At 42.0% G+C, this 72,089-nt stretch overlaps 1 pseudogene; it reads right to left on the bottom strand.

Annotated features, from left to right (window-relative positions):
* Window positions 1–31,708: 31,708 nt before the first annotated feature.
* Window positions 31,709–41,080, bottom strand: LOC127121306 (uncharacterized; annotated as a pseudogene).
* Between the last annotated feature and the right edge of the window lie 31,009 nt (window positions 41,081–72,089).

The raw sequence follows: 72,089 nt of genomic DNA, 5'->3' as shown, positions 1-72,089 counted from the left end.
GCGTTTCATGAGCGTGCGCCATTCAAATTCAAACACGGTTTGATCCTAGCCGAACGCAATAATTCAATCTTCATTCCATTTTACCATTTTCCCTCCTCTTTTGCCATGCATGTTCATATTTGAATTTTATTTTTTCTATCAACTTGTAAAATCCATAACAAATTGAAAAATGCATCAATTCACTCCCAATTTTTTGCAAAATGATCCTTGTGATGTCTAGTTTTTTATGGTCATGATTTCAAAAGTTGTGCATGGCTGGAATTTTATTGGCTCTAGGTTGATTGATCATGTGTGCATGTATGACCTTGCTTTGTTCAAACTATCATGAAATGCTTGATTTTAATGCAATGGACTTGAAATTTTACATGCTGATTCTAGACACATTGATGGATCTTTTAGGCTTGGTTTGGTATTTTTCTCATGTACCAATTCTGTTTTATGCTTGTGTTTGCATGGTGTGACAATTTGTGTCACACATTTGGTTGTCCAACTTATGCAATTTGATTTCCATGCCAAATAACCTCTAATGCTTCTGATTTTTTGTGTGATGGATGTTTCGGTTATGTTGATTACTCATGAATTTTTCCAGAATTATTTGAATCATTTCTGTTTTGATTGGGAATTTTCATTCATGATGATCAAATGTGTGCCTTGAATTGGTCTTTGGTTTATCTTGCACATGAAATGAACTTGCCTATTGCTTTTGGTTTGGTCCTTTTTAGGACTTGTTCTTGATTGGTTAAATATGATTCATGTTAAGTATCAAGTTCTGTTTTTGATTTTTGATCCCCTTTTGACCCTAGGCCTTGACCTAGTGGTTTGTTACTTACATTTGAGTTGTTATTTCAAGTTCAAGTGTGCATCTCCTTGATTGATGTTGCTCCTTCATTTGAGCTTGACTATTGGTTGTTGTTAGCTAACATTTGCTATTTTGTAGGCTTTGAGAACAACTCACTTGTGTTTGCTCATTGTGCACATTGGATTTGGGTTGTCTGTTGAATATTGACTGTTGATTGTTTGTCTAGATTTTGTACTGATTGGTTTAGCTGTTTCCACAGATACTTAAGTTGCTTTAAGTTCATTTGAACTTTGCTTTGCTTGCTTGTGGTTGGCATACCACTGAGGTATAATCCCTTGATCTTCATGTAGTCTGGAAGACCTGTCATGTTATGTTGGCAGGCACTTGTCTGAAGCCCTCCTTAAGAGGCAATGCTTGTGGTTGTTTAATTTTGTGCCAAGCAGGTAAAGACCTCTTACGAGGCAATTGGCAGATAAAAGGGATGTGCAATCCATCCCCTGCTATTCAGTTGTGTCATTCACTTTGCTCACACCATGTGTTGATGCATTGTGAATAAGAACCCAAGATCTTGTTGTGTTAGTCATGTGGAGAAGAGTTCATTCATTATGAACTCCCACACTTTCTATTTTGATTCAAGCTCTCCCAGGCCAGGGATAAGAGCTATGAGGCATAACCCTCATCTCCATTTCATCTGCTTCACCCTAACTCTCAATGTTAGGGTTAAGAGCTAAAAACACCCCATTCTAGTTGGCTTGTTTTTACAGCCTAGCCTTGTATGAGCCAATTGTTTGCATATAGTGTGTGTGCTTCCTTTACTGTGCTTGTATTTGTTTGATTGTGCTGTTTAGGATAGCTTGCTTCCTGTGCAAGTTAGGATAGAGACCTCAACATAGGGATCGTATGCATGACAACTTCTAGGATCGAGTCGTAGTCTACCTAGTAGCTTGTTATCTCCCTTTGCCTCTGGTTAGGTTAGAAGTTCTTTCCCTGTTAAGGGGAACTACGTCGCCCTGATCCTCATACCAGATGAGGTACGTAGGTAGGAGATGAGCTGATCTCTCCGGGCGCCCTTTTTCTTTTTTAACCCTTTGTATGTGTTTGGAGTCTGACGTAAGTCCAGCGATTGGCAGTCGGTTTCCTGTGTGTGTTTCTTTGTTTGGAGTCTGACGTAAGTCCAGGGATTGGCAGTTGGTTTCCTGTGTGTGTTTGTTGGTTCGGAGTCTGATGTAAGTCCAGCGATTGGCATTCGGTTTCCAGGTTTTCCTGTTTGTGTGGAGTCTGACGTAGGTCCAGCGATTTGCAGTCGGTTTCCTGTTTGTGTTTTGTTTGGCGTGCGTTAGCCGAGCTACGAGTGCTCTGATTCTTCTCTGGTTAGAGAAGATACGTATGCATAGGATGCGACATCCTAGCGAGCACGTTTCCCTCATTCCCGAACTACGTCGACTCTGATGTTTGTGCGAACAAACTACGTAGGCCCAGGATGCGATATCCTGTCGAGTCCCGTTTCTTCCGTCTTTTCTGTGTTTCCTTCCAGCTTGTGTAGTGTTTGAGCAGTCTTTAGCAACCTTTCTTCTATTCTTTTTAAGCATGGATCCCGTCGAGTACGACGGATGCGTAGGGGTGCTAATACCTTCCCTTCGCATAACCGACTCCCGATCCCATCCATCTCTGGTCGCGAGATCATGTCTTTTCCAGGTTTACTTCGAGCGTTTCCTTTCCCTCCTTTGGGATAAATAACGCACGGTGGCGACTCTGTTGTTTCTTTTTCCCGCCGGTTTTTCGTGTAATGCGACAGCTGGCGACTCTGATGGGGATGCACCACAATAGGGGCTAACAGGGACTTGGAGGAAGAATGCTGCACTGCCGGGGACATGAAGATGAATAACTTCAACCAACACTGCACTGAGCAACCTCGCTGAGGAGAAACCATAAGAGGTTCTACAGGAAAAAGATACAGTTATGCTCGAGATACGAACAAATATCTTACCTGTTGGTAATCATACCACCCTTGGGAGAGCACTTCGGATCTCCTAAGTATCCTTCCATCATTGTGAATGGATTCAAAATCAAAATCAAAATCAAAAAAATCAAAATCAAAATCAAAAGAAAGTAAAAAAGAAAGAAAGAAACAAAAGAAAAGTAGCACCCTCGAAGTCCCAAGTTGACTGATGCTGAATGGATTCAGAGTCGTTACGGCCAAGTGAATCTGATCAAAAAGAAGAGATTAACTGCCATGAGTCATGGTCAGTTATATCAGCAGAGAATGAAGAAAGCATTCGATAAGAAGGTCAAGCCTCGTGTGTTCCGAGAAGGTGACCTCGTGCTCAAGAAAGTCTTGTCTTTCACGCCCGATTCCAGGGGCAAGTGGACTCCAAACTATGAAGGTCCATATGTTGTCAAGAGAGCCTTTTCAGGCGGTGCTTTGACACTTACAACAATGGACGGGGAGGATTTCACTCATCCTGTGAATTTAAATGCATTCAAGAAATACTTCGCCTAAAAAGCAGAATAGCTCGCTAAGTTGAACACCCGAAAGGGAGACTTAGGCAAAAAGGAGCGTCTCGGTGGATTGAAAACCCGAAAGGGCGATCCAGGCAAACGTTAGAGACATTGAAAAAAAGAATTTGCATCCCGCTAGATTGAGCACCTCACACTGGGGCAATCTAGGCAAAAATTAGGGATTTGGCAAGTAACTGCATCCTGACAAGACCGTGTTCTACATTTGTCATCCGCCAGGAATTCTCGATTCATCGTCGACTGAAGCTTCGAATACATCGAAATTCGGAATTGGTAGAGAAAAGGTCATTATGTTCAATGTAGCCCTCTCCAATATATATCACCGATTTCAAACTTGTACAGATCTATGGAGTCTTGCCATTTGCAGACTACCATTCCATCAAATCAATTTGAGCTTTTATCCAATTATTTGCACTCTTATTTGTTTCAACTCAACAAATGTTTTGCATGTTTTAATTGATAAAGTATCATTGTTTTCAAAATAAACAAATCTTTCACAAAATTGTTCTTAAACAAAGTGAACATTCACAATGATGGAAGGATACTTAGGAGATCCGCAGTGCTCTCCCAAGGGTGGTATGATTACCAACAGGTAAGATATTTGTTCGTATCTCGAGCATAACTGTATCTTTTTCCTGTAGAACCTCTTATGGTTTCTCCTCAGCGAGGTTGCTCAGTGCAGTGTTGGTTGAAGTTATTCATCTTCATGTCCCCGGCAGTGCAGCATTCTTCCTCCAAGTCCCTGTTAGCCCCTATTGTGGTGCATCCCCAGCAGAGTCGCCAGATGTCGCATTACGCGAAAAACCGGCAGGAAAAAGAAACAACAAAGCCGCCACCGTGCGTTATTTATCCCAAAGGAGGGAAAGGAAACGCTCGAAGTAAACCTGGAAAAGACATGATCTCGCGACCAGAGATGGATGGGATCGGGAGTCGGTTATGCGAAGGGAAGGTATTAGCACCCCTACGCATCTGTCGTACTCGACGGGATCCATGCTTAAAAAGAATAGAAGAAAGGTTGCTAAAGACAGCTCAAACACTATACAAGCTGGAAGGAAACACAAAAAAGACGGAAGAAACGGGACTCGACAGGATATCGCATCCTGGGCCTACGTAGTTTGTTCGCACAAACATCAGAGTCGACGTAGTTCGGGAACGCGGGAAACGTGCTCGCTAGGATGTCGCATCCTATGCATACGTATCTTCTCTAACCAGAGAAGAATCAGAGCACTCGTAGCTCGGCTAACGCACGCCAAACAAAACACAAACAGGAAATCGACTGCCAATCGCTGAATTTATCAGACTCCACACAAACAGGCAAACCTGGAAACTGAATGCCAATCGCTGGACTTACATCAGACTCCGAACCAACAAACACACACAGTAAACCAACTGCCAATCCCTGGACTTACGTCAGACTCCAAACAAAGAAACACACACAGGAAACCGATTGCCAATCGCTGGACTTACGTCAGACTCCAAACACATACAAAGGGTTGAAAAAGAAAAAGGGCGCCCGGAGAGATCAGCTCATCTCCTGCCTACGTACCTCATCTGGTATGAGGATCAGGGCGACGTAGTTCCCCTTAACAGGGAAAGAACTTCTAACCTAACGAGAGACAAAGGGAGATAACAAGCTACTAGGGAGACTACGACTCGAGCCTAGAAGTTGTCATGCATACGATCCCTATGTTGAGGTCTCTATCCTAACTTGCACAGGAAGCAAGCTATCCTAAACAGCACAATCAAACAAATACAAGCACAATAAAGGAAGCACACACACTATATGCAAACAATTGGCTCATACAAGGCTAGGCTGTAAAAACAAGCCAACTAGAATGGGGTGTTTTTAGCTCTTAACCCTAACATTGAGAGTTAGGGTGAAGCAGATGAAATGGAGATGAGGGTTATGCCTCATAGCTCTTATCCCTGGCCTGGGAGAGCTTGAATCAAAATAGAAAGTGTGGGAGTTCAGAATGAAGGAACTCTTCTCCACATGACTGACACAACAAGATCTTGGGTTCTTATTCACAATGCATCAACAATGGTGTGAGCAAAGTGAATGACACAACTGAATAGCAGGGGATGGATTTCACATCCCTTTTATCTGCCAATTGCCTCTTAAGAGGTCTTTACCTGCTTGGCACAAAATTAAACAACCACAAGCATTGCCTCTTAAGGGGGGCTTCAGACAGGTGCCTGCCAACATAACATGACAGGTCTTCCAGACTACATGAAGATCAAGGGATTATACCTCAGTGGTATGCCAACCACAAGCAAGCAAAGCAAAGTTCAAATGAACTTAAAGCAACTTAAGTACCTGTGGAAACAGCTAAACCAATCATTACAAAATCCAGACAAACAATCAACAGTACGAATCAGACAGACAACCCAATATGCAACACATAAACCATAAACACAATTGAATTGTCCTCAAAGCCTACAAAACAAACCAATGTTAGCCAATAATAACACATGATCAAGCTCAAATGAGGGAGCAACATCAATCAAGGAGATGCACACTTGAACCTGAAATTCACAACTCAAATGTAAGTAACAAACCACTAGGTCAACGCCTAGGGTCAAAAGTGAATCAAAAATCCAAAACAGAAGCTCAAACTCAACATGAATCATATTTAATCAGTCAAGAACAAGTCCTAAAAAGGACCAAAGCAAAATCAATAAGCAAGTTCATGTAATGAGCAAGAGAAGTCAATGATCAATTCAAGGCACACATTTGAATATTAAGAATGAAAATTCCCAATCAAAACAGAAATGATTCAAATAATTCTGGAAAAATTCATGAGCATTCAACACATCTAACGTGATCATCACACAAAAAATCAGAAGCATTGGAGGTTATTTGGCATCGAAATCAAATTGCACAAGTTGAACAACCAAAGATGTGACACAAATTATCACACCATGCAAGCACAAGCATAAAACAGAATTGGTATATGAGAAAATTACCAAACCAAGCCTCAAAGGTCCATCAATGTGTCTAGAATCAGCATGTAAAATTTCAAGTCCATTGGATTAAAAATAAGCATTTCATGATAGTTTGGATCAAGCAAGGTCATACATGCACATGTGTTCAATCAACCTAGAGCAAATAAATTTTCAGCCATGCACAACTTTTGAAATCATAATCATAAAAAACTAGACATCACAAGGATCATTTTGCAAAAAATTGGGAGTGATTTGGATCATTTTTCAATTTATTATGATTTTTACAAGTTGGCATACCAAATGAAATTCAAAAATGAACATACATGGCAAAAGAGGAGGGAAAATGGAAAAATGCTGAACAATTTGAAAATGTGGCCTTGCTGGGATTCGAACCCGGTCAAAATTCAAATGGAGCGCGCCAAGGCAAAACGACCTCGTTTCATTAAAACCCTAAGCCTGCGCAAATTTGGACGGTTCAAACCGACGCTATTTGCAAAGAACCGACGCAATTCTCCAGAACGCATGAATCTTCATCTTCTTCATGAGGAAGAAGATGAACAACGAAGAACATTCATCACCAATTTTCCAGAAAATCCAGAAATGTCCAGAACTCAAAAAAATTTATATCATTCAAATCCTTATTCCATGTACATCATAGATCAACTAACAATTCATGCTAAAACATCATAACAAGTTCAAATCGTGCAAAAACATTTTTGGATGCAAAACTTCAAATGCACATAACTCAGTCAATACTACACCATTTCACTTGATTTTTCTACCAGAATTCACAGTAAACAAGGATCTACACAATTATGTTCATGGATTTGAGAATAATTGAGATCGAAAATCATACCTCTTGAAGAGCAGAATCTTGTTTTGCACATTCCAAGGCTCCAAACGTTCCAGATCACCTCTATAATACTTGTGGAGATGTTTGATGAAGAATTGGAAGCTTAAACACGTGTGAATCCAACTGAATTTGAAAACTCCATTGATGCATTCAAGCTTGAGCATGCACGAAATTGAGCAGAAATCCACAAGATGCACGTTCAATCTTACTTAAAAACACTCCATGATCATGAATTCACCAAGAGAAATGAGGTTTATGTGAAGAATTTGGAAAATCTTTTTGAGAGAAAATTTTGAAAAATTTCAAGATCTAGATCTGAAAATGTGTGTTCTCTGTTCAATGCAGTTGTGATTAAGCTTTTATATGCCTTGCTAATGAATCTGAAATTAAGCTTAAACCATAACTAATTGAGATTAAGAGATTACAAGGTGCATGCACAAATTTGTATTTTCACCTCATGCATGAGATGCACACGTGAACAATACACCAAGCTCATCATTTTCACTCAAAATCCTTTTTTAAACTCAATGGTGATGGTAGAAAGTCCATACAATGCACCATTTTTAAATTTCCCATTTTCCCTCCAAAATTGACTTGGATATGCAAATGCTCATGTGATAACATTTCAAGCAATGTGATGGTTAATTTGGAAACCTCATGACATGAGAAGAACAATGCAAAAAGAACCACCAATTTTGGAGTTTTGGTTCAAAAGATATGGCCATTTGAAGTTTCAAGCACACTTTGTCATGATTTGGTCATAACTCCTTAACCATTCATTAGAAATTCATGATCTTGGACTTTTTGGAAATGGGAGAGAAAGATATTTAACTTTCATGTTGGACAAAAATTCATTTGAAGCTTCTTTGATGTTGGAAAGTTGAGTTGAAGTTGGTCCAAAAACTTGCCATTTTTGGAAACTTGAAATTACAGGTCACTTTCCATTTTGGGAAACTTTTGATCTGGCTTCAAAACCTTCAAGGTAGACACTTGACATGATAAATGAACCTCTTTGGGACATGAATGAAGTGTCTCAAACCATTTCTCCATCTCCTAGCCCTCAGTTGACTTGCAGTTGACTTCTATGGGCCTCAGATGACTTGGTCATGCACTGTGGACTTCTGAGCCCCTAGCCTTTGGTCAAGTTGCTTCAAAATGATTCGTGGGTTATGTAAGCTCATTTGAACAACCATAGGGCCTTTATCTCATGAAAAACCCTTGCTCTCTTGCACAGATGGATTCTCCTGGTCAGTCTTGACTGATGATATGCAATGGACTATGCAATGTGAATGCAATGTTAATGACCTAAAAATGAAATGAATGTACAAATGGGAGGTGCAAATTTGAGGTGCTACAGCTGCCCCTATTCAATCAACTGGGAACCTGAACGGATGAGAGCAACAACTGTCAGACTTTCAAGGTAAACAGGGATTGAATACCAAAGAACCGTAGAAATTTGCATTCTACGGGGATCCAAGAAAAAAAAAGTTCACCAAGGGCAACTTCAACTGGGATCTGATATTTATCACTGGACCAGACAAGACGTTCACCAACGACTCCACTGGGGATTTTGATTTTTATCAATGAAAAGATACAGCCAGCCGTCAACGGACGAACGGGAAAAACTCAACGTTTATCGATACCAACGGAGAGGTGACCAGACATCAACGGATGAACTGGGAAAGGATACAACTAGACGTCAACAGACGAATGGGAAAAGCTCAACGTTTATCAATACCAACGGAGAGGTGACCAGACATCAACGGATGAACTGGGAAGACTCGACCAGACGTCAACGGACGAACGGGAGAAGCTCGACGTATATCGACACCAACGGAGAGGTGACCAGACATCAACGGATGAATGGGAAAGACTCAACCAGACGTCAACGGACAAATAGGAGAAACAAAGGGGTGAGGTGTTACCGGTTAGTAGGTAACAATCTCAGGAAGAATAAATATCAAAGACCGGTGTACAGGTGAGCTATATCAATCAACCAAAACATCTGAGGAAAACCTGGAAAAGGTATACTTCGACTCAGGAAAATCTGACTCCACAGGGGACCAAGGTCGCAATAGGGAGCAGACAGGAAGGAACACCAAGGATACCGGGTTGTAGGCATATACCAGGTGGCTGACCAAGGCGTGAACTGGTTTGTGTTCCAAAACACTCATCATCCTGAAGAGAGCTAGCAAAGCAATCTTGTTAGAGGATGGACATTCGATTCCACAAGGAATACGAATCTTACTCAGTTGGGGAAACAAACAAAGGGTTCAACCAAAGAGTGCACGAAATATATTATCTATAGCCATCAAAACATAAATAATATACTCGCAAGGAAGATTATCCATAACCGGGTTGTAGGCTATTAAAGGATAAATCACCGAAAACGTGAATTGGTGTGTGTTCCAAAACACTCATCATCCTGAAGAGAGCGAAAGCAAACTTGTTAAAGGATGGATATTCGATTCCACAAGGAATACGAATCTTACTCGACTGGGAAGGACAAGACTTCGACCAAAGAGCGCATGAGATATATTATCTATAGCCGTCAAAACGTAGATAATATACTCGCATGGAAGATTATCCATAACCGGTTTGTAGGTTGTCAAAGGATAAATCGACCGAAATCGTGAATTGGTGTGTGTTCCAAAACACTCATCATCCTGAAGAGAGCGAAAGCAAACTTGTTAAAGGATGGATATTCGATTCCACAAGGAATACGAATCTTACTCGACTGGGGAAACACGAAGGGCTTCGACCGAAGAGTGCATGAGATATATCATATATAGCCGTCAAAACATAGATAATATACTCGCATGGAAGATTATCCCTAACCGGGTTGTAGGTTGTCAAAGGATAAATCAACCGAAAAGAAAGGCATCGGGATACCAGACTAAGTATGTAAAGATGACCAATCAAAAGGGGAAACCACAAACATTACCGGCAAACGGTGAATGAAAGAGGACCCACTGAGGATAAAATTGCTTACTCAGAGCAATTATCCAAAAGGAAGGGGAAGACCCGCTGGGGATAAGATTGCTTAATCAAAGCAAATATCCAAAAGGGGAAAGGAATATCAATACCGAAAACTCGATAATGATAACCACAAAGAGGGGATTATATCTACCGGTTAGTAGGTAGAAAACCGCGGAACAGTACCCGTCATCAATTAGGATGAGGACAAAGGGTTAACTCCACCAAGGGGAGAACATGGAGTTTACATCTACCGGTTGATAAGTAGAAGACCACAAAGATAGGACTTACAACTACCGGTTCGTAGGTAGAAACCAACAAACAATCTACTGAGGGACAGAGTGAGCAAAAAGGATTTACAACTACCGAGTAGTAGGTAGAAGACCGCAAAATCCGCCAACAACCAGAATGAACCACAAAGGTTACCTCTGCTAGGGGATGAAAGTGGGATTTATAACTACCGGTTAGTAGGTAGAAAACCACAAAGATAGGACTTACAACTACCGGTTCGTAGGTAGAAGCCACAAATTCCACTGAGGATAAGATGAATGAGTGTCGGTTAGTGAGCAACTATTCATTTACACCATAGGAAAGCACAACAGACAGCCACAAGGAAGCCAGTTTAGGATCGATCCAAAAAGGCATACTGAATCAAGACTCATCCTAATGAGGAAAGAACTCAATAGGGAAAACCCATCCCGTTATGTGTGCAGGGAGGGAACGGAAACAACCGTCATCCACGAGGATATAACTTAGTGGATAGCGCAGAAGGAAATGACAGACACTTTCTGCTTAAGGGGTCGACTCTATATGGAGAGATCAGACACACCCACATCTACTAGGGGAGGATCTACTGAGGAGATCTGTATCACCAATTAGCAGGAGACAACCATCAACAGATACATGGCAAAAGATGCAACATGAGTATCTGAATGTTATGATTATGCATGTATGCATTATGCATGAGGAATGTATGATGAATGCTGACAAACAGACATGTTTAACACACATAGGTCCAGGAATCAACCATCTGGTGCTACTCTTCCAGAGGGAAGGCCAAAATCACAAGAGAGCAAAGAAAACCTGCTGGAGACTGGGACATCAGGGAACAACATCATCCTGCAGGTTTTCTTTGCTCCACATGGGGAGTTGCCCGTTGAGTAGCTTTTCTGATGTTGTTGTCTGTGGGGAGAGGACTGAGAGTCTCATTAAAGCAGGAAAGATACAAGATCCTTGCTCTTCAAGTTCTTCGAGTTCTAAAAAGCCATCCTCTGGGGCACCCAGAAGGGGAGAGAGTGAAACAAATGTTGTGCACCGTCGGAGGAATGTGAACAGACGACAGTATCATCAGGTTGTTGCTGTGACTATTCCAGCAACTCAACAACAGCAGAGAAGACCAGCTCATCAATATCAGCATCAACAACATCGTCCTCAACAGCAGGCTTACCAGCCTCACAATGGTAATCAAGCCAGTACGAGTAATGAGAGGAAGAAGATCACTTTTGATCCGATCCCTATATCATACGCAGAATTGTATCTCTCTTTGATAGAGCGGAACTTGATTACTCCCAGAGACCCGCCGACTATACCTATCAACCCTCGGTGGTGGTATAAGCCTGATCAACATTGTGTGTATCATTCGGGTGCTCTTGGCCACGATGTAGATAGTTGCTTTCAGTTGAAGATGAAGGTTCAGGACCTTATGAGATCAGGTATTCTGAGCTTTGAGGACTTAGGTCCCAATGTTAATCGAGCTTGAAGACAGCAAGTCCCGGGCTGGCGTTGGCTTGTCTTCTGAGGTCTTCAAAGAAAAAGGGTTGTTCAGAAGTGGAGGTTTTATCCACGTCAATCAGAGTGGGGAAGCTGTTGATGCAAAGGATACTGACATTTGTCATCCCTGGCGGGATCTGCCACAATTGGGTCGCAGTGGATGTTCCTACAGTTGTTCATAAGTCAGAGTAATAATCACTTTGTTTAAAAACCCTTCTCCCATGTCTAAAGGAGAAGTGATGACGTTGTTGGCCTCATAAATACAATGATATTTTCATCCAATAAGAGCATGTTAAACATTTGTTTTTCCATTTGTTTTCCCTTTTCGCTTTTTGCATGAAGTTGGTGATCACAAAAAACCCTAAAACAAGAATAAAAGCAATCTTTTCATCTGCATAATGATTGCCTTGTTTGTTTTCCAAAAAAGCTTTTATATTCAAAATCATTATGCAGGTTGATTCTTAAACCCATTGAACATAATGATCCAACCCCATCTCCCAACTTTGAATTCCCTGTATTCGAAGCGGAAGAAGAGGATGTTGAAGGGATTCCTGACGAGATTTCCCGACTTCTTGAGCAAGAAAAGAAGATCACTCAGCTGTATCTCGAGAATCAGCAGAACAGTCAAACTGGGGCATTACAAATGTAATAAAAAAAAAAGAGGAGGGTGAAAATCAAAATCAAAATCAAAAAAATCAAAATCAAAATCAAAAGAAAGGAAAAAAGAAAGAAAGAAACAAAAGAAAAGTAGCACCCTCGAAGTCCCAAGTTGACTGATGTTGAATGGATTCAGAGTCGTTACGACCAAGTGAATCTGATCGAAAAGAAGAGATTAACTGCCATGAGTCATGGTCAGTTATATCAGCAGAGAATGAAGAAAGCATTCGATAAGAAGGTCAAGCCTCGTGTGTTCCGAGAAGGTGACCTCGTGCTCAAGAAAGTCTTGTCTTTCACGCCCGATTCCAGGGGCAAGTGGACTCCAAACTATGAAGGTCCATATGTTGTCAAGAGAGCCTTTTCAGGCGGTGCTTTGACACTTACAACAATGGACGGGGAGGATTTCACTCGTCCTGTGAATTCAGATGCAGTCAAGAAATACTTCGCCTAAAACAAAAAGCAGAATAGCTCGCTAAGTTGAACACCCGAAAGGGCGACTTAGGCAAAAAGGAGCGTCTCGGTGGATTGAAAACCCGAAAGGGCGATCCAGGAAAAAGTTAGAGACATTCAAAAAAAGAATTTGCATCCCGCTAGATTGAGCACCTCACACTGGGGCAATCTAGGCAAAAATTAGGGATTTGGCAAGTAACTGCATCCTGACAAGACCGTGTTCTACATCTGTCATCCGCCAGGAATTCTCGATTCATCGTCGACTGAAGCTTCGAATACATCGAAATTCGGAATTGGTAGAGAAAAGGTCATTATGTTCAATGTAGCCCTCTCCAATATATATCACCGATTTCAAACTTGTACAGATCTATGGAGTCTTGCCATTTGCAGACTACCATTCCATCAAATCAATTTGAGCTTTTATCCAATTATTTGCACTCTTATTTGTTTCAACTCAACAAATGTTTTGCATGTTTTAATTGATAAAGTATCATTGTTTTCAAAATAAACAAATCTTTCACAAAATTGTTCTTAAACAAAGTGAACATTCACAATGATGGAAGGATACTTAGGAGATTCACAGTGCTCTCCCAAGGGTGGTATGATTACCAACAGGTAAGACATTTGTTCGTATCTTGAGCATAACTGTATCTTTTTCTTGTAGAACCCTTTATGGTTTCTCCTCAGCGAGGTTGCTCAGTGCAGTGTTGGTTGAAGTTGTTCATCTTCATGTCCCCGGCAGTGCAACATTCTTCCTCCAAGTCCCTGTTAGCCCCTATTGTGGTGCATCCTCAGTAGAGTGCTGTTTGAGCCCTATTGTGGGGCATCCCCAGCAAGTTTGCTGTTGGAACACTTTTGTGGGCCAGTTCCCAAGCAGAGTGTTTATTGAAGACTTCAACTTTCGTCTCTCCAACAGAGCAGTCTTCTCCTCTCCCCGGCATGGGTGCTTGTCTTTGGAAGATTCGGTATTTGGTGGATTGACATCCCAGTAATCCGGCATTCCCTCGGATAGATTCCTCAGCGGAGTTGTTGGCAAGATGAGCTTTATCAATGCCTATCTATCCTCATCAGAGATCTGGTTGCTTCTTGGTATCTCTGATCTCCGGCATGAGTTGTTGTTGTGGCGTGTCTGCCTGTATATTGAACTCTTTCATCCGGTTGTGATTGATGATCCCTCTGGAAGCCTATTGTGGCCTTCCTCCCCTGCAGGATGATGTTGTTCCCTGATGTCCCAGTCTCCAGCAGGTTTTCTTTGCTCTCTGGTGATTTTGGCCTTCCCTCTGGAAGAGTAGCACCGGATGGTTGATTCCTGGACCTATGTGTGTTAAACATCTCTGTTTGTCAGCATTCATCATACATTCCTCATGCATAATGCATACATGCATAATCATAACATTCAGATACTCATGTTGCATCTTTTGCCATGTATCTGTTGATGGTTGTCTCCTGCTAATTGGTGATACAGATCTCCCCAGTAGATCCTCCCCTAGCAGATGTGGGTGTGTCTGATCTCTCCATATAGAGTCGACCCCTTAAGTAGAAAGTGTCTGTCATTTCCTTCTACGCTCCCCACTGAGTTATATCCTCGTGGATGACGGTTGTTTCCGTTCCCTCCCTGCACACATAACGGGATGTGTTTTCCCTATTGAGTTCTTTCCTCATTAGGATGAGTCTTGATTCAGTATGCCTTTTTGGATCGATCCTAAACTGGCTTCCTTGTGGTTGTCTCTTGTGCTTCCCTATGGTGTAAATGAATAGTTGCTCACTAACCGGCACTCATTCATCTTATCCTCAGCGGAATTTGTGGCTTCTACCTACTAACCGGTAGTTGTAAGTCCTATCTTTGTGGTTTTCTACCTACTAACCGGTAGTTATAAATCCCACTTTCATCCCCTAGCAGAGGTAACCTTTGTGGTTCATTCTGGTTGTTGGCGGATTTTGCGGTCTTCTACCAACTACTCGGTAGTTGTAAATCCTTTTTTCTCACTCTGTCCCTCAGCAGATTGTTTGTTGGTTTCTACCTACGAACCGATAGTTGTAAGTCCTATCTTTGTGGTCTTCTACTTATCAACCGGTAGATGTAATCCCCTCTTTATGGTTATCATTATCCAGTTTTCGGTATTGATATTCCTTTCCCCTTTTGGATATTTTCTTTGATTAAGCAATCTTATCCCCAGCGGGTCTTCCCCTTCCTTTTGGATAATTGCTCTGAGTAAGCAATTTTATCCTCAGTGGGTCCTCTTTCATTCACCGTTTGCCGGTAATGTTTGTGGTTTCCCGTTTTCATTGGTCATCTTTACATACTTAGCCTGGTATCCCGATGCCTTTCTTTTCGGTTGATTTATCCTTTGACAACCTACAACCCAGTTAAGGATAATCTTCCATGCGAGTATATTATCTACGTTTTGACGACTATAGATGATATATCTCATGCACTCTTCGGTCGAAGCCCTTCGTGTTTCCCCAGTCGAGTAAGATTCGTTTTCCTTGTGGAATCGAATATCCATCCTTTAACAAGTTTGCTTTCGCTCTCTACAGGATGATGAGTGTTTTGGAACACACACCAATTCACGATTTCGGTCGATTTATCCTTTGACAACCTACAAACCGGTTATGGATAATCTTCCATGCGAGTATATTATCTATGTTTTGACGGCTATAGATAATATATCTCATGCGCTCTTTGGTCGAAGTCTTGTCCTTCCCAGTCGAGTAAGATTCGTATTCCTTGTGGAATCGAATATCCATCCTTTAAGAAGTTTGCTTTCGCTCTCTTCAGGATGATGAGTGTTTTGGAACACACACCAATTCACGTTTTCGGTTGATTTATCCTTTAACAACCTACAACCCGGTTATGGATAATCTTCCTTGCGAGTATATTATCTACGTTTTGACGGCTATAGATAATATATTTCGTGCACTCTTTGGTTGAACCCTTTGTTTGTTTCCCCAACTGAGTAAGATTCGTATTCCTTGTGGAATCGAATGTCCATCCTCTAACAAGATTTCTTTGCTAGCTCTCTTCAGGATGATGAGTGTTTTGGAACACAAACCAGTTCACGCCTTGGTCGGTCACCTGGTATATGCCTACAACCTGGTATCCTTGGTGTTCCTTCCTGTCTGCTCCCTATTGCGACCTTGGTCCCCTGTGGAGTCAGATTTTCCTGAGTCGAAGTATACCTTTTCCAGGTTTTCCTCAGATGTTTTGGTTGATTGATATAGCTCACCTGTACACCGGTCTTTGATATTTATTCTTCCCGAGATTGTTACCTACTAACCGGTAACCCCTCACCCCTTTCTTTCTCCTATTCGTCCGTTGACGTCTAGTTGTATCCTTTCCCAGTTCATCCGTTGATGTCTGGTCACCTCTCCGTTGGTATCGATAAACGTTGAGTTTTTCCCATTCGTCCGTTGACGTCTGGCTGTATCTTTTCATTGATAAAAATCAAAATCCCCAGTGGAGTCGTTGGTGAACGTCTTGTCTGGTCCAGTGATAAATACAAATCCCAGTTGAAGTTGCCCTTGGTGAACTTTTTTTTCTTGGATCCCCACAGAGTGCAAATTTCTACGGTTCTTTGGTATTCAATCCCTGTTTACCTTGAAAGTCTGACAGTCGTTGCTCTCATCCGTTCAGGTTCCCAGTTGATTGAATTGGGGCAGCTGTAGCACCTCAAATTTGCACCTCCCATTTGTACATTCATTTCATTTTTAGGTCATTAACATTGCATTCACATTGCATAGTCCATTGCATATCATCAGTCAAGACTGATCAGGAGAATCCATTTGTGCAAGAGAGCAAGGGTTTTTCATGAGATAAAGGCCCTATGGTTGTTCCAATGAGCTTACACAACCCAAGGATCATTTTGAAGCAACTTGACCAAAGGCTAGGGGCTCAGAAGTCCACAGTGCATGACTAAGTCATCTGAGGCCCATAAAAGTCAACTACAAGTCAACTGAGGGCTAGGAGAAGGAGAAATAGTTTGAGACACTTCATTCATGTCCCAAAGAAGGTTATTCAACATGTCAAACATCTACCTTGAAGATTTTTAAGCCAGATCAAAAGTTTCCAAAAATGGAAAGTGGCCTGTAATTTGAAAGATTCCAAAAATGGCAAGTTTTTGGACCAACTTCAACTCAACTTTCCAACATCAAAGATGCTTCAAATGGAATTTTGTCCAACATGATAGTTGAAGATCTTTCTCTTCCATTTCCAAAAAGTCCAAGATCATGAATTTCTAATGAATGGTTAAGGAGTTATGATCAAATCATGGCAAAGTGTGCTTGAAACTTCAAATGGCCATATCTTTTGAACCAAAACTCCAAATTTGGTGGTTCTTTTTACATTGTTCTTCTCATGTCATGAGGTTTCCAAATTAACCATCACATTGCATGAAATGTTAACACATAATCATTTTCATATCCAAGTTAATTTTGGAGGGAAAAGTGGAAATTTAAAAATAGTGCATTGTATGGACTTTCTACCATTGCCATTGTGTTTGAAATGGTGCCTGCATGAAATGTATGGACTTTCTATCAATGGAGTTTTCAAATTCAGTTGGATTCACACGTGTTTAAGCTTCCAGTTCTTCATCAATCATCTCCACAAGACTTCTGGAATTGATCTGGACCATTAAAAGCCTTGGAACGTGCAAAACAAGATTCTGCTCTTCAAGAGGTATGATTTTCGACCTTCATAATTATTCAATCCATGAACATAATTGTGTAGATCTTTGTTTACTGAGAATTCTGGTAGAAAAATCAAGTGAAATGGAGCATTATTGACTGAGTTATGTGCATTTGAAGTTTTGCATCCAAAAATATTTTTGCACGATTTGAACTTGTTATGATGTTTTAGAATGAATTGTTAGTGGATCTATGATGTACATGGAATAAGGATTTGAATGATATAATTTTTGTGGATTTCTGGGCGTTTCTGAAAAAATCTGGAAATTGGTGATGAATGTTCTTCGTGTTCATCTTCTTCCTCATGAAGAAGATGAAGATTCATGCGCTCTGGAGAATTGCGACGGTTTTGTGCAATTAGCGTCGGTTTGGACCGTCGCTAGCTTGCAGCTAGGGTTTAGCGCAAAAACGCCTGCGTTTCATGAGCGCGCGCCATTCAAATTCGAACACGGTTGAATCCTGGCCGAACGCAATAATTCAATCTTCATTCCATTTTACCATTTTCCCTCCTCTTTTGCCATGCATGTTCATATTTGAATTTTATTTTTTCTATCAACTTGTAAAATCCATAACAAATTGAAAAATGCATCAATTCACTACCAATTTTTTGCAAAATGATCCTTGTGATGTCTAGTTTTTTATGATCATGATTTCAAAAGTTGTGCATGGCGGGAATTTTATTGGCTCTAGGTTGATTGATCATGTGTGCATGTATGACCTTGCTTTGTTCAAACTATCATGAAATGCTTGATTTTAATCCAATGGACTTGAAATTGTACATGCTGATTCTAGACACATTGATGGATGTTTTAGGCTTGGTTTGGTATTTTTCTCATGTACCAATTCTGTTTTATGCTTGTGTTTGCATGGTGTGACAATTTGTGTCACACATTTGGTTATCCAACTTATGCAATTTGATTTCCATGCCAAATAACCTCTAATGCTTCTGATTTTTTGTGTGATGGATGTTTTGGTTATGTTGATTACTCATGAATTTTTCCAGAATTATTTGAATCATTTCTGTTTTGATTGGGAATTTTCATTCATGATGATCAAATGTGTGCCTTGAATTGGTCTTTGGTTTATCTTGCACATGAAATGAACTTTCCTATTGCTTTTGGTTTGGTCCTTTTTAGGACTTGTTCTTGATTGGTTAAATATGATTCATGTTAAGTATCAAGTTCTGTTTTGGATTTTTGATCCCCTTTTGACCCTAGGCTTTGACCTAGTGGTTTGTTACTTGCATTTGAGTTGTGATTTCAGGTTCAAGTGTGCATCTCCTTGATTGATGTTGCTCCTTCATTTGAGCTTGACTATTGGTTGTTGTTAGCTAACACTTGCTGTTTTGTAGGCTTTGAGAATAACTCACTTGTGTTTGCTCATTGTGCACATTGGATTTGGGTTGTCTATTGATTGTTTGTCTGGATTTTGTACTGATTGGTTTAGCTGTTTCCACAGGTACCTAAGTTGCTTTAAGTTCATTTGAACTTTGCTTTGCTTGCTTGTGGTTGGATTACCACTAAGGTATAATTCCTTGATCTTCATGTAGTCTGGAAGACCTGTCATGTTACTTTGGCAGGCACCTGTCTGAAGCCCTCCTTAAGAGGCAATGTTTGTGGTTGTTTAATTTTGTGCCAAGCAGGTAAAGACCTCTTAAGAGGAAATTGGAAGATAAAAGGGATGTGCAATCCATCCCCTGCTATTCAGTTGTGTCATTCACTTTGCTCACACCATGTGTTGATGCATTGTGAATAAGAACCCAAGATCTTGTTGTGTCAGTCATGTGGAGAAGAGTTCCTACATTCTGAACTCCCACACTTTCTATTTTGATTCAAGCTCTCCCAGGCCAGGGATAAGAGCTATGAGGAACAACCCTCATCTCCATGTCATCTGCTTCACCCTAACTCTCAATGTTAGGGTTAAGAGCTAAAAAACACCCCATTCCAGTTGGCTTGTTTCTACAGCCTAGCCTTGTATGAGCCAATTGTTTGCATATAGTGTGTGTGCTTCCTTTACTGTGCTTGTATTTGTTTGATTGTGCTGTTTAGGATAGCTTGCTTCCTGTGCAAGTTAGGATAGAGACCTCAACATAGGGATCGTATGCATGACAACTTCTAGGCTCGAGTCGTAGTCTCCCTAGTAGCTTGCTATCTCCCTTTGTCTCTGGTTAGGTTAGAAGTTCTTTCCCTGTTAAGGGGAACTACGTCGCCCTGATCCTCATACCAGATGAGGTACGTAGGCAGGAGATGACCTGATCTCTCTGGGCGCCCTTTTTCTTTTTTAACCCTTTGTATGTGTTTGGAGTCTGACGTAAGTCCAGCGATTGGCAGTCGGTTTCCTGTGTGTGTTTCTTTGTTTGGAGTCTGACGTAAGTCCAGCGATTGGCAGTTGGTTTCCTGTGTGTGTTTGTTGGTTCGGAGTCTGATGTAAGTCCAGCGATTGGCATTCGGTTTCCAGGTTTGCCTGTTTGTGTGGAGTCTGACGTAAGTCCAGCGATTGGCAGTCGGTTTCCTGTTTGTGTTTTGTTTGGCGTGCGTTAGCCGAGCTACGAGTGCTCTGATTCTTCTCTGGTTAGAGAAGATACGTATGCATAGGATGCGACATCCTAGCGAGCACGTTTCCCGCGTTCCCGAACTACGTCGACTCTGATGTTTGTGCGAACAAACTACGTAGGCCCAGGATGCGATATCCTGCCGAGTCCCGTTTCTTCCATCTTTTCTGTGTTTTCTTCCAGCTTGTGCAGTGTTTGAGCAGTCTTTAGCAACCTTTCTTCTATTCTTTTTTAGCGTGGATCCCGTCGAGTACGACGGATGCGTAGGGGTGCTAATACCTTCCCTTCGCATAACCGGCTCCCAATCCCATCCATCTCTGGTCGCGAGACCATGTCTTTTCCAGGTTTACTTCGAGCGTTTCCTTTCCCTCCTTTGGGATAAATAACGCACAGTGGCGGCTCTGTTGTTTCTTTTTCCCGTCGGTTTTTCGCGTAATGCGACACAAAGTTAATCACAAAGATGTTTGTGATGTTTGTAGCTATGCTAGACAAAGAAAACTCCCTTATACTGTTAGTAATAATAGAGCTGCTCATCCTTATGATTTGGTTCATTTTGATATTTGGGGACCTCTTGTCGCAACGCGAAAAACAACCAGCGGGGAAAATACAGAGCCGCCACCGACGCTATTCATCCTATGACGGAAAGGGAGCGCAGGAATAACCTAAGAAAGGGAAAGGAATGGTCTTACGACCAGAGACTACAAGGTACGGGAGTCGGTTACGCAAGGGGAAGGTGTTAGCACCCCTCACGTTCGCCGTACTCGACGGGATCCACGCTCAAAAGATAGCTCAAAGGAAAGGAATGGGTTGCTGCTAAACTGCTCAAAGAAATTGCACAAACTGGAACAATAAACAGGTGGGGAAGAGAAAGAAAACGGAGGAAGTGGACTCGGCAGGATGTCACATCCTGGGCCTACGTAGTTTGTCAGAAACAAACATCAGAGTCAACGTAGTTCGGGAAAAGGAGACATGCTCGCTAAGACATCGCGTCCTATGCCTACGTATCTTCTCTATCCAGAGGAGAATCAAAGCACTCGTAACTCGGCTAACGCACGCTGAAACAAGACACTAAAAAGGAGACGCTGAGACGTCAAAAGAAACACTCAAAAGGAAACAGAATGCCAATACATGGACTTACACCCGACTCCCAACAACAAAAAGGAAACAGAATGCCAATACATGGACTTACATCCGACTCCTAACAATAACACACGCTAACCAGCGAACACCAAAGAAAAAGGTTATCAGAATGAACCCCAACAAAGTAACCAAATATCCAGAATAAATTCCCGATATGTACAACCGGTCACCACAAATGAATCCCAAAGATGAACCCCAAATGGATAACAATCGTCACAGATGAACCCCAACATGAACCCCAAATGAATAACAATCATCACAAATGAACCCCAACATGAACCCCAAATGAATAACAATCATCACAAATGAACCCCAAATGAATAACAATCATCACAAATGAACCCCGAGATGAACCCCAATATGAACCCCGATATGAATGACAATCGTCACAAATGAACCCCGAGATGAACCCCAATATGAACCCCAGATGGTAACAGAAGAAATCCCCCAAGGTATGAACATACCACACACAGGTGCTGAACAAGCGGGTACTGACACCAACGAAACCAAATAAAGGGTGAACACACGCGAAAACAAAGAAAAGGGTGAACAAACAGAGACTCACAGAAAAAAGGTGAACAAACACGGAAACCAAGAAAAGGTGAACAAACAGAGACTCACAGAAAAATGGTGAACAAACACGAAAACAAAGAAAAAGGTGCCCGGAGAGATTGCTCGCAACCTCCTGCCTACGTATCTCATCTGGTATGAGAATCAGGGCGACGTAGTTCCCCTTACCAGGGGTAAAACACTCTCCACACCAGAGACCGGGGAAACAACAAACTAATAGGGAGACTGAAACTCGAGCCTAATAGTTGTCATGCAATCAATATCCCTAAGTTGAGGTCTCTAACAAGAACTTAACTCACACAGGAAGCGAGTCAATTCAAGTCTAAACTCTACATACGTTCAACTGCCTCAAAAGTTAATCGTACGACTCCTACAGAAATGGAGATGAGAAGAGGAAAGCAAATAAACACACCAACACAAGTGAACAAGCATCACACACTATATCCATATAGGAGTCTCAAACAATGGGTGGGCTTTAGTCAATAGGGGTCATATCAACCTCGACAAACAAGCCAAACTGTAAGGGTAATCAAATGGGCTCTTAACCACTGACATTGAATGTCAGGGTGAGCAGATCAAAATGGTAATGAGGATGAGACCTCATAGCTCTTAACCCTGTCCAGGGTGAGCTCATGACACAGAAAGCGTGGGGATCCAGAAAGTGGGATCCTTTTCCACTTGACAGACTCTGGACAAAAGATCTGGGGCACATGTTCAGAAGCTCAGCACGTAGTGCAAGCATAAAGAACGACACATTGAATAACGGGGGATTGGCTACTAATCCCTTTTATCCGTCAATTGCCTCTTCTCTTGGAGGTCTTATCAAATAACACATGCCTCTTCTTGGAGGTCTTTGGGCACAATTTTAAACAAACACAAACAGAGTCTCTGAAGGAGGACTTTCCAGCAAAATGCCTGCCAAAAAGGTGACAGGACTTCAGACTACATGGAGTAAGAAGCTAACTACCTGAGTGGTGTGTCAACCACAATCCAAGGCTCAAGCAAGAGCTAAAGCAAGCAAGCAACTAAGGTACCTGTACAAAGACTAAACAGTTAGTACTTCAGTCATACAACCAGAAGACAAGCAATGAAACCCTCTAACAATTACACAATCCAAGGCATAAGTACCTTTGCACTCAAATGAGCTCATGAGCTCACCACATCAATTAAACCCCTACAAAACAAAAATAGGTCAGAACTCAATGCATTTGTATCTCACAAGGTGAGAACAAACCCAATCATAAATGGTGAGTATCCGAACCTGAAAAACAAGCCAAAGTTAGTTTATGTACAAGACTCAAAACCTAACCAAATGACCAAACCAGGACCCATCCTTTTGCACATCATACATTCAAACACTCCCTCCAATGTCCTCAAAAGGACCAGCATCAAATCAATAATCAAGTGCCTCAACTAGTCTATGTAATGTAATGACCAAAAATATGCACAAAATGAACTTCCAATTTAGAAAATTCATATCAAATCAGAAATGCATGAAATGACTTTGGGATTTTTTTGTATAAGTTCCTTATGCCATGAATGTTCAATATGCAAAAGATCAAATCCAAAATGTTTCAAATGCTATGTGAACAAAAATGCACCAATTCAATGTCAAAAATGTGACACAAATTGTCACATTTTTCTCTGTGTCAAAAATGATGATAACATGTGAGAAAAAATCCAAACCAATGACCAAAAATTCATGTCATGTATGAATGTCATGTATGCAAAAGAGTGGATCAGAAAGCTCAAAATTGAGGATTTCACAATGCATTGAATGTACTAGATCAATTTGGCACAATATTGCTTCAAAACTTCCCATATAAAAATCCAGACATCAACAATTCTTGAATTCAACACCATAAAAAAGTAGACATCAATACAAAACTATGAGAAAAAATTGGGACTCATTTGGACAATTTTTGTATTTTTTATGAATTAAACAAAATGACCAAAACAATTGAAATATAAATGGAAAAATGGAGGGAAACAGAATATTTGAATAGAACTGGAAAAAACATCAACCATTGGACCCGGCGCGCGTTCAGGATCAACGCTCCACATTTGAATAAATGAAACGCAGTGTTTCATTAAACCACTCAGCATCCCACTCACCATTCAACGCACGCGTGGCTTCAGTCAAACCACTCTCCTCCAATCAATCTCCCACGCACGCAGCCACATGGCGCCTACATCAGCCAAACCCTAACAACACACAGACGCCGGAGCTCCGCTCCTGTAGTCTTCCCCGATGAGACTCCGGTGGCTCCCACGGCGGCGCCACCACAATTTTTTCCAGAAATTCCTCAAACCTATACCATTCTACTCGTCTCTCCATGCTGATTCCAAATATCTCCTTAGTTTCTCCTAATTCCTCCTAGATTTTGCAAATCAAAGAGAGAAAGTTTCTAGATCCAAACTTCCAGTCATCACTAAATCCTGAATTCTCACTCAAACTTAATTCTAAACACATATTTGTGATCTACACAACACGATCTACCATCCTATAACCTAAAAACAGCAAAAGGAGAAAGTGAAATTGAAGTCACCTGGAAATGGAGCTTTCTGAAATCGTGTCCTCGCGTGCTCAGCTGCTCCAGATCAGCTCCTATAGACTTCCTTTGAAGCTTTATGCAAAAAGAAATGGTTGAAACCTCTTGAACATGCCTCAATTTCCAAATCCGATTGCCATGAGAATGCAAATGAACTGCTCGATTTCTTGATGAATTGCACCAAACAATGGATGATTCTTGATCAGTGAAGCATGAGGATCAAGAATATGCAATGATCTTTGAGGTTTGTATGAAGAAAATGAAAATTCGAAGAGAGAGAATTTTGGAGAATTTCTTGAGTTCTAGATCTGAAAAGTTGGTTATGGCAGTTATGATTAGGGTTTCACTATTTATACTCCTTGCTAATGACACTGATAATCATTTTAACCATTCACTAATCATGATTAGTGAGTTGTTATGCCAATTGCCAAAAATGAAAATTGCATTCCCATGGCCATAATGCACGTGTTCAGCTCCATGCTAGAGTTTTAATCCACTAAAGAACAACCAAGGGTCATGATTTGAAGATTGTTTAGCTTGTATCTTAAGCCAAGAATGAATGGTGAAGATTTGATTCATTTTGCACATGTGTGAAACAATGAATATACACGCCTCTTTCATGCATGGCAAGGGCTCATTTCTACTCAAATATGGTCCATGAAGAATGCTGAAGTGAAGCCTTGCCTTGGTTCTTTGTGAATTTTTATTTGTATCATAATATCATCCTTAGAACAAATGTGAAATAATGTGATTTTTAACCATAATCCCTTGAGGCTTAGCTTGCACAATTGAGTTAAATAATGTCATTTTGAGATGTCTTGAACATGAGAAGCATTTTTCAAAAAGAATGAACCAATTTGAAGCATTGTATCAAAAGTTATGCCATTTTGAATTTCCATGCACACTTTGTGATCAAATGACCATAACTCCTCAACCATTCATCATATGGACATGAATTAGGACTTTTTGGAAAGGGGAGACAAATATATACAACTTTCATGTTCACCACAAATCCATTTGAAACTTCTTTGACATTGAAAATTCAAGTTGAAAGTGGACCAAAAACTTGCCAAATTTGGAAACTTTGAATTATAGGCCATTTTCCATTTTTAGTAACTTTTGCCATGACCTTTGAATCTTCAAGATGGATGTTTATAATGATTAATAGACCCCATTTGAACATGATTGAGGTGTCTCAACTCATTTCCCCACCTCATAGCCCTCAGTTTACAGCACAGTTGACTTTTGGTCCTCAGATGACCTTGAAATGTCTTGATCAACTTGAGCCTCTACCACTTGGTGAAATTGCTTCAAAATGAAACCCTAGATCATGTAAGCCCCTTATAATAATCATGTGACCCTCATCCAAGAAAATACCTCATCTCTTTGAGAAACCCTAGCTGGAAGAACTGCATTGATTAGGGTTAACCAGAGGTCACAACCCTAATCCAGATGAACTTGAGGATGAATTCTGAAACCCTTGATGATGATAGAACCATGATGATGGTGATATTTCCTTGCAGATAAAATGATGCTCAAAACCTTTGAAGAATCAAGAAACCCTAATTGGAGGCCACCCTCAGATGGTTGATGATCAATTTATAGAGACCCTCAGGCTTGAACCATCTAACTTCCCCATCTTTGAAAAAGACTTTGGAGGATGACCTTTTCATTTTCATATGAGATGCAAAATGCAATGCCTAATGCCCTAAAACATGAAATCCAATGCCCCAAGCTAGGCTCAAGAAGAGGAGGGCAAATTTTGAGGTGTTATAGCTGCCCCTATTCAATCCACTGGAGACCCGAAAAGAAGATAGCAGCAGCTTTCGCACTTTCGAGGTGTCAAGGGATTGAATACAATAAAAGCCTGAAAATTTGCGCTAAAGTGAAGTGAAGTAACAATGTCTGTCAGAATCGGCAAAGAGGGGGTCTTGAAAGGAAAATCCGTCTGGTACGGTGAGAGTCGGTCTGAATACCGAAAAGAACATTAACCTGGATACCAAAATAAATGGTAACACAGAAATAACCATGGCCTGAATGCCGTTCATCAGTCTGAATATCGGAAAACTGGCCTGAATGCCACAAGTTGCATCGACCTGAATGTCGAAAACTTCTTCGATCCTAACATCGGAAAATTGGCCTGGATGCCACTTCGGTCTGAATACCGGGAACCTGCATGCCTGTCAGCATCGGCAGAAATAGGGAAAATGATAATTGAGGCGGCGCGCGGGCCAACGACCCTTGCTGGGAATAATAAAGATAAACCACGAACAGGCTGCCCCTATTCAATCCACTGTGAACCTGTCGATATGAACAGCCTCGGCTTTCAGATGATCAGGGTGAAGAGTGGTTGAATACCAAGAACAAACGAACAATTTGCGCTCCACTGGGAATTATTATTACTATTTTTTGCTTTTCTTGAACCCCAAAAACTTCTTTGATTCTTTTTTTCTTTTTCTTGGACCCTTACACAAATATTTTTCTTTCGCGTGGATGATCCCTGATCACCGCATTTGAACCCCGACAACTTCATGTCACTCCTGCTGGGGAATACTGTTGATTCAAAATCACGATGCCAAACTCCTCAGAGTAACATCTTCACCAACCGGCTAAACTAACTCTCAAATGGTAACCACGGCTTGAGACTAGCTTATGCTTGTAATGCTGATGCATGAGTTTGTAGCGTAATGCTCCATAACCATGGAAATGCTATGCAATTAGTTATGCAATATGCTATGCTTCTCTAAATGATGAATGTATAAAAAGTATCCCCCTCAGGGGATGGTACGAGCAACTCTGTTGAGGAACTCGATATCGCTCCAATCTCCAACCCTGCTTGGGGTAACACTGATGCCGAGGAAAGAGTAACCCTCACTGAGGATGAACTCCACTGAACTCGATCTACTGGGGAAGAAAACTGGGGAAAACACTACCCACGCACACCCCTGCTGGGTGTCGCATCCGCAAAAAACAACCGGCGGGCTTGAACAAAAACTACACAGAGCCGCCACCGTGCGTTATTTATCCCAAAAGAGGGAAAGGAAACGCTCGAAGTAAACCTGGAAAAGACATGGTCTCGCGACCAAAGAGAATGGGATCGGGAGTCGGTTATGCGAAGGGAAGGTATTAGCATCCCTACGCATCCGTCGTACTCGACGGGATCCACGCTCAAAAGACAGAAAAAGGTTGCTAAAACAAACATCACACACACACACTGAAGACAACACAGGTGGAGGAAGAGGGGAGAGGGCTCGCTAGGATATCGCATCCTATGCCTACGTATCTCATCTGGAATGAGAATCAGAGCTACCGTAGTTCGGCTCACGCACGCCGAAACAAAACACACGCACAGACGCTGAGACGTTAAAAAAAACACACAAACAGGCAAACATGGGATCTGAATGCCAATCGCTGGACTTACATCAGACTCCGAACCAAACAAACCCACACTGGAAACCAGATGCCACTTGCTGGACTTATACCGGACTCCAAGCACACAACAAAAGGATACGGAATGCCAATTGCTGGGCTTACATCCGTCTCCTAACACACACGAGAAGAAGCAAACAACAAGTTACTAAGGAGTCAGACACTCGAGCCTTGTAACTGTCAAGCAAACACACGCAAAAAGAAAAAAAGGGTGCTCGGAGAGATCTCGAACGACCTCCTGCCTACGTACCTCATCTGGTATGAGGATCAGGGCAACGTAGTTCCCCTGAACAAGGGAGAAACCTTCTCCTAACCAGAGACTGGGAAATGACCAACTAGAAGGGAGACTGACTCGAGCCTAACAGTTATCATGTATTCCACAATGGTCCTAGGTTGAGTTTTCTATCTACTTGCACAAGCAGCAAGCTAATCCTAAACAGGCAAAGCACAGCATGCAAGCATAATCAAAACAAAGCAAACATTCACAATTAGCACACACTATATACAGACAAAGTGGGCCCACATAAGGGTTAGGCTGCAAAAGCAAACCAACTGTATCAGGTGATGTTAGCTCTTAACCCTAACATTGAGAGTTAGGGTGAAGCAGATGAAATAGGAAGTGAGGGGTGTGCCTCACAGCTCTTATCCCTGGCCAGGGAGAGCTTTAGACAAAGGAAGTGTGGGTTCAGAAAGTGGGAACCCTTCTACACTTATGACACTGACTCAACTGTACAACTGTACAAGGATCTTGGGTTACTATCCACAATGCATCAACACCAGTTGTGTGAGCAAAGGGATGACTCAACAAGAATAGCAAGAGATGGATTGCACATCTCTTGTATCTGCCAATTGCCTTATCAAAGGTCTTTTCCTGCTTGGGGACAAAGATAAACAATCACAAGCATTGCCTCTTAAGGAGGACTTCAGACAGGTGCCTGGCCAAGTAACAGGCCAGGTCTTCCAGACTACATGGAGTTAGTGATGCTATACCTCAATTGGGTAAGCAACCAAGCAACAGCAAAAGCAAGTTCACAATGAACTATAGCAACTAATGTACCTGAAATCAATCTAACTCAGTCAGTACACAGCTCAAACAGTCAAACAGACAAACTAAAAGTGAACAGTTAACTGTACACAAGCAATGCCTACACAAATGACTTAGAAGCCACCTACAAAACAAACTTAATGTTAATCAACATCAATCAAAACAAGCAACTCAAGCCAAGTGAATTAATTCCTCCATGCCATATGCTTTTTGTCCTGAAAACACAACTCAAACATTAAGCACTAACCACTAGGACATGGCCTAGGGTCAAAATGGGAGCAATAAACCAAAACAGAACATGAAAATCATCAAAAATCAAGTTCAATCAAATAAGAAACAAATCCAAGTGATCTCATATTCACATCATCAACCAATATCATTTCATAAAGCATTTAGTGCAAAGCATGTAATTTAGAACCTCATAGGACCAAACAGAAAGCTCCAATTTAAATCAACTCACAAACATTTCAATAAATCTCCAGAAAAATCATGGTCAAACAGCATTCATAACATGACCTACACACCAAATTTCAAGTCATTTGGACCAAGGGAAGAAAGTCAATTAAAATCATCAAGTCAAAGCATACTCAAACAAGCTCATACAAGGCAGCAAAACATGCATCAACTTCAAGCAAGCACAAAACAGAATTGGTATAAGATATTGAACCAAATCAAAGCCATGACAAACTTCAAGATGTCTATAATACCTCCACAAAATTTCAAGTCCATCCAATACATATCAAGAATTTCACAAATCATTTAAGATCATGACTCACAAAAGGTCCACAATTGGTCAAACAGAAAGGAAATTCTCAAACAAATTGGAAATACACTCAAAAATTCCATAAAAAATCATGCTCAAACCTAACCTCCAGAAGCATCAACATGCAAAAATTCAGCTCATTTCAAGTTCATATGGCATGGCAAATAAAATAAGGAAGTTAGACAAGAAATGGTGTGACACACATTGTCACACCCATATTGATCATATCATATCTCACAAACCAGAAATGCAAAAATCACAAACTCTATACCAAAATGCTCCTCAAGGTGTCTAGTTTACACATAAAATTTCAAGAATTTTGGATTAAGCATCATCATTTCATGATCAAAATGGTAAGCAAGGTGTAACAAAACACATGTTCACATAAACCCTAAGCCCAAACAGATTCCACACGTGCACAATTTTCATAAAAATCATCAAAAAATACTAGAGATCACAAGGAACACAATGGAAAAAACCTCATGTGATTTGGACAAGTATTCATTGAGATATGAATTTTGGAATGGCATGAAAAAATAAAAAACAACATGAACCAAGCATGAACATGGATGCATAATGATGAGAAAATGCCAAAAAACCAAAAGTGAAAATGTCTCAGCATGGAATCGATCCATGTTCGCCTTCAAAACGTGGCGCGCTTCAAGCGAAACGCGCCGTTTCACTAATACAGGTGGTGATGTCCAATTGGTGCATGGCATATAAACAATGAAAACATGCAAAACAGCGAGGACAAGGATCTAACACGATCTGGAAACACAAATTGTTAGGGTTCATGTGACATTCATCATGTTCATCACTCAAGAACAATTTCGCAAGGAAAATCACAAGCATCATACCAATAGAATCGTCTTATCATGCACATTAACAATCCAAGATCCATTAAACCTAATTCTAACTAACATGCTTGGATCGATCAAAAGAAGTTTTGGTTATCAAACTTAAAATCACAAGAACTCATTCAATTCTCAATGAAAATCAACGATTCAAAGCGCAGTACATTCAGCATGGCAAGATCTATAGAAAGCACATCAATATTTCAAGAATGATAGGATTCGAGATCTGACCTCTATGAAGATGCAGATGTGAAATCGCAGCTTCCAAGTCTTCAAAGGCAAAAACAGATGATCCCTAGCTCATATATGATGGAATGGATGAAGAATTGGGAGTTCAGCTTGCACGATCTAGCTCAAATTTTCAGCTGCCATTGATGAAGCTTCTTGCTACAGTCCTCGATTTGGCTTGAGAATGGTCATTCCTTGCTTCAATTCCACTCCAAAGTGCTTGTGAATGATGGAGCAATGAAGAACTAGGCAAGGTTCTATGAAAAATTTGCAGAAAAATGAAGAGAAAAAGTTGAGAGAATTTGCAATTTTCTGATCTAGATCTGAGATGAATGATTGTTAATCACAAAAACGGTTAGCATTAGCCTTATATATGTGTTGTTAATGATGTTGGTAATCATGTTTAGTGTTAATGCTAAAGATTAAGTGAATTGGAAGTTTTTGTGCATTTTAGCATTTCACCCTCAAATGCATAAAACCAATGTAACAGTGCCAATTTAGTTTCAATTCACCTCAGAAATGTGGTTTCTAAGCTAATGCAAGTGGAATTGAGTGAAAACAATGAATAATTCTCAAAATGCACTTTTCCCTCCAATTTTCAAAATAGGTTCAAGTGAAAAATGCACTTTTTGTGTGATGAGTTTTAATGAAATGTGATGCATGAATTGGATAGAGGACATCAAAAGAAATTTGCTCCAAAAAGTCTCACTCCATTTGGCCTTGTGGATCAAAAGTTATGCACTTTTGAAATTCAACTTTTCTTGACAATGATTTGATCATAACTTGCCAACCACAAATGAGAAATTCATGTTCTTGGACTTTTTGGAAAGGTGAGAGAAAGATCTACAACTTTCATTTTGGACAAAATTTCATTTGAAGCATTTTTGGACATGTAATTTTAAGGATAAAACCTTTCCATTTTTGGCAATTTTGAATTACAAGTCACTTTCTATTTTTGGAAAGTTTCCATCTGACTTTATTTTCTTCATTGTTGATGTTTGAAATGTCAAATTAAACTTGTTTGAACATGAATGAAGTGTCTCTAACCCTCTCCCACCTCCAAATCCATCAGTTGACCTCTGGTTGACTTTTGTTGACTGATAGATGAATTGGCCATGCACAAATGAACTTGAGCCTCAAACTCCTGATGAAATGGCTCCACAATGAAACCCTAGCTTCCATAAGCTCAATGAAACCAATAAATGATCCCCACCTCAATGAGAACCTCATCTCCTTGACAAGCCCTGATTGGCACAATGCAGATGATTAGGGTTGACCAGTGGTCAAAACCCTAATCTCAAGGAACTGATCAAGCATAAGGAATCTCTTGGTGATGACAAGACCATGATGATGATGATGTACCCTTGCAACCAAGATGATGATCAATCTCCTTGGGGAACCGAGAAACCCTAATTTGAAGCACACACCCTCAGATGATTAGTGATCAATCCATGAGACCCTCAGGCTTGAATCTTTTAACCTCTTTATCTTCTGATCAAGACCTAAGAGGATGACTTGCTCAATGTTGCCATATGATATGCAAATATGCAATGACTAATGACCTAAAAATGAAATGCAATATGCTAAGCTAGTCCCAAAAGAGGAGGGCAAATTTTGAGGTGTTACAGCTGCCCCTATTCAATCCACTGTGAACCTGTCGATATGAATAGCCTTGGCTTTCAGATGATCAGGGTGAAGAGGGATTGAATACCAAGAACAGACGAACAATTTGCCCTCTGATGGGAAAATAATTAACAGTGCCTGTCAGAATCGGTAAAGAAACAACCTCGAAAGAAGAATCCGTCTGGTACGGAGAAAGTCGGCCTGAATACCGAACAAAACGTATGGATAAACGGAAACACAGAGATAACCATGGCCTGAACGCCGCTCGTCAGTCTGCATACTGAACCTCGGAATATGAGAGTATTGATGTCTGTCTGAATACCGGGAGATTAGCCTGAACACAAAAAATTGGCCTGAACACCACTTCGGTCTGAACACCACTTCGGTTTGAACACCATTTTGGTCTGAACACCACTTCGGCTGGCCTGAGTGCCACAAGCTGCATCAATCTGAACTTCGGAAGCTTCTTCGATCTGAGAATCGGAACTGGCCTGAACGCCGCATCGGTCTGAATACCTGCCTCGGTCTGACCACCGGAAGATTGGCCTGGGTGCCACAAGTACTTCAACCTGACTGTTGGAAACTTCTTCGATCTGGAAATCGGAAACTGGCCGGAATGCCTCAAGTTCTTCATCCTGATTGTTGAGAACTTCTTCGATCTGGAAATCGGAAACTGGTCTGGATACCACCTCGGTCTGAACACCGGGAAACTGGTCGGAATACCCATCAACTGGCCCGAACGCCACCTCGGTCTGGATACCGGAAGATTGGTCTGGCTACCATCTCGGTCTGGATACCGGAAAACTGGTCTGGCTACCATCTCGGTCTGGATACCAAAAAACTCTTCATGCCTATCAGCATCGGCAAAAAGGAACCGTGATAAGTGAGTCGGCACGCGTGCCAACGACCCATGCTGGGGATAACAAGCCAAGAACCGGCCATTCTCTATTCCACCCTAGCCAACGAACACTTCGCGTTTAGCTGGGGATTATTCCTTCTTATTTTTTCTTTTTGAACCCCGAAACTTCTTTGATTAACATTCCCATCTCTGTTTGACAGAAACCTTCCTCCAATATCACACTACTGGGGAATAACTACTGATTAAAATACGGTGCCGAACTCCTCGGAGTAACACCTTCACCTTTGGGCAAAAAACCACCTCTCAACCGATAACCACGGTTTGAGACTAGCTTATGCTTGCAATATTGATGCATGATTGATTTTTTAGCGTAATGCTCCATAATCATGGAAATGCTACGCGATTTATTATGCAATATGCTATGCTTATTCTACATGATGAATGTATAACAGATATCCCCCTCAAGGGACTCTTCTGGGGAGCTCGAGACACTCTGCTGAGGAACTCGTCAACATTCCGATTTCCACCCTGCTGGGGAATAGCACTGCTGCTGGGAAAAAGGAAACCCTTGCTGGGGGAAAACCTCCTTTGCACCCGATCCTCTTGGGGCACCGCTGGGGAAAGACCCACCAACGCACTCTGTGGGGATACAACAGTCTTTGACTTGCTAGGCATGCAACACTCCAGACTCTGCTCGGGAAACCACCACCCACAGATACCTCCGCTAGGAAGTAACAACCTTCAGGCCTGGCGACTGGGGAAGCATCAATCTAAAACCTGCTGGGGATAACCATCCTGACCCTGCTAGGGAATCCACAGACCTTGAATCTGCTGGGGAATTAGTCATTCCAACTCTGCTTGGGGAGGAGGAAAATCTGCTACTGAACACCCGTCGACTCGTCGAACCATGGTATTCATATCCAACTCCCATGTCAGCTTTCCAATTTTGAGAACTCCCAGACTCGTCGGGACTTTTCTGATTCATCACCTTATATTCCCAACCACTCCGTACTTGACGAAGATCGAACTCCTAGGAATTATACAGACTTTTTAATTTTCAGACTTTGAAGAGTCTTCTTGATTAATTCCAAGGATCGTCGTACGTCTCGCTGTAACACCCCATTTTCTACCCACGAGTTATAACAACAAAATCAGAGTCGTAAAATTTTCTATAAATGGAATATTACATGTTCAACTTTAAACAATTTCCACTTTAAGGAATCATAACAATATGTAACACTTTTCTTAATTCGACAAAACAATGTCATTCACTCCAATAATTCAACTTCATAAAATCTTACGCAGCGGATTCATAAAAAAATTCTTATCATCTTTAGGCAACATAAATACGACTTAACTTAAAGAGTAAACAACTATAATCCTTCAAACAATTTAAATTTTAGTCACAATTAAAAGATCCACAAAGCAGACACGCGACAATCCCCCCGAGTGCTACGTATCAGAGCGACTGACCACTGACCCGACCAACGGTAACCGGCTACTTCTCAGGATTACTTGCACGTTGTCACATAAGGACAACATTCAACAGAAGGGGTGAGTTACAATAATTATAATCAGTATATGAAAAACAATACAGTAATTAAGAATCGTACACAAACACCACTTCTCAATTCAATTAAATACCCATACAACAAACCAACAAAAATGCAACTCTAATGAGACTCGACTCGTCATGCATGTGGTACCATTCGGAGTAAAACTCCCAACTTAAAATTTGCCGATTTAACGAGGCATCAAGGCTTAAGCCTTCAACTTTCAACTTTTGCCAATCCAGGCCAACGTGGTGTGAGCAAAGCTCCGACTTAATGCATATGAATTTACATGACATACACGACTTTAAAATTCCGACAACATAATAGTAATAGCAACACAATAATGTTTTCAACATAATCAACTTATAATCAACTTTGGCTCACCAAGCTTACAACTCAGTATCTTTAACAACTTTCCGTACACGGAATAACTTAACAACTCAATCATACTTGTATCGACACTTCATAACATAAACCCAACAAAATTACTCATCAAAATTAACTATAATATTACCCGACTCACCCCGACGAACTTCATTAAATTCTGAGCAATTCGATTTTTCACTTTTCCAACAGCGTTAACCCGTTAACGCCCTGGGTTAACCCGTTAACGCAAGACAGAATACAATTTTTCAGCTTTTCAACAGCGTTAACCCGTTAACGCCCTGGGTTAACCCGTTAACGCAAGACAGAATGAAATTTTTCAGTTTTTCAACAGCGTTAACCCGTTAACGCTCTGGGTTAACCCGTTAACGCAGGACAGAATACACTTCCTGGCAAATTTTAACAGTGTTAACCGGTTAACGCCCTGGGTTAACCGGTTAACGCAAGACAAACAGCAATTTTTTTTCACAATTCATAACAGTGTTAACCGGTTAACACCCTGGGTTAACCGGTTAACGCAAGATAGAAAGCTGTTCCTGCGTTAACACGAAGCAGAATGCAGAATTCTCCGCATTTTCCGCCGTTGGAGGACTTCCGGACCTCCGATTCCAATTCCGTAAGAAGCTACGTTTTCAGAAAATCACTACCCATCCAATTACAGATTCAATTTCAGTTTTAACACAACCTATCCAACACAATTTTTCAGCATTCAACATCCCAATTAGGGTCAAATCAACGGTTCATCACTACCCATTACATGTTAACCCATAATACCCATTAAACGACGATAAACCCCCCTTACCTTATTATTTTGGATCGAAGGTTGCTCTAAGAATCGGATTCCGGAAGTTTTCTTCTCCTTCCCTCTCGTTCGTACAACAGTTCTCCAATTCCTCTTCTGCTAACTTCTCTCCACTACTGTTTTTTTTTTCTTTTTCTATCACCTCTTTTATTTTCTCTTTATTAAATTAACTAAATATCCTAATCTCTAATGGGCCTAATATAACACCTCTCATTTTACTAATTAGCACACAATGATAAGCCCACTTACTCAAATAACACCACAATTATATTATTATTTCTTATAATAATTTCTACGACTTTCGACTAATTTCCGACTAACCACAATAATTACGTAAATATTAAAAATAACAAATAATTATTTTTGGGCGTTACAACTCTCCCCCACTTAGAATATTTTCGTCCTCGAAAATTTACCTTCTTCAAACAGCTCAGGATAGGAGTCTCGCATCTTGCTCTCCAATTCCCATGTCATGCTTTCGCCCGCAGCTCCCAACCAAACGACTTTAACCAACACAATCTCTTTTCCTTGAAGAGTCTTTGTTTCACGATCTTCAACTCGTACAGGCTTTGTCTCCATTGTTAAATTATCCCGCACTTGCACATCATCCATACTAACCACATGAGACGGATCTGAGACATACTTCCGAAGCTGCGACACATGGAATACATCATGCAAATTCGAAAGATTAGGTGGTAATGCCATCCGATAAGCAACTTTTCCAACTCGTTCTAAGATTTGATACGGACCAATGAAGCGAGGAGTGAGCTTTTTAGACTTCAAAGCCCTCCCAACACCGGTCACAGGCGTGACTCTCAAAAACACATGGTCACCAGCTTGAAATTCTAAATACTTCTTCCGCTTGTCATGGTAACTCTTCTGCCTACTCTGAGAAGCTTTCATCTTCTCTCGGATAAACTTCACTTTCTCGGTAGTTTCTCGAACTAACTCTGGTCCAAGTACTACACCCTCACCAGATTCGTGCCAACACAACGGAGTTCTACATCTACGACCATACAATGCTTCAAAAGGCACCATTCCGATACTAGAATGGTAACTATTATTATATGTGAACTCGATCAATGGAAGATAAGTGTCCCACGAACCTCCTTGTTCAAGAACACAAGCTCTCAGTAAATCCTCCAATGACTGAATAGTTCTCTCAGTTTGGCCATCAGTTTGAGGATGATATGCCGAACTCAACCTCAACTTAGAGCCCAACGAATCTTGCAGACTTTTCCAAAATCCCGATGTAAACCTCGGATCTCTGTCCGACACAATACACAGAGGAACACCATGCAACTTTACAATTACTCGGATGTAAATCTCTGCCAACTTCGCAATTGGGTAAGTGATGTTAATAGGTATGAAGTGAGCCGACTTCGTGAGCCTATCAACGATCACCCAAATCGAATCATGCCCTCTTAAAGTAGCAGGCAGCCCCGTTACAAAGTCCATCGAAATGCTATCCCATTTCCATTCTGGAACTTCCAACGGTTGCATCAACCCAGCAGGCTTCTGATGCTCAATCTTCGACTTCTGACAAGTTAAGCACGCATACATAAAACGAGCCACATCTTCTTTCATTCCGGGCCACCAAAATATTTTCTTTAAATCCTGATACATTTTAGTAGCTCCTGGATGAATACTCAAACTGCTTCTATGACCCTCTTCTAGAATGCTTCTTTTCAAAATCGCGTCATCAGGAATACAAATTCTGTCCCCTAATTTCAACACACCTCTCGCATCAATCTTAAAGTCACTCTTCTCTGATTGACCACAACGATTAAGGATATCTACTAATTTCACATCCAATTTCTGTGCCTCTCGGATACTATCCATAAAATCATTATTAATCTTTAGCATTCCTAGCATTACACTCTGCGGGGTTACTTCGCAAACCAAACTCATATCACGAAATTGCTCAATTAATTCCAACTCCTTAATCATCATTGCCGACACATGCAAGGTCTTTCTACTTAAAGCATCGGCCACAACATTTGCTTTTCCTGGATGATAATTCAAACCGAAATCATAATCCTTAAGCAATTCTAACCACCTACGTTGTCTCATGTTCAGCTCTTTCTGATCAAATAGATACTTTAAACTTTTATGATCGCTGAAAACTTCAAATCTGGAACCATAAAGGTAATGCCTCCAGATTTTTAGCACAAACACCACAGCAGCAAGTTCAAGATCATGCGTAGGATAGTTCTTTTCATGAATTCTTAACTGTCGCGACGCATAAGCAATTACTCTATTATTTTGCATGAGCACACCTCCTAAACCCATCAATGAAGCATCACAGTAAATTATAAACGGTTCCCCCGGATTTGGCAAAGTCAAAACCGGCGCCGACGTCAATCTCCTTTTTAATTCATTAAAACTCTCTTCGCACTGAACATCCCACACGAAAGCTTTACCTTTACAAGTTAATTTAGTTAACGGAAATGCTAACTTAGAAAATCCTTCAATAAACCTTCTATAATATCCAGCTAATCCCAAAAAGCTTCTAATCTCGGTAGCCGACTTAGGAGTCTCCCATTGCAATACAGCTTCTACCTTGGAAGGATCTACAGCAATACCTTTTCCTGAAATTACATGGCCGAGAAAACTGACTTCTCTTAACCAAAACTCACACTTGGACAGCTTCGCATACAATTTCTTATCTTTCAAAACATCCAACACTAATCTCAAATGTTCCTTGTGTTCTTCTTCGGACTTAGAGTAAATCAAAATATCATCAATAAATACTACCACAAAATGGTCCAGATAAGTATGGAAAATACGATTCATGTATTCCATAAATACTCCCGGCGCATTAGTCACACCGAAAGGCATCACAGAATACTCATAATGTCCATACCGAGTTCTGAACGCTGTCTTCTGGATGTCTTCATCTTTCACTTTGATCTGATGATAGCCCGATCTCAAATCAATTTTACTGAACACACAGGCACCCACTAATTGATCCATCAAATCATCTATTCTCGGTAGTGGATACTTATTCTTGATCGTTACTTTATTCAATTGTCTATAATCAATACAAAGCGTCATACTACCATCTTTCTTCTTTACTAGCAACACTGGAGCTCCCCACGGTGACACACTTGGTCTTATAAACTTCTTCTCAAGTAAGTCTTCCAATTGCTTCTTTAATTCATACAATTCAGATGCCGACATTCTATACGGTGCCATCGAAACAGGCCTAGTACCAGGTACCAGATCAATACTAAATTTAACTTCCCTCTCTGGCGGCACACTAGGAATTTCATCAGGAAAAACTTCAGGGAATTCTTTCACCACTAACAGTTCCTCAATCTTAGCTTTACTCTCAACCGACAACGTCGCCATCAAAGAAAACATCTGAGCTCCCTCTTTCATCAATTTTCGCAATTCTCTGAAAGGTAATAAGTCAACTCCTTCCTCTTCAGGAGTGGAAAACCTCACCGACTTATGATGACAATTTATATGAACATAATTATACTCTAACCAGTTCATACCAAGAATTACATCCATCCCATCCAACGGCAAACATACTAAATCAACATAGAAATCTTTATCGAAGATCGACAAAGGACATTTTAAACATACCAAAGAAGTAGTTATTGATCCCTTAGCTGGGGTCTCAACAATCAATTCACCATCCAAAGCGGACAATTTTAAACCCAGTCTTCGAGCACAGTTAGCAGAAATAAAACAGTGTGTAGCACCGGTATCAATAATAGTAATTAAAGGAGTACCATTTATGAAACATGTACCTCGGATAAGTCTGTCCTCACTGGAGGTTTGAGTTCCGGTCAATGCGAACACCTTTCCAGTTTGAGATTTCTTTGGCTTCTGACACTGACTTCCAATATGCCCTTCTTCGCCACAATTAAAACAAATCATTTCCATGTGCTTGCAATCAGCTATTGCATGGCCAGTCTTACCACAGCGAAAACACCTCTTTACTTCAGCAGTGCATACATTACTCTTATGACCAGCCTGACCACATTTGAAGCAAACTATACCAGCAGGAGCACCTCCCCTACTAGTCCTCTGAGCCGGAGCAGCTCCTTGTTTCCCTTTTCCCACTGGAGCATCATACGGCTTGCCACGGTTTTGATGTTGCTTGCCCCTGCGGTCACTGACAATCTTGTAATGAGCATTATTGTCTTATTCAAATATCCTGCAGCTATCAACCAATTCAGTAAAAATGCGTATCTTCTGATACCCAACAGCCTTCTTAATTTCAGAGCGCAGTCCGTTTTCAAACTTGATGCACTTTGAAAATTCAGCACCAGCACCAGTGTAATGAGGATAAAATTTGGACAACTCCACAAATTTTGCAGCATAATCAGTGACAGACATGTTTCCTTGCTTCAGCTCAAGGAACTCAATTTCTTTCTTACCACGGACATCTTCCGGATAATACTTTCTCATGAATTCCCTACGGAATACATCCCAAGTAATGACTTCACCTGCCACGGTCAACCTCTCGTGAGTCTCTAGCCACCAGTCATCAGCTTCGACTGCTAGCATGTGAGTACCATACCGAACCTTCTGAGCTGGAGTGCAATCCATAACACGGAAGATTCTCTCGATCTCTTTCAACCATCCCAAGGCTGCATCTGGATCATGCTTCCCTTTAAACACCGGCGGATTCTCTCTTTGAAAAGTCGCCAAGCTACGTGATCCAGCATCTCCACCAGCATTTGGCAAGTTCTGCACAGCTTGTGCCATCGCTTGCATTGCGGCAGCCATTGCAGCGTCATTCCTTCCAGCCATTTCAACTTATCACTACAACACAACTTAAAAGTTAGATTAGTAACAATACCCAATTGTTAGACAGTAACGACACGACAACTGGCCGGACAGACCGACCTGCTCTGATACCACTAATGTAACACCCCATTTTCTACCCACGAGTTATAACAACAAAATCAGAGTCGTAAAATTTTCTATAAATGGAATATTACATGTTCAACTTTAAACAATTTCCACTTTAAGGAATCATAACAATATGTAACACTTTTCTTAATTCGACAAAACAATGTCATTCACTCCAATAATTCAACTTCATAAAATCTTACGCAGCGGATTCATAAAAAAATTCTTATCATCTTTAGGCAACATAAATACGACTTAACTTAAAGAGTAAACAACTATAATCCTTCAAACAATTTAAATTTTAGTCACAATTAAAAGATCCACAAAGCAGACACGCGACAATCCCCCCGAGTGCTACGTATCAGAGCGACTGACCACTGACCCGACCAACGGTAACCGGCTACTTCTCAGGATTACCTGCATGTTGTCACATAAGGACAACATTCAATAGAAGGGGTGAGTTACAATAATTATAATCAGTATATGAAAAACAATACAGTAATTAAGAATCGTACACAAACACCACTTCTCAATTCAATTAAATACCCATACAACAAACCAACAAAAATGCAACTCTAATGAGACTCGACTCGTCATGCATGTGGTACCATTCGGAGTAAAACTCCCAACTTAAAATTTGCCGATTTAACGAGGCATCAAGGCTTAAGCCTTCAACTTTCAACTTTTGCCAATTCAGGCCAACGTGGTGTGAGCAAAGCTCCGACTTAATGCATATGAATTTACATGACATACACGACTTTAAAATTCCGACAACATAATAATAATAGCAACACAATAATGTTTTCAACATAATCAACTTATAATCAACTTTGGCTCACCAAGCTTACAACTCAGTATCTTTAACAACTTTCCGTACACGGAATAACTTAACAACTCAGTCATACTTGTATCGACACTTCATAACATAAACCCAACAAAATTACTCATCAAAATTAACTATAATATTACCCGACTCACCCCGACGAACTTCATTAAATTCTGAGCAATTCGATTTTTCACTTTTCCAACAGCGTTAACCCGTTAACGCCCTGGGTTAACCCGTTAACGCAAGACAGAATACAATTTTTCAGCTTTTCAACAGCGTTAACCCGTTAACGCCCTGGGTTAACCCGTTAACGCAAGACAGAATGAAATTTTTCAGTTTTTCAACAGCGTTAACCCGTTAACGCTCTGGGTTAACCCGTTAACGCAGGACAGAATACACTTCCTGGCAAATTTTAACAGTGTTAACCGGTTAACGCAAGACAAACAGCAATTTTTTTTCACAATTCATAACAGTGTTAACCGGTTAACACCCTGGGTTAACCGGTTAACGCAAGACAGAAAGCTGTTCCTGCGCTAACACGAAGCAGAATGCAGAATTCTCCGCATTTTCCGCCGTTGGAGGACTTCCGGACCTCCGATTCCAATTCCGTAAGAAGCTACGTTTTCGGAAAATCACTACCCATCCAATTACAGATTCAATTTCAGTTTTAACACAACCTATCCAACACAATTTTTCAGCATTCAACATCCCAATTAGGGTCAAATCAACGGTTCATCACTACCCATTACATGTTAACCCATAATACCCATTAAACGACGATAAACCCCCCTTACCTTATTATTTTGGATCGAAGGTTGCTCTAAGAATCGGATTCCAGAAGTTTTCTTCTCCTTCCCTCTCGTTCGTACAACAGTTCTCCAATTCCTCTTCTGCTAACTTCTCTCCACTACTGTTTTTTTTTTCTTTTTCTATCACCTCTTTTATTTTCTCTTTATTAAATTAACTAAATATCCTAATCTCTAATGGGCCTAATATAACACCTCTCATTTTACTAATTAGCACACAATGATAAGCCCACTTACTCAAATAACACCACAATTATATTATTATTTCTTATAATAATTTCTACGACTTTCGACTAATTTCCGACTAACCACAATAATTACGTAAATATTAAAAATAACAAATAATTATTTTTGGGCGTTACACTCGCCGTCTTCTTCTCCACCATTCTCCTATTCATTCGTCCCTGATCGGACTCCATGGGGATTGTTTCGTCAAAAGGCTTCACATCACAACCTGCAAGTGAGTGAAAATATCTAACAGTACCTGCAAAAGAGATCGTTAGATAAAACCGTGCCCCAGGCGTGTCAAGATTTCAACACTTGGGTCACTCAACCTTCCGAATAAGATTTCAAATTTCCAATCTTATAAACATGCATTGGAAGGGACCTGTATGTCTTAAAATGCAAGGATTCTTTATCAAAAATAATTGGACGTTTTTGCAATCAAAGCGGTAATGAAAAACAAAAACAAAAATTATTTGACTGAATACGCATTTTATTGATTGAAAAAGTGTGGCTCAAACTGAGCAATACAAAGGAAGCAATTCCTGAAAAGAGGTAATTGTGCACAAAAGGAAAAATCTATCCTAATGGCAATGTGAAACCACGATCTCATCGAGTTCCAACTCGGTTACACCCCATATGTCCTCAGACTCTCCGTGCTTTCTGCCTTCTGAATAAGACGCTTCTGATTGATTCCTACCGGGTATTATACATGTGCCTTAACCAAAGCAACAAACGATCATGCCAGACGCAGTTGTTCATTTCAATCCCTCTTTTGCCTGGACCGCCCTTTCAGGTTTTCAGTCCACCGGGATACCCTTTTTTGCCCAAGTCGCCCTTTCAGGTTTTCGACTTGCCGGGTGTACAATTTTTCTTTTTTTTTATCCCTAATTTTTGCCCAAACCTTTTCTTTCTGTTTTTTTTGTTCGCCGGGATGCTCATTTTTGCCTGGACTATTTTATTCTTTTTGTCCAGCGGGTCTCTTTATACGAAGTATTTTTTAACTGCGTCCGCATTCACAGGGGATGGAAAATCTTCGCCATCCATGGTCGTTAACAACAAGGCTCCGCCAGAGAAAACCTTCTTGACCACGAATGGACCTTCATAATTGGGTGTCCATTTTCCCCTTCGATCGTTTTGAGGAGGAAGGATCCTTTTCAGCACCATATCACCTACGTGATATACCCGAGGTCGTACCTTTCGGTCAAAAGCACGCTTCATCCGTTGCTGGTACAACTGACCATGACAAATGGCTGCCAGCCTCTTTTCTTCAATCAGGCTTAACTCCTCATACCGGGTCCTTACCCATTCAGCCTCTTGCAATTTCACGTCCACCAGGACTCTCAAAGAGGGAATTTGGACCTCAACCGGTAACACGGCTTCCATTCCATATACCAAGGAGAAAGGCGTTGCCCTAGTAGATGTGCGCACCGAGGTTCGATACCCATGCAATGCAAACGACAACATCTCATGCCAGTCTTTGTAGGTTACCACCATTTTCTGCACAATCTTCTTAATATTCTTATTGGCTGCCTCAACCGCCCCATTCATCTTCGGACGATAGGGAGAAGAATTGTGGTGTTCAATCTTGAATTCCTGGCACAGTTCTGCCATCATCTTGTTGTTCAAATTAGAACCATTATCAGTAATGATTCTCTCGGGAACCCCATATCTGCAAATGATGTCTCTCTTCAGAAATCTGGCCACGACCTGTTTTGTCACGTTCGTATAAGAGGCTGCTTCTACCCACTTGGTGAAGTAATCAATAGCCACTAATATGAACCGATGCCCGTTCGAAGCCGTAGGCTCAATCTTCCCAATCATGTCAATGCCCCACATAGCGAACGGCCATGGGGACGACATCAAACTCAATGGATTTGGAGGCACGTGCACCTTATCAGCATAAATCTGGCATTTATGACACTTCCGCACGAAATTGAAACATTGGGCCTCCATTGTCATCCAATAATAACCTGCCCTCAACAGCTTCTTCACCATTGCATTCCCACTAGCATGGGTACCGAACGATCCTTCATGAACCTCTTTCATCAATTGGCTTGCTTCTTTATCATCAACACATCTGAGCAAGACCCAATCAAAATTCCGTTTATACAAAACCCCATCCTTATTCAGGTAGAACACCATGGCCAACCTCCGCAGAGTCTTTCGGTCCTTCTTCGATGCTCCTTCAGGATACTCTTGAGTTTCCAAATAGCGCTTGATATCGTAATACCACGGCTTCTCATCATCAGGCGCTGTGTCAACAGCAAACACATAAGCCGGTCTATCCAGACGACCTACCTCAACACTGGGGAACTGATTCCACCACTGTACCTTAATCAAGGCGGCCAAAATAGCCAGAGCATCTGCCAACGGGTTCTCCTCTCTGGGCACATGATGCATCTTCACCTTGGTGAAAAACGTCAACAATCTCCTCGTATAATCCCGGTATGGAATTAAATGAGATTGATGCGTATACCATTTTCCGTTAACCTGATTTACAACCAGAGCTGAATCTCCATATATGACAAGGTTCTTGATCCTCAAATCAATCGCCTCTTCAATCCCCAATATGCAAGCTTCGTATTCAGCCACATTGTTGGTGCACTCAAATGTTAGCCGGGCAGCAAAAGGAATGTGGGATCCTTTCGGCGTAACCAAAACAGCACCAACACCGCTACCATTCACGTTAACGGCCCCATCAAACATCAAAATCCATTCGGATTCAGGGTCAGGCCCCTCCTCCGGGATCGGTTCCTCGCAATCTTTCGATTTGAGAAACATGATGTCCTCATCAGGGAATTCAAACTTCATCGGTTGATAATCCTCAATAGGTTGTTGGGCGAGGTAATCAGACAATACACTCCCCTTGATTGCTTTCTGAGAGGTATACTGTATATCATATTCAGTCAAAATCATTTGCCACCTCGCAACCCGTCCTGTCAATGCTGGCTTTTCAAAAATGTACTTGATTGGATCCATCTTGGAAATCAATAAAGTGGTATGAACCAGCATATATTGCCTCAGTCGGCGAGCAGCCCAGACCAAAGCACAACAAGTTTTCTCGAGCAGTGAATATCTTGTTTCACAGTCGGTAAACTTTTTGCTAAGGTAGTATATGGCATGCTCTTTTCGACCAGACTCGTCATGCTGCCCCAATACACACCCCATAGACCCCTCGAGGACCGTCAAGTACAGAATTAACGGTCTTCCCTCCACAGGAGGCATCAGAATCGGAGGCTCCTGCAAATACTCTTTTATCTTTTCAAATGCCGCTTGGCAATCATTATTCCACCTGACCGTTTGATCTTTTTTCAATAACTTGAATATCGGTTCGCACGTGGCTGTTAGATGAGATATGAACCGTGAAATGTAGTTCAATCTACCTAAGAAACCACGAACCTCCTTCTCTATTCTCGGTTCAGGCATTTCTCTTATTGCTTTTACTTTAGCAGGATCAACCTCGATTTCTTTTTCACTTACAATGAACCCCAGCAATTTACCGGACCGCACTCCGAATGTGCACTTGTTTGGATTCAACCTCAGTCTGAACTGTCTCAACCGGTCGAACAACTTGGCCATATCTACCAAATGCCCCTCTTCTGTCTGGGACTTTGCTATCATGTCATCAACATAGCATTCGATTTCATGATGAATCATATCATGAAACAAAGTCACCATGGCCCTCTGATAAGTAGCACCGGCGTTCTTGAGACCAAATGACATCACCTTGTAACAGAAAGTGCCCCACGGTGTGATGAACGTTGTTTTCTCCATATCATCTGGCGACATTTTGATTTGATTATAGCCAGAAAAGCCATCCATGAAGGAAAACACCGAGAATTGAGCTGTATTATCTACCAACACATCAATGTGAGGTAGTGGGAAATCATCCTTCGGACTAGCTTTGTTCAGATCCCGGTAGTCCACACACATTCTCACCTTCCCATCCTTCTTCGGGACCGGCACGATGTTCGGGACCCATGGCGGATAATTAGTGACAGCAAGGAAACCAGCATCCCACTGTTTCTGCACTTCCTCTTTAATTTTCATCGCCATATCAGGTCTAGTTCTGCGCAACTTCTGCTTCACTGGAGGACAATCTACTCTCAACGGTAGCTTGTGCACAACAATATCGGTATCCAACCCTGGCATATCTTGATAAGACCAGGCAAAGATGTCGACATACTCTTTCAACAACGCTACCATTCTGCTCTTGACACTTTCCTCCAAAGCAGCCCCGATTTTTACCTCTTTCTTGGCCTCGTCGGTACCCAAATTCACAATTTCAACCTGCTCTTCGTGCGGCTGAATCACTTTCTCCTCTTGTTTTAACAACCTGGCTAACTCCCCTGGCAGTTCACAATCTTCTTCGCCTTCTTCTTAGGCATGATAGATCGGATTGTCGAAGTCATATGAGGGTGTAACAGGATTGTTATCAATGAGATCCGGAGAATGGTCGCATCTGCATGAATGTGGATTCATGCATTGCTTTAGAACCGGAGCGAGACAAATTGCAAAAGGAAAATGAAAACATTGCCATATTTATTTTGTTTGTTTTTATTTAAACCGCAAAAATAAATGAAAAACAGGGAACACCGCTTTTAACTGAAAAACATCCGTTTATTGATGATGCAAAATTTTGCAAAATGAAACATGAGGTGGCCCTTACAATGAACCATTACGTGTCGGGCAACACGTATAGCTTTCATGCACATAAAATTGAAAAAACAGAAATCATTACTCTTCGAGCAGAGTGACCGTGATGATCCTTTCAGCCTTCCAGTTCTGGACTCCCATCCCTGGTGCGCACGGCTTTATCCCTCGGTCTATTTCACAGTCGCTATCAGCTTCATCACTCACCATACAGATGTGATCCGGATCCAGCATTCCGGCACTAGTGAATGTGACCGACGTACGGCATCCTCTTCCTTGTCCCAATGAGCCTCTGTTCGGCTGATACCCCACTCCGAAGCGGTCTTTCTTGGAGGAGATATCCATCATCCTACCCCAACCAGGAGCCTCTCCATTCTTCACCACCTCAGCGGCCTGTTTGTACGAAGATATGGACGGTTTTTCCTCCTCTTTTGCAAAAAGAGCATTCTCCACTTTAACAGTTTCGAATGCTTGACTCGGCGTTTCCCATATTTCGCCGTCCATTTCAACGTACTTGAAAGATGAAAGGTGGCTGACAAAGATGTCTTATTCCCCGCAGACGGTGACAACCTGTCCTTCCCATATATACTTCAGCTTTTGGTGTAAAGTCGAGGTCACTGCCCCAGCAGCATGAATCCATGGGCGACCCAACAGACAACTGTATGCCGGCTGAATATCCATGACGTAGAAAGTCGACTTAAACACCTCAGGGCCTATCTTCACCAGAAGCTCAACTTCTCCAAATACGGCCCGTTTCGAACCGTCGAAAGCCCGCACTATCAAGTCTGTGGGCGTCAGGATCAATCCTTCGCAATTCAGCTTTGCCAAGGCTTTCTTTAGCAACAGATTCAAAGAGGAGCCGGTATCAATCAGCACATGCGAAAGCACGGCTCCTTTACATTCCATAGCGATGTGTAAAGCCCGGTTGTGATTCCTACCATCCACAGTCAAATCCATGTCGGTAAAACCCAACCCATGGCTGGCATGAACATTAGACACTACCGTCTCCAACTGATTGATAGTTATCTCTTGAGGAACATAGGCTTTCTTCAAAATTTTCAACAGAGCCTCTCTATGCCCCTCAGAGCTTAACAGCAAAGATAGAATTGATATTTTGGATGGAGTCTGCTGCAGATGGTCCACAAGCTTGTACTCAGACTTCTTGATGATTCTAAGGAATTCTTCTGCATCATCATCAAGCTTTTCTTCCGACCCAACAGGCGCCGGTGTCACTACTGGAGTACCATCATTCACCACCGCTTGTTTTCCTTTCGCCCTAGCTAAAGCCTCGGCCTTTTCTTTTTCCTCTTTTTCTCTCTCTCCTCCCCTCAAGGCATCAGGAGCAAACAGTCTTCCACTGCGAGTGAAACCACTGGGTCCGGCATTATCCACCTTTGAAACGGTGGTTTCATCTGCAGTTGGGTATTCTACCTTCTCCCCGTTACAGTATACTTCCCCACCATAATGCCACGGCACGGCATCATCTTTGTCATAGGGAATTGGTCCAGGTAACGTGATGGTAACTGGAGCCGCCTCCGCCAGAGTTGACAAATCAACCGGGTCAAAGTAAATCGTTATGGTGGAGACATCCTCCTTCCCCATATCCTCCTTCTCAACCCGAATACTTCCTTCGTCCATCAGCCTTTGGACAGCCTCTCTCAAGAGCATACACCCTTCAGGGGTAACAATGCACTCAGCACAACCATCGTCACAGCCCGGATAAACCCCATTCAACAATAACTGCCGTTTGACCTCAGCCAGCGGGGTCCTCAGTTGATCAACAGACAACAGCCCAATTCTATTCTCCTCAGAGATAGCATTCACCCCCCTTTGACCATGCGCGGGCATGGGATTAGCATTCACATTGGGAGACGGAGCAAAGTTGATAGCTTTCGAATCCACCAGGTCTTGGACTACATGCTTAAAAGCTTTGCAGTCCTCAACAGTATGCCCGGGAGCACCTGAATGGAATTCACACTTGGCATTTTCATCGAAACTGGCTGGCCTCTGATCAGGTCTCAAAGGTGCCAGAGTTCTCAACTGTACCAACCCCAGATCCTTCAGCTTTTTCAACAAAAAGGAATAGGTCACAGGTGGCCTGTCAAACTGCCTATCATTCATCCCCCCCTGACTTGGTATCCAGCCCTCTGTGGCCTCTGCTGAAATGGTTGCCTTTGTTGTTGCGGTTGTTGCTGTTGCTGTTGTTGTTGTGCAGGCTGGTTATCAGCAGGAATAGTTACTGCAGCGGTGTGCTGAAAGTAACGATCCCTACTTTGTCCTCTCTGGGCGTATACTGCACTTGTATCACCCTCTTTCTTCCTCTGGCCGTTACCGAAGGGCTTCTTCGATCCTGAAGACGAAGCATTACCACCCTGTATCTTTCCAAGCTTCAGCCAACTTTCTATCCTCTCTCCAGCCACGACAATGTCTGCGAAGTTTGTCACTGGACAACCCACCATTCTCTCGGCGAATGCCCCCTGCAGGGTACCCATGAACAGATCCGACATCTCTCTGTCCACCAGCGGAGGTTGCACTCTGGCAGCCAACTCCCTCCATCTTTGAGCATATTCTTTAAACCCTTCACTTGACTTCTGAGACATACCCTGTAGCTGGGTACGACTAGGAGCCATGTCAGCATTGAATTGGTATTGTTTAAAGAAAGCGTCACCAAGATCCTGCCAGCTTTTAATATCAGAAGATTTCAGCTTGGTGTACCACTCCAAGGATCCTCCAGACAGACTGTCTTGGAAGAAGTACATCCACAGCTTTTGGTCCATGGTATAAGCAGAGATCTTGCGAACGAATGCTTGAAGATGAGTCTCTGGGCAGGAACTCCCATTATATTTATCAAATGCGGGCGCCTTGAACTTCTGTGGGATCACAATCCCCTCAACTAGCCCCATATTTGACATGTTGACGAACCCAGGAGTGGCATAACTCTCGAGAGCTCTGATCTTCTCTGCCAGCAACTGAATCTCTTTGTTCTGCGGTTGGACACCTGTAGCACCTCAAAATTTGCACCTACCTTTTGTACATACATTCTCATACTAGGTCATAACATTAACATAGTCCACTGCATAACATTGCATTGTCCCTTTGCCCAAGTGCAAGCCATTCAGAAGAATTAGGTCAAACTGGTCAGGAGATCAGTCAATCAAGCAAGCAAGTACAATTTCCAATGAGACAAGGCCCTAGGGTTGGTCCAACATGTTCACATGACCTAGGGGTCCTTTTGAAGTGTTTTGGTCAAGGTTTGATTGCTCAGAAGTCATCGGTCAGTGTTCAGTTCACCAGAAACCCTAAAAAGTCAACTATGGTCAACTGTGGTCAACTGTGCTTGATTTTATGGATTTCAAGGTGGGATATGGTTTGAAAGGGTTCATTCATGTCCATACAAGTCTCATTTGGCATTTCAAAGATCAAGATTGAAGGATTTGAAGTCAGACAAAAAGTTTCCAAAAATGGCAGATGACCTGTAATTTTCAACTGCCAAAAATAGAAAGTTTTTCTCCTCAAATTTACATCATCATACAAGCTTCAAATTAAATTTTTTCCAACATGAAAGTTGAAGATCTTGCTCTCACCTTTCCAAAAAGTCCAAGAACACTCATTTATCATTTATGGTTGGCAAGTTATGATCAAATCATTCTCAAGAATTTTTGAACTTCAAAGTGGCATATCTTCCAAACCATTTGGCCAAATTGGACTGCAAAAACCCTAGCACACTTTGTAAAACCAGATCAAAAACTGCATTTCCTCTCAAGCTCATTTTTGCTCCATTTGAACTTTTTCTGAAAATTCTCAAAGAAGCCCGTGCTTTGTTGTTTGTTCCATCATCCACCAACATTGTTGAAGCTTTTGCAAGCCCTAAACCCCAGCTGTAAAGCCATCTCATACTACTGTTTTGAAGAAGCTTCATCCATGGTAGATTTCAATTTGAAGCTGTTTCGAAGATTGTTGAGCCAAAGTTCTCCTTCCATTCATCAACACCAACCTTAGTGTGCATCTGTTTCAGCCATTTGAAGCCAAAAAACCACTGTATCATCACAGCTCTTCAGATTTGGTAAGAACTCGAACCTCACCATTTTCAAAATTATGACATGCTTTAGAAAGATCCTTCCATGCTGAGTTCATTGATGTTTGTGGTTTGAAAAATGGTTGAGTATTTTGAGAGTTATGCTGCCATGAAGTTTGACATTCCAATATGTTTTTGTTTGGTTCATACTGTTTAGCTTGATTTAATGGAAAATAGGTTTAGATTATGTTTGTCCATGATGAGACGGTTTGATTGGTATGCTTGCATCCCAATTCTGGGAATTTTGTTCTTCGCGCGTATGAACGTGGTACTGTTGCATTAAAACCCTAGGAAGATGAAGCCCAGAATCCTGTAGTCGTGTTTTGGTTGTTTTGATTTTCATTTTTGCATGGAAAACACTGTTTCATTGGCCATGACCAATCAGCACGCAGCATTCCCTTAAGTGAAACGCAGCGTTTCACTTAAGGGACCGGATATTTACCATAATGCCACTGGCCGGTTTATTTAATTAATTAATCCATTTTCTTTTCAATAATTATTTCATTTTGTGACCCAATCTTAGAAAATTCATAAGTTGATCATTTCTTATCCAAATTTGATGGGATTTTTTTGCAAAATACTCCTCTTGATCTCTAGTTTTTTATCATGATTTTTCCAGATTTTTTGCATGTGTGGATTTTAAATTGTGCTAGGGTTTGTCATATGTATCCATTTTATGTATGTCTCACCAAATCAATTGTGAAATGGTGATGCTTTATCCAATGCTTCCCAAATTTTTTGTGCTCAAACTAGACATGTTCATGGTGATTTTGGTGTAGAGTTTGTGAATTTATCATTGCTGGTTGTGGACTTATGATTTTTTGAATAGGGGTGTGACAATTTGTGTCACACCATGTATGTCCAACTTCATGATATTAATTACCATGCTTAATGAACTCAAAATGGTCTGATTGTTTTCATGAACATACTTATGGATGTTAAGAATGTGTGTGAATGTTTCTGGAATTTTTGGGAGCATTTCCTATTTGATTGATAATTTCTCCCCTGTTTGCCCAAATTGTTGACTTTTGTGACACATGATGCCATATGATTTGTGAAATTCTCATACATTATTGGATGAACTTGAAATTTGACATGTGCATTGTGAACATCTTGAAGTACATCATGGCTTTGATCCCATTTATTTTATCATGTATTGGTTCTGTTTTATGATTAATTGAAGTTGGTGCATGTTTTGATGCTTTGAATGAGTATGCTTGAACTTGCCTTGCCTTTCTGAATTTAATTTCCCTACTTCCTTTGATCCAAATGAGCTGAAATTTGGTATGCCTATCATGTTGTGAATGATGTTTGATCATGATTTATTTGAGGAATTTTTGAAATGTTTATGATTGGATTTGAGTTGAGTCATTCTGTTGACTTCTTTGAGCTTCTATATGCCATGCTTTGACGTAATTTGCTTATGAAATGATGATGATGATTGATATGAACATGAAACCAATTGAGTTTGTTTCTTGATTGTTTGAACTTGATTTTGGACACTTGTCACTTGCTGTTTTGATTTTCTTATCTCTTTTGGACCCTAGGCTTGTCCTAGTGGTCATGTTGCTCATGTTTAAATTTGTTGTTTCAGGTTAAGCAACAAATACCCAAAGAGATCAATACAAATTGAATGAGCTTGATTGTTTATCATGAACTAACTTGTTTGTTTTTGTAGGTTGCCTGGCTCACATGCTTTGAGCCTTGTGCATTGCATATTTAACTGATTGTGTTGAGTGTTGATCTCTATCTCATTTTGATTTAACTTTGAATTGTATACTGATGTTGTCTGACTGGTTTCAGGTACCTTTAGTTGCTTATAGTTCTTTAAGAACTTTGCTTTTCTTTGCTTAATAGCAATTTGCATTGAGGTATAACTTCTTATCTTCATGTAGTCTGGAAGACCTGGCCTGTTACTTGGCCAGGCACCTGTCTGAAGTCCTCCTTAAGAGGCAATGTTTGTGACTGTTTACATTTGTCCTTGTATATATTCAAAGACCTCCTAAGTGAAGAGGCAATTGGCAGAACCCAAGGGATATGCAATCTATCCCCTGCTATTCTGTGTGTCATCTGCTTTGCTCACACCACTGTGTTGATGCATTGCAGATACAAGCCCAAGATCTTGTACAGTTGTACAGTTGAGTCAGTATCAAATGTGTAGAAGGGTTCCCCACTTTCTGAACCCACACATTCTTGTCTTAAGCTCTCCCAGGCCAGGGATAAGAGCTGTGAAGTCTCATCTTCACTCACCTTTCATCAGCTTCATCCTAACTCTCAATGTTAGGGTTAAGAGCTAACACTACCCAGTTACAGTGGTTTGTTTGTTGAGGTTGATATGACCCCTCGACTAAAACCTAACCTTGTTTGAGCCCATTGCTTGCATATAGTGTGTGCTACTTGTGCTTGTGTGTTTGCTTTAGCTTGCTTCCTGTGCAAGTCATGTTTAGGATAGGCTTGCTTCCAGTGCAAGTTAGCTAGAAACCTTAACTTAGGGATGATATTGCATGATAACATCTAGGCTCGAGTCGTAGTCTCCCTAGTTATGTCTCCCTCTGTTATCTGGTTAGGCTAGTCCTGTGTCCCTCCGTAGGGGAACTACGTCGCCCTGATCCTCATACCAGATGAGGTACGTAGGCAGGAGATGAGCTGATCTCTCCGAGCGCCCTTTTGTTTTGTTTGTGTGAGTTGTTTCTCCTTTTCTGGTTGGAGTCCGACATAAGTCCAGCGATTGGCAGTTGGTTTCCTGTGTGTGTTTTGGTTCGGATGCTGATGTAAGCCCAGTGATTGGCATTCAGGCTCCATGTTTGCCTTTGCCTGTGTTTGTTTGTGTGCGTGTCAGCCGAGCTACGAATGCTCTGATTCTCCTTCGTCCAAGGAGATACGTATGCATAGGATGCGACCTCCTAGCGAGCATGTGTCGTTTCCTCAGTCCGAACTACTTCGACTCTAATGTCTATGCCTGATAGACTAAGTAGGCCCAGGGTGCGATATCCTGCCGAGTCAGTCTCTTGTTTTCTTGTGTCTCTTTCAGCCAGTGTGTGTGTTGTTTTGAGCAGTGTTTTAGCAACCATTTTCCTTCCTATTGTGCGTGGATCCCGTCGAGTACGACGGATGCGTAGGGGTGCTAATACCTTCCCTTCGCATAACCGACTCCCGATCCCATTCTCTTTGGTCGCGAGACCATGCTTTCTCCAGGTTTACTCTGAGCGTTTCCTTTCCCTCTTTTGGGATAAATAACGCACGGTGGCGGCTCTGTTGCTCTTGTTTTCCCGCCGATTTTTCGCGTAATGCGACAACTAGCGACTCTGCTGGGGAAATATAGAGAAGTTGACCTGTGCTGGTCCGTCTTCCCTAAGCGAGTCTCTCCTAGCGCTCTCTATGTTAGGGTTTTGGTTGCTGTTTGCTGCTTTGTTGTTGCATTCATTATTTATTATTGCATTCATTATTTATTGTTTGCATTTATGTTTGCACTTATGTTTGCATTCATTCACATTCATTATTCATCTGGCTGGTTGTCTGTTTTTCTCTGTTGGGGTGGGAGTCACTTGAGGTAAAAGGTCCAATACCCAGACCATGAGTGAAATCTAGGATGCTTAGGAATAGAGTGATTCATGGGAAACGGGTGGTATTGCGCCACTTAGCGGAACATTGATATCACGAGCAGTTCAGACCCTGGTGGGATATTGTCGTTGCATACTTCAGGTGTGTATATGATGGTATTCTGCGAAAGGTTATTTATGCTGCGTTTCTCTCGACCTTACCCTGGCCTAGACGACACCCGTGAGTGGGGAAGGGTTTGATCATTATTACAGGTACAGTTGGTGACTTGTGGTTCTGTTGGTGACTTTGGGTTCAGACGACAGTGTCTCAGTTGACCTTGGGTTTTCAAATTGGATTTGGGTTCTGAGTTTAGACTGAAGCTTCGACCTTGTGATTCAGAGATGCAACCAGCCAGTCCTGTCTGCATCATGTGCATCATAGCATATTTATTTTCAAAAGATACGCAATATAAAAAAAAATAATGATGGAAAAAAAAAAGAAAAAGGAAAAAAAAAAGAGAAAAAACTAATCTCTGCATGCATATCATTTCTCAGGTACATTCCAGAGCTTGTTCACTGATAAAGATGGCAACAGTCCCAGAGCCGAAGCGGAAGACCTGTTCCTACAGCTTTCATCGTGAGCCGTTGACTTCATTGATAGAGTTGGGTAGCTTTGTGACTAGTGATCGTCTGAAGGGATTTGTTGACCAGTTTGGGGATATTCTGACGTTGTTAAAGACGGTAGTCGATCCGGTGCCGCTGCAGACTCTTCTTCAGTTCTACGACCCGGAGCTTAGATGTTTCACCTTCCAAGACTATCAGTTGGCACCTACTCTCGAGGAGTATTCTATTTTGTTGGGTGTCCAGATTCAGCATCAGGTTCCTTTCTTGGACATACCAAGGGAAGTAGACTTCAGAGTCGTTGCCAGAGCTCTCCGGTTGAGTGTCAAAGAAGTCTGTGATAGTTGGAAGCCCAGTGGGGATGTTGTGGGTCTGCCGTTGAAGTTTCTGCTGAGAGTTGCCAGAGGAGAAGCAGAGAAGGGGAATTGGGAAGCTTTTTATGCCCAGTTTGCTGCTATGATCTATGGGATCGTCCTATTCCCGAGCATGCCCAATTTCATTGACCATGCTGCCATCAGTGTCTTCATTGGAAGGAATCCAGTTCCCACTCTGTTAGCTGACACTTACTATGCTATTCACAGTAGGCATGGTAAAGGTGGAGCTATCAGGTGCTGTCTACCCCTCTTGCTCAGATGGTTCATGTCCCTTCTGCCAGCCAGTAGACCCTTTATGGATGCTCAGAGCACTCTTAAGTGGACTCAGAGGGTCATGTCGCTTACCTCCTATGACATCAGATGGCAATCTTACCGGATGGATGTGAAGAATGTTATTATGAGCTGTGGAGAATTCCGGAACGTGCCACTCGTGGGGACCAAAGGTTGCATAAATTATAATCCAGTTCTTTCTCTTCGTTAGTTAGGGTTTGTAATGAAGGGAGAACCACTTGAAGCTGAGGTAGCTGAAAGTGTGTATTTTGAGAAGCAGAGTGACCCGACTAGATTGGAGCAGATAGGAAGAGCTTGGAGGTCTGTTGGAGTGAAGGATGGAGCTGTCTTAGGGAAGAAGTTTGCCATTGCTATGCCCGATTACACTGATTGGGTAAAGAAGAGAGTGGAAACTTTGTTGCTACCCTACGATAGGATGGAGCCACTTCAGGAGCAACCACCTTTGATCCTTGCTGAGAGTGTACCTGCTGAGCACTATAAACAAGCCTTGATGGAGAATCGTCGGTTGAGGGAGAAGGAGCAAGATACCCAGATGGAGCTCTACAAAGCCAAAGCTGATAGGTTGCACTTGGCCCATCAACTCAGGGAAGTGCAAGGAGAGGATGCTAGCAGAGCAAGAAGCAAGAAGAGGTCCTACGAAGAGATGGAATCCATGTTGGATGCAGAACATCGGGAGTGTTTGAGGCTGCAGAGAGCTGAAGCCAGCTACCAGAAGAAGATCAGAGACCTGGAGAAGCAACTTAGAGACAAAGACATCCAGTTGAAAAAAGAGGTAGATTTGAGGCAAGCATCAGAGGAATATCTTGGAGGAGAGGTTATGGAGCTTAGAAGACAATTGAAGGAGAAGATCACCCCTCTACCAGAATGTTCAGAATGCACACTGTTGATAGACCAGTGCCAGTACCTGAAGACCCTCATTCCGGAAGACCGTCTGTCTTAGATTTGTACCTTTTACGTTTATTTTGAGAATCACCTCCAGGCTTGTTGGATGGGATTCATTTGTTTGTACTCCGTTTATTCGAATATTTTGTTGACTTGGTTGTATGATCTTTTTGCCCTTATTTATAGATAAGGTTGTGGGTGTTCCCTGTTGTTCTCATTTACCTTGTACTTTGTTGTTTCCTTGTTGCTACAGGTTGCCATCTTTTGAAGATGGATCAGGCTCTTTGAATGCTTGAGAAATGAGCATATCATGTGCATCATACGCATCATTAACATCATACTCATCTCATTTGCATAACAGGTGTTCTTGTGCCGACTTCTCACCTTGGTTCCTGTGTTCAGGCAGGATAGCTGATCAGAGACCGCATCGCTACTCAACGAGACTCAACCATCAAAGGAACATGGATCAAGTACAAGCTGAGTTAGCTGAGATGAGGGCTAACATGGCCCAGTTCATGCACATGATGCAAGGGGTTGCGCAAGGACAAGAAGAACTCCGAGCTCTAGTTCAGAGGCAAGAAGCTGTAGTTCCGCCGCCCAACCAAGCTTTTCCAGAGGGAGGCCCGATTAATGATAACCCTACTGCTGCTGTGCCCATCAACAACTATGCTGTAGGGGAGGAATTGAGAGGTATTCGAATCAACGGTCAGCCTATTGCTCCAGATACTGCTAATGCCAGAGTAGTCCGTGCTCCGGCCCGTAATCAGGCTCCGATTATGGACAGACAGGAGGATATGTTCACTCTGCTCAGTGAAGACGAAGACATGTTGGGAAGGGTTGATGAGAGAGATCGCAAAGTTGAGGCCCTCGCTGAGAATATCCGGGCTATGGAGTGTCAAAATTCCCTCGGTTTTGACGTAACTAATATGGGATTGGTGGAAGGTTTGAGAATCCCACATAAGTTCAAAGCACCCACTTTCGACAAATACAACGGCACCTCTTGCCCTCGCACTCATGTGCAGGCATACTATCGAAAGATCTCGGCGTATACTGACGACGAGAAGATGTGGATGTATTTTTTCCAAGACAGCCTATCTGGGGCGTCTTTGGACTGGTCATGGAGTTGAAAAGAGATTCGATCAGATGCTGGAGGGATTTGGGAGAAGCTTTCATCAGACAATATAAACATAACATGGATATGGCACCAAGCCGGACTCAGCTGCAGAGTCTGTGTCAGAAAAACAACGAGAGCTTTAAAGAGTACGCCCAGAGATGGCGCGAGCTTGCTGCGAGAGTTCAACCCCCTATGCTGGAAAGGGAGTTGACAGACATGTTCATCAGCACTCTTCAAGGTGTGTTTATGGACCGGATGGGAAGCTGCCCATTCGGTAGTTTTTCTGATGTCGTCATCTGTGGCGAAAGAACTGAAAGTCTGATCAAAGCCGGCAGAATTCATGATGTGGGTTCTTCGTCGTCAAAGAAACCTTTCTCTGGGGCACCTCGCCGTAGAGAAGGTGAAACCAATGCTGTACAACACCGAGGGAATGTGTACAGGGGAAGTGTGAGTAGGGATCAGTATCGCCCGGTTGCTGCAGTGACCATTCCTGCACCACAACCTCGTCAACAACAGCAACAAAGGGTTCAACAACCGCAACAACAACAACAACAGCAGCAACGTCCGTATAAGCCCAGACAGAGAATGGTTGATCGACGCTTTGATCCATTGCCAATGTCGTACGCCGAACTATTGCCCGAACTACTCCGGTTAGGGTTTGTTGAGCTGCGTACAATGGCTCCACCAACAGTGTTGCCACCTGGATACGACGCCAACGTCCGCTGTGATTTTCATTCCGGGGCACCAGGGCACCACACTGAAAAATGCCGGGCTTTCCAGCACAAAGTCCAGGATTTGATCGACTCCAAGGCGATCAACTTTGCTCCGGTACCTAACGTTGTGAACAATCCTATGCCTCAGCATGGCGGGCATAGGGTGAACAATATTGAAAAAGAAGCTGAAGACCTAGTTGTTAATGTTGATGATGTTCAGACTTCTTTGTTGACTGTGAAGGGCCGTCTGCTGAAGGGGGGTGTCTACCCGGGTTGTGATGAAGGCTGTTTGGGTTGTGTTGAAACTATTAATGGTTGTGACCGGTTGAGGACTGGTATTCAAAAGCTGATCGATGAAGGTTGTGTTCAGTTCAGTCGGGCTGTCAGAGATAATGGGTCGGTGTCAACTGTCACCATCTACTTTAAACCAGCTGAAGGACGAGGACAAGGGGTTGTTAGTACATCTGCAGCAAGTGGTACCCCAGTTACCATTCCGCTCCGGTAACTATCAATGCTCCAACTACTATAGTGGCGTCTGGAAGAAGACCAGTTGAGAATAGTAGAGTTGTCCCTTGGAGGTATGATAATGCCTATCCCAGCAATCGAAGGGCTGATAATCAGACGAGGCCAACAGGTCAAACACCTGTGACGATCAGTGCACCCGTAAAAACTCCTGTGGTTATGAGTCCCGTTGTGGACAACGTTGGTAGACCAGGAGGTTTCACTCGGAGTGGACGACTGTTTGCTCCTCAGCCGTTGAGAGATGCTAATGCTGAGGCATCTGCTAGGGCGAAGGGCAAACAAGTTGTTGTTGACGAGGAACCGGCTCAGAAGGAGGCTGAGGGTTCATTTGAAAAGGACGTGGAAGAATTCATGAAGATTATAAAGAAGAGTGACTACAAGATCGTAGATCAGCTCAACCAGACTCCGTCCAAAATTTCAATTCTCTCTTTGCTGTTGTGCTCTGAGGCACATCGTGATGCTTTGTTGAAGATGCTGAACATGGCATACGTACCGCAAGAGATTTCCGTCAACCAACTAGAGGGAGTGTTGGCCAACGTGAGCACCAGGCATGATGTAGGTTTCACTGACCTAGACTTAACGCCTGAGGGTCGCAATCATAACAAAGCCTTGCATATCACTATGGAATGTAAGGGAGCAGTTTTGTCTCACGTGTTGGTAGACACCGGGTCGTCATTGAATGTCTTACCGAAGCAGATTCTGAAGAAGATTGATGTTGAAGGAGTCGTGCTCACTCCCAGTGACCTTATTGTGCGTGCATTTGATGGATCCAAACGTTCTGTGTTTGGTGAAGTTACCTTGCCAGTAAAGATAGGTCCAGAGGTTTTCGACATCGTTTTTTATGTTATGGACATTCAACCCGCCTACAGCTGTCTGTTGGGGCGTCCGTGGATTCACGCAGCAGGAGCAGTCTCGTCAACTCTCCACCAAAAACTCAAGTATGTCTGGAACGGCCAAATTGTAACAGTGTGTGGCGAAGAAGAGATTCTGGTGAGTCACCTCTCCTCGTTCAAGTATGTCGAGGTAGATGGCGAGATCCACGAAACGTTATGCCAGGCATTTGAGACCGTGGCTCTGGAGAAGGTAGCTTACGCTGATCAGAGGAAGGCTGGTGCTTCGATTGCGTCGTACAAGCAAGCCAAGGAGGTTGTGGATTCCGGCAGAGCTGAAGGCTGGGGCAAGATGGTAGACTTGCCGGTTAAGGAAGACAAGTTCGGTATCGGATTTGAGCCTCTTCAAGCAGAGAAGAGTGTACAAGCGGGTCCAAGTACCTTTACCAGCACTGGGCTGATGAATCATGGCGACGTCTTTGCAACTGGAAGTGAAGATTGTGACAGCGACTGTGATCTAGACATCTGGGTTCGCCCGTGCGCCCCAGGGGAGTCTATCAATAACTGGACGGCTGAAGAAGTGGTTCAAGTTACTCTTCAGACAGAGTAATTTTCCTTTGTTTTTATCATTTTGCATGAAAACCCTACGTTCTGCCCAAGGCGTAGTGGTCCATTGTAGGGCCTCATCATGTTTTAATGATTATCATAAATAAAGGACGTTTTGCAATCAAATTTTGTGATCCCTGTCTTTCTATTTTTTGTTTTCACTTTTTCTAAAAAAAAAAACAAGAAAAAATGGCAATGTTTTTGTTTTTTTTCGTGACTTTATTGAAATCTTTTTCTAAAAACAAAACATTAAACATGCAGAAGTGATCTTTTGGCATCCACTGTGAACAATCCTGTTATGGCTCAGTATGATTTTGATAGTCCCATCTACCAAGCTGAAGAGGAGGGTGAGGAAGACTGTGAACTCCCTGCAGAATTGGTCAGACTATTGAAGCAGGAGGAAAGGGTCATCCAACCTCATCAGGAGGAGTTGGAGATTGTTAATCTGGGTACTGAGGACGCCAGAAGAGAGATCAAGATTGGGGCTGCTTTAGAAGACTCTGTCAAGAGGAGGATGATTGAGATGCTAAGAGAATATGTGGAGATATTCGCCTGGTCATATCAAGATATGCCTGGTTTGGATACAGACATCGTAGTGCATCGGTTACCCCTCAGAGAAGAGTGTCCGTCGGTCAAGCAGAAGCTTCGCAGAACTAGTCCTGATATGGCTGTCAAGATCAAGGAAGAGGTTTAGAAACAGTGGGATGCAGGTTTTCTGGCTGTTACCAGTTATCCACCGTGGGTAGCTAACATCGTTCCTGTGCCGAAGAAGGATGGCAAAGTCAGAATGTGTGTCGATTACCGGGATTTGAATAAAGCGAGTCCGAAAGATGATTTCCCATTACCTCACATCGATGTATTGGTTGATAATACGGCTCAATCCTCGGTATTCTCTTTCATGGACGGTTTCTCGGGCTATAATCAGATCAAGATGGCGCCAGAGGACATGGAAAAGACGACATTCATTACACCTTGGGGCACGTTCTGCTACAAAGTGATGCCATTTGGGCTGAAGAATGCCGGTGCTACCTATCAGAGGGCAATGACGACTCTCTTTCATGACATGATGCACAAAGAGATTGAAGTGTACGTGGATGATATGATTGCGAAGTCGCAGACAGAAGAGGAGCACCTGGTTAATTTGCAGAAGTTGTTCGACAGATTGGTCAAGTTCAAACTGAGGTTGAATCCGAACAAGTGTACGTTTGGGGTGAGATCAGGGAAGCTGTTAGGCTTCATTGTCAGCGAAAAAGGGATTGAGGTTGATCCAGCTAAAGTCAAAGCTATTCAAGAGATGCCTGAACCAAAAACAGAAAAGCAAGTCCGTGGGTTTTTAGGGAGGTTGAACTACATTGCAAGGTTCATATCTCACCTAACTGCCACGTGTGAACCAATTTTCAAATTGCTTAGAAAGAATCAGGCGATCAAGTGGAATGATGATTGTCAGAAAGCCTTTGACAAGATAAAAGAGTATTTACAGAATCCTCCAATCCTAATTCCTCCAGTTCCAGGGAGACCACTGATAATGTACCTGTCAGTAACCGAGAACTCGATGGGGTGTGTATTGGGACAGCATGACGAGTCTGGTCGAAAAGAGCATGCCATATACTACCTTAGCAAAAAGTTTACCGACTGTGAAACAAGATATTCACTGCTCGAGAAAACTTGTTGTGCTTTGGCCTGGGCTGCTCGCCGACTGAGGCAGTATATGCTGAACCATACTACCTTGTTGATTTCTAAGATGGATCCAGTAAAGTACATCTTTGAGAAGCCGGCTCTCACCGGGCGCGTCGCTCGATGGCAGATGATTTTAACAGAATATGACATTCAGTACACGTCGTAGAAGGCCATCAAAGGTAGTATCCTGTCAGACTACCTTGCCGAGCAACCAATTGATGATTATCAGCCTATGATGTTTGAATTCCCTGATGAAGACATCATGTATCTGAAGATGAAAGATTGTGAAGAGCCACCTGTCGAGGAAGGACCGGATCCTGATGACAAGTGGACACTGATGTTTGATGGGGCTGTGAATATGAACGGTAACGGTGTTGGGGAAGTGCTCATTAATCCTAAAGGGGCTCATATACCTTTTTCTGCCAGATTGACTTTTGACGTCACCAACAATGAAGCTGAGTATGAGGCTTGTATCATGGGGATAGAAGAAGCCATCGACCTGAGAATCAAAACTCTTGACATATTTGGAGATTCAGCTCTAGTGATCAATCAGGTCAATGGAGATTGGAATACGAACCAGCCGCATCTGATTCCGTATAGAGATTACACCAGAAGAATACTGACGTTCTTCAAGAAGGTGAAGTTGTATCATGTCCCCCGGGATGAGAATCAGATGGCTGATGCCTTAGCTACTTTATCTTCCATGATAAAGGTTCATTGGTGGAATCATGTGCCACATGTTGCGGTGAATCGACTCGAGAGGCCTGCGTATGTGTTTGCAGCCGAGTCTGTTGCGATTGATGAGAAACCGTGGTATTATGATATCAAGAATTTCCTCAAGACTCAAGAGTACCCTGAAGGTGCGTCAAAGAATGATAAGAAGACCCTGAGAAGGCTAACTGGAAGCTTTTACTTGAATCAGGATGATGTGTTGTACAAGAGGAACTTTGACATGGTCTTGCTCAGATGCGTGGATAGACACGAAGCAGACATGTTGATGCAAGAAGTGCACGAGGGTTCATTTGGTACACATGCTGGTGGTCATGCAATGTCGAAAAAGCTGTTGAGAGCCGGTTATTACTGGATGACCATGGAATCCGATTGCTTCAAGTATGCTCGGAAGTGCCATAAATGCCAGATTTATGCTGATAAAGTGCATGTACCACCAAGCCCGTTGAATGTCATGAACTCGCCTTGGCCGTTTGCCATGTGGGGCATTGATATGATTGGGAAGATTGAGCCTACTGCTTCGAATGGACATCGCTTCATCTTGGTTGCGATTGATTACTTCACCAAATGGGTAGAAGCAGCTTCCTATGCCAACGTCACCAAACAAGTGGTTGCCCGGTTCATCAAGAAAGAAATCATTTGTCGTTATGGAGTCCCTGAGAGAATCATCACTGACAATGGTTCGAATCTCAATAACAAGATGATGAAAGAGCTGTGCAGAGATTTCAAGATTGAATATCACAATTCTTCTCCTTACAGACCGAAGATGAATGGTGCTGTAGAGGCGGCAAATAAGAATATCAAGAAGATTGTGCAGAAGATGGTCGTTACGTACAAGGACTGGCATGAGATGCTGCCTTTCGCTTTGCATGGGTACCGTACTTCAGTGCGTACGTCGACCGGGGCAACCCCATACTCCCTTGTGTATGGTATGGAAGCAGTCCTACCAGTGGAAGTGGAGATCCCTTCTCTGAGGGTATTGTTAGATGTCAAGCTGGACGAAGCCGAGTGGATTCGAACAAGATTTAATGAGCTAAGCCTTATTGAAGAGAGACGGCTAGTAGCTGTGTGCCATGGGCAGTTATATCAGAGAAGGATGAAGCGAGCCTTTGATCAGAAAGTGCGTCCTCGGACATTTCAGACTGGTGATCTAGTTCTGAAGAGGATCCTTCCTCCCGGTACAGATAACAGGGGCAAGTGGACTCCTAATTACGAAGGTCCATATGTTGTGAAGAAGGTCTTCTCCGGTGGAGCCTTGATGCTTACAACTATGGATGGTGAAGATTTTCCGTCCCCTGTTAACTCAGATGTAGTCAAAAAATACTTCGCAAAAATTGACCCGCTGGACAAAAAGAATAAAAGAGTCCAGGCAAAAAAGGGCATCCCGGCGAACCAAAAAAAACAGAAAGAAAAGGTTCGGGCAAAAATTAGGGATAAAAATGAAAAGAATTTGTACACCCGGTAAGTCGAAAACCCGCAAGGGCGGCTTAGGCAAAAATGGGTATCCCGGTGGATTGAAAACCCGAAAGGGCGATCCAGCCAAAAGAGGGATTAAAGCAAAGACTACAGTCTGAGTTATATGTACTTCATCACGCTTCGTCAGCTGCCATCTCGAAAGATGTGATCGGTCCAGTCAGTCTTCTCAGAAAGCAAGGAGTTGGGAGGAAAACTGATGATCTATGAGTTATAACAGAGTTGGGAAACAGTGGATGCCGTGTTCACATTGCCATTAGGATAGTTTATTTTCCTTTTGTGCGCAATTACCTCTTCCTAGGGATTGCTTCCCAATGTATTTGCCTTTTCAGGCACAATTTCAATCAATAAAAGTCGTTATTCAGATAAATTGCTCTCTTGTTTTTCTTTTTACTGTTTTGTTTGCAAAAACGTCCGAATTTTTTTGATAAACATTACATATAAAAACATGAAGGCTAAACAATAACGTGCAGAAAGATCAAAACATTTGAAAATCATTTTGAATGTTGAGGACACTTGAGCGTATCTTGTCCATGTATCCCCTGGGGGCATCTGTTATTTCCATTTTGCAGGTCGTCATCTGTGAGCGTTCCCCAACAGTTATTTTCCCAGAGCAGAGTTCATCCTACCAGTGGATGGGACAAGTTTCCATAGCAGACTGATATCTGCATCCCCAGCTGAGTTGATTCTACCTGTGGATTGCATGGGTCGTCCCCAGCGGAGCAGTTGTTTCCCCGAGCAGAGTTTATCCTACTTGTGGATTGCTGGGGATATCCCCAGCAAAGTTGCCGGTTTTGTCAGTAGCAAGTTGCTTTATTACTCCCCAGCGAGTTGCCTTGTCTTCCCCTAGCGGCGTTGTATTGATGGTTCCCCGGCAGTTGCTTTGTTTTTCCCCCTAGCAGAGTTGGATTGTTGGTTTCTCAGCACAGTCGTTCTGTGTATTCCCCGGCGGAGTTTTCATCATTTTGCATGTAGTGATCATTGCATCCTCAAACTGCGTAGCATTCCCATTCCATATGGAGCATTGCGCCATAGAAAAATTCAAACATATGCATTCATGTGTTAACCCAACCAGACTGTATCCCCAGCAGAGGCGGATCATTTTAGTCAACATCGGCACAACATGTCTGCTACAGTTACTCCTGACAGCATTCGGAATTGATATCCCCATAGAGGTTTATTTCCTCACCCGTTGGTGACAGAAAGTTTGCTTCTCCTCAGTGAGATCCCCTGCAAGTGATCAGCCTTGCCTTGGCATACATAAGATGTCATTCTTGTGATACCGATAAGTGTCATGTCAGCACCCGCGTGTGTTCATTTTTTGGTGTCGGTAAACACCATTGTTTCGGTGTCGGTAAACATCGAGTCTCACCCCAGTCATCGGTAAATGTCTGGTCATTTTTTTGGTGTCGGTAAACACCATTGTTCTGGTGTCGGTAAACATCGAGTCTCACTCCAGTCATCAGTAAATGTCTGGTCACCTTTGTTTGATGTCGGTAAACATCATCTTTCGATGTCGGTAAACGTCGAGTTTCCTCAGTCATCGGTAAGTGTCCGATAATTCCCCAGCTAGAGATCCCGAGTAGAGTCGTCGGTAAATGTCCTATCTGGTCTCCGGTTGCAAATATTTGTCTTTTCTCTTTCCAGTAAAGTTTCTTCCCAGTCATCGATAAATGTCTGGTCATTTTTGGATGTCGGTAAACATCATCTTTCGATGTCAGTAAACATCGAGTCTCATCCCAGTCATCGGTAAATGTCTGGTCGTGCGTTATTTTTCTTGTTGATAAAATCAAGATCTCCAAGAGTCGTCAGTAAACGTCTTGTCTGATTCCATTACAAGAATATTTTGTTCCTCCCCAAGCAGAGATGCCATCGGTAAATGGCCCCGTTTTCTTCGATATCGGTAAATATCGAATCCCCAGTTGCAGCAGCCATCGGTAAATGGTTTTGTTGAAGTTGACATCGGTAAATTTCAAGTTTCTTTGAAGCCACCATCGGTAAATGGTCTTGCTTCCTTTTAAACATCAAATGTTTCCCAGCAGCCATCGGTAAATGGTCTCGCTGAAGTTGATATCGGTAAATGTCAAGTTTCCAGTTTCTAACCATCGGTAAATGGTTTCGCTTTCTTGAAGTTGCCATGCAGTCGTCATCGGTAAATGACGTGGTTCTTCTTGTTTCATATCCAGCAGAGTACAAATTTCTACGGTTCTTTGGTATTCAATCCCTGTGTACTCTGAAAGTCTGACAGCCGTTGCTATCATCTGTTCGGGTTCCCAGCTGATTGAATAGGGGCAGCTGTAGCACCTCAAAATTTGCACCTACCTTTTGTACATACATTCTCATACTAGGTCATAACATTAACATAGTCCACTGCATAACATTGCATTGTCCCTTTGCCCAAGTGCAAGCCATTCAGAAGAATTAGGTCAAACTGGTCAGGAGATCAGTCAATCAAGCAAGCAAGTACAATTTCCAATGAGACAAGGCCCTAGGGTTGGTCCAACATGTTCACATGACCTATGGGTCCTTTTGAAGTGTTTTGGTCAAGGTTTGATTGCTCAGAAGTCATCGGTCAGTGTTCAGTTCACCAGAAACCCTAAAAAGTCAATTATGGTCAACTGTGGTCAACTGTGCTTGATTTTATGGATTTCAAGGTGGGAGATGGTTTGAAAGGGTTCATTCATGTCCATACAAGTCTCATTTGGCATTTCAAAGATCAAGATTGAAGGATTTGAAGTCAGACAAAAAGTTTCCAAAAATGGCAGATGACCTGTAATTTTCAACTGCCAAAAATAGAAAGTTTTTCTCCTCAAATTTACATCATCATACAAGCTTCAAATGAAATTTTGTCCAACATGAAAGTTGAAGATCTTGCTCTCACCTTTCCAAAAAGTCCAAGAACACTCATTTATCATTTATGGTTGGCAAGTTATGATCAAATCATTCTCAAGAATTTTTGAACTTCAAAGTGGCATATCTTCCAAACCATTTGGCCAAATTGGACTGCAAAAACCCTAGCACACTTTGTAAAACCAGATCAAAAACTGCATTTCCTCTCAAGCTCATTTTTGCTCCATTTGAACTTTTTCTGAAAATTCCCAAAGAAGCCCGTGCTCTGTTGTTTGTTCCATCATCCACCAACATTGTTGAAGCTTTTGCAAGCCCTAAACCCCAGCTGTAAAGCCATCTCATACTACTGTTTTGAAGAAGCTTCATCCATGGTAAATTTCAATTGAAGCTGTTTCGAAGATTGTTGAGCCAAAGTTCTCCTTCCATTCATCAACACCAACCTTAGTGTGCATCTATTTCAGCCATTTGAAGCCAAAAAACCACTGTATCATCACAACTCTTCAGATTTGGTAAGAACTCGAACCTCACCATTTTCAAAATTATGACATGCTTTAGAAATATCCTTCCATGCTGAGTTCATTGATGTTTGTGGTTTGAAAAATGGTTGAGTATTTTGAGAGTTATGCTGCCATGAAGTTTGACATTCCAATATGTTTTTGTTTGGTTCATACTGTTTAGCTCGATTTAATGGAAAATAGGTTTAGATTATGTTTGTCCATGATGAGACGGTTTGATTGGTATGCTTGCTTCCCAATTCTGGGAATTTTGTTCTTCGCGCGTATGAACGTGGTACTGTTGCATTAAAACCCTAGGAAGATGAAGCCCAGAATCCTGTAGTCGTGTTTTGGCTGTTTTGATTTTCATTTTTGCATGGAAAACACTGTTTCATTGGCCATGACCAATCAGCACGCAGCATTCCCTTAAGTGAAACGCAGCGTTTCACTTAAGGGACCGGATATTTACCATAATGCCACTGGCCGGTTTATTTAATTAATTAATCCATTTTCTTTTCAATAATTATTTCATTTTGTGACCCAATCTTAGAAAATTCATAAGTTGATCATTTCTTATCCAAATTTGATGGGATTTTTTTGCAAAATACTCCTATTGATCTCTAGTTTTTTATCATGATTTTTCCAGATTTTTTGCATGTGTGTATTTTAAATTGTGCTAGGGTTTGTCATATGTATCCATTTTATGTATGTCTCACCAAATCAATTGTGAAATGGTGATGCTTTATCCAATGCTTCCCAAATTTTTTGTGCTCAAACTAGACATGCTCATGGTGATTTTGGTGTAGAGTTTGTGAATTTATCATTGCTGGTTGTGGAGTTATGATTTTTTGAATAGGGGTGTGACAATTTGTGTCACACCATGTATGTCCAACTTCATGATTTTAATTACCATGCTTAATAAACTCAAAATGGTCTGATTTTTTTCATGAACATACTTATGGATGTTAAGAATGTTTGTGAATTTTTCTGGAATATTTGGGCGCATTTCCTATTTGATTGATAATTTCTCCCCTGTTTGACCAAATTGTTGACTTTTGTGACACATGATGCCATATGATTTGTGAAATTCTCATGAATTATTGGATGAACTTGAAATTTGACATGTGCATTGTGAACATCTTGAAGTACATAATGGCTTTGATCCCATTCATTTATCATGTATTGGTTCTGTTTTATGATTAATTGAAGTTGGTGCATGTTTTGATGCTTTGAATGAGTATGCTTGAACTTGCCTTGCCTTTCTGAATTTAATTTCCCTACTTCCTTTGATCCAAATGAGCTGAAATTTGGTATGCCTATCATGTTGTGAATTATGTTTGATCATGATTTATTTGAGGAATTTTTGAAATGTTTATGATTGGATTTGAGTTGAGTCATTCTGTTGACTTCTTTGAGCTTCTATATGCCATGCTTTGACCTAATTTGCTTATGAAATGATGATGATGATTGATATGAACATGAAACCAATTGAGTTTGTTTCTTGATTGTTTGAACTTGATTTTGGACACTTGTCACTTGCTGTTTTGATTTTCTTATCTCTTTTGGACCCTAGGCTTGTCCTAGTGGTCATGTTGCTCATGTTTAAATTTGTTGTTTCAGGTTAAGCAACAAATACCCAAAGAGATCAATACAAATTGAATGAGCTTGATTGTTTGTCATGAACTAACTTGTTTGTTTTTGTAGGTTGCCTGGCTCACATGCTTTGAGCCTTGTGCATTGCACATTTAACTGATTGTGTTGAGTGTTGATCTCTATCTCATTTTGATTTAACTTTGAATTGTATACTGATGTTGTCTGACTGGTTTCAGGTACCTTTAGTTGCTTATAGTTCTTTAAGAACTTTGCTTTGCTTTGCTTAACAACAATTTTCATTGAGGTATAACTTCTTATCTTCATGTAGTCTGGAAGACCTGGCCTGTTACTTGGACAGGCACCTGTCTGAAGTCCTCCTTAAGAGGCAATGTTTGTGACTGTTTACATTTGTCCTTGTATATATTCAAAGACCTCCTAAGTGAAGAGGCAATTGGCAGAACCCAAGGGATATGCAATCTATCCCCTGCTATTCTGTGTGTCATCTGCTTTGCTCACACCACTGTGTTGATGCATTGCAGATACAAGCCCAAGATCTTGTACAGTTGTACAGTTGAGTCAGTATCAAATGTGTAGAAGGGTTCCCCACTTTCTGAACCCACACATTCTTGTCTTAAGCTCTCCCAGGCCAGGGATAAGAGCTGTGAAGTCTCATCTTCACTCACCTTTCATTAGCTTCATCCTAACTCTCAATGTTAGGGTTAAGAGCTAACACTACCCAGTTACAGTGGTTTGTTTGTTGAGGTTGATATGACCCCTCAACTAAAACCTAACCTTGTTTGAGCCCATTGCTTGCATATAGTGTGTGCTACTTGTGCTTGTGTGTTTGCTTTAGCTTGCTTCCTGTGCAAGTCATGTTTAGGATAGGCTTGCTTCTAGTGCAAGTTAGCTAGAAACCTTAACTTTGGGATGATATTGCATGATAACATCTAGGCTCGAGTCGTAGTCTCCCTAGTTGTGTCTCCCTCTGTTATCTGGTTAGGCTAGTCCTGTGTCCCTCCGTAGGGGAACTACGTCGCCCTGATCCTCATACCAGATGAGGTACGTAGGCAGGAGATGAGCTGATCTCTCCGGGCGCCCTTTTGTTTTGTTTGTATGAGTTGTTTCTCCTTTTCTGGTTGGAGTCCGACATAAGTCCAGCGATTGGCAGTTGGTTTCCTGTGTGTGTTTTGGTTCGGATACTGATGTAAGCCCAGTGATTGGCATTCAGGCTCCATGTTTGCCTTTGCCTGTGTTTGTTTGTGTGCGTGTCAGCCGAGCTACGAATGCTCTGATTCTCCTTCGTCCAAGGAGATACGTATGCATAGGATGCGACCTCCTAGCGAGCATGTGTCGTTTCCTCAGTCCGAACTACTTCGACTCTGATGTCTATGCCTGATAGACTAAGTAGGCCCAGGGTGCGATATCCTGCCGAGTCAGTCTCTTGTTTTCTTGTGTCTCTTTCAGCCAGTGTGTGTGTTGTGATGAGCAGTGTTTTAGCAACCATTTTCCTTCCTATTGTGCGTGGATCCCGTCGAGTACGACGGATGCGTAGGGGTGCTAATACCTTCCCTTCGCATAACCAACTCCCGATCCCATTCTCTTTGGTCGCGAGACCATGCTTTCTCCAGGTTTACTCTGAGCGTTTCCTTTCCCTCTTTTGGGATAAATAACGCACGGTGGCGGCTCTGTTGCTCTTGTTTTCCCGCCGGTTTTTCGCGTAATGCGACAGCTGACGACTCTGCTGGGGAAATATAGAGAAGTTGACCTGTGCTGGTCCGTCTTCCCTAAGCGAGTCTCTCCTAGCGCTCTCTATGTTAGGGTTTTGGTTGCTGTTTGCTGCTTTGTTGTTTCATTCATTATTTATTATTGCATTCATTATTTATTGTTTGCATTTAAGTTTGCACTTATGTTTGCATTCATTCACATTCATTATTCATCTGGCTGGTTGTCTGTTTTTCTCTGTTGGGGTGGGAGTCACTTGAGGTAAAAGGTCCAATACCCAGACCATGAGTGAAATCTAGGATGCTTAGGAATAGAGTGATTCATGGGAAGCGGGTGGTATTGCGCCACTTAGCGGAACATTGATATCACGAGCAGTTCAGACCCTGGTGGGATATTGTCGTTGCATACTTCAGGTGTGCATATGATGGTATTCTGCGAAAGGTTATTTATGCTGCGTTTCTCTCGACCTTACCCTGGCTTAGACGACACCCGTGAGTGGGGAAGGGTTTGATCATTATTACAGGTACAGTTGGTGACTTGTGGTTCTGTTGGTGACTTTGGGTTCAGATGACAGTGTCTCAGTTGACCTTAGGTTTTC

The sequence above is a fragment of the Lathyrus oleraceus genome, chromosome 2 (assembly GCF_024323335.1).
Source record: "Lathyrus oleraceus cultivar Zhongwan6 chromosome 2, CAAS_Psat_ZW6_1.0, whole genome shotgun sequence".
NCBI classification, from domain to species: domain Eukaryota; kingdom Viridiplantae; phylum Streptophyta; class Magnoliopsida; order Fabales; family Fabaceae; genus Lathyrus; species Lathyrus oleraceus.
This window is presented reverse-complemented; position numbering and strand designations above follow the sequence as displayed.